General features: G+C 43.9%; 1 protein-coding gene and 1 non-coding gene across 6 annotated transcripts; both read left to right on the top strand.

Annotated features, from left to right (window-relative positions):
- Positions 1–229: 229 nt before the first annotated feature.
- Positions 230–34,782, top strand: MAP3K8 (mitogen-activated protein kinase kinase kinase 8). 5 transcript variants are annotated; one of them, XM_043479966.1, is made up of 12 exons: positions 230–351; positions 2,394–2,547; positions 7,585–7,713; positions 8,041–8,830; positions 9,516–9,598; positions 13,193–13,554; positions 21,871–22,038; positions 24,457–24,718; positions 26,224–26,330; positions 31,068–31,220; positions 31,929–32,175; positions 33,651–34,782. In XM_043479966.1, the coding sequence occupies exons 2-12, from the start codon at positions 2,496–2,498 to the stop codon at positions 33,779–33,781; spliced, it is 2,484 nt and encodes an 827-aa protein (XP_043335901.1). In that variant the 5' UTR covers positions 230–351; positions 2,394–2,495; the 3' UTR covers positions 33,782–34,782. The 5 variants fall into 5 exon arrangements, with proteins under 5 accessions (XP_043335901.1, XP_043335902.1, XP_043335906.1 ...); XM_043479967.1 differs by having other exon boundaries at positions 7,669–7,713; XM_043479968.1 differs by lacking the exons at positions 230–351; positions 2,394–2,547; positions 7,585–7,713; positions 8,041–8,830 and adding an exon at positions 8,841–9,225.
- Positions 34,783–54,333: 19,551 nt separating this feature from the next.
- On the top strand, positions 54,334–54,406 carry TRNAV-CAC. Its single transcript has one exon. It is a non-coding gene; the product is annotated as a tRNA-Val (tRNA).
- The last annotated feature ends 7,058 nt before the right edge of the window (positions 54,407–61,464 follow it).

Genomic DNA, 61,464 nt, shown 5'->3' on the forward strand with positions numbered 1-61,464 from the left:
TTAATATTAGAAAAGGTGGGTAGAGTGCAAAAACAAATAACCTAAAACATGTCAAAAGTACCTAAAAAGGGTGTCAAAAGTGCACGGACACAGCTTTTGCTGGGCTGATAAATATTTAACAACCAGCCTTGTGAAAGCCCTGCCCTGGTTTGTAGTGTTTGCTGGTTTCTGTGGTGTAAAAACTCCCACGATGGCCTATTTTAAGCTGCTAACTTGAGGCCACTGAATGCAGAGTTGGAAAGACATTTGGGCGCCCATCACGGTGTCGTATTTCCACTATGGGGATGTAGTAAACATGAATGACCTCAAGAGCTGAGAAACAATTCCATGCAGTAGAATAATCAGGACGTGGTAAGTTTTTATAATTTATCACTTTGTCTTTTATATAGATTTCATTTACTTATAATTTTATGTTTAGTTTTGACTGTACTTAACAACTGGAGGAGGCAATGGCACCCCACTCCAGTACTCTTGCTTGGAAAATCCCATGGACGGAGGAGCCTGGTAGGCTGCAGACTGTGGGGTCGCTAAGAGTTGGAAACGACTGAGCGACTTCATTTTCACTTTTCACTTTCATGCATTGGAGAAGGAAATGGCAACCCACTCCAGTATTCTTGCCTGGAGAATCTCAGGGATGGGGGAGCCTGGTGGGCTGCCGTCTACTGGGTCGCACAGAGTCGAACATGACTGAAGCGACTTAGTGGCAGTAGCAAAACTTAACAACCAGGTCTCATGAATCATAAGGAGTTTATTGCCGGTTCTGTGAGCTGATAGAAATAGGCTCCATTTCAGCATGTCTGTAGGCATCTGGGCAAGGACTCCTGTTTTGGGGAGAGTCTTGGCCTAGGGGCATTGCTCTCTGTGCGAGACCTGGGTGGACAACAGGGAGACACTGCCCATCCATCTGCCCTCAACAACCAGGAGAACGTCTCAGGATACTCTTAAGCCCATCAGTGCCTCCAGGCACCCATCACCCCACCCAGGACCAGGGTGAGAGGGGCAGGAAGTTTCTCTGGGCTCCCTCAGACTCCAAGAATAATTAAAGCTGGCTTCCCTTTGTGCTTGCGAGGCTGTGCTCAGTCATGTCTGACTTTTTTGTGACCCCATGGACTGTAGCCCACTAGGCTCCTCTGTCCACAAAATTTTCCAGTCGAGAATACTGGGGTGGGTTGCATGCCCTCCTCCAAGGGGTCTTCCCAACCCAGGGTCTGAACTCGAGTCTCCTAAATCTCCTGAATTGGCAGGTGGATTCTTTACTGTGTCAACCTGGGAAGCCCAGTTTCCCTTTAAGCATAATCAAAACTAGTGTTCCATTTCTGAGGTTTCCTGGGCTTAGCCCTCTTCTGTATCTCTACCTACTAGGAGACAGATGAAATGCCTTCACAACCTCTCTTCCCATGATTAGAGACAAAAGATTTTCAATCTAAAGACCTGGAGGTGATGCATGGAGGTTAGTTGCTCCACGGCAAGTGGAATCTTCCTGGACCAAGGATAGAACCTGTGTCTCCTGCATTGACAGGCAGATTCTTGACCCCTGGATCACCAGGGAAGTCCTTGCAATTGTTGTTAGTGCTGTAAATGCAAAGGAAAACCCCAAATGTATTTGACTCACTTGGTTTAAAGCACTCACATGAGAATAAGCACCCGACACCCTTTTAAAAGGGCTGTTGAAACAGTAATCCAGCCAATTTCCTAATGTGTAGTCTGCGAAGAACGCCATTCCAAAGGAAGTTAGTAATGATTGTTTTTGGAGAGGATGCTATTATAGTGACTTTTTTTTTCTACCTCTGCATTTACACTTGCAGATCAGGCTGTACTTAATTTTTTAAAAAATTCCTTGCCTCACTGGGGCAGTAAGTCGCCAATAGTCCCTCATATTGTGTTTGCAGGTGACATCTGGTCCTGGGATAAGGAGACTCTGGTTAACAAGGAGTCGTGGGTGGTGCCTAGCAGAGAATGTCCACCAGCCCACCAGGGACTGCTCCAACGCGTGGCCCCACACAGTTAGGGGGAGTCTTGTTGCGGAGTCCTCCTCCCCCCTCTACAAGTGTGAAAAATGAAAGCAATTGCATCTGCCAGAGGAGAGAGCCCCAAATGGTTCCTTGGTGGGGGGGTACATCCTGAGCCGTGTGGTAATCTCGGAAGCCGGAGATTAAGAAATGCTGCACTGGGAGTTTCCATTCAGGAGGTGGAAGAGACAGGCACAGATCAGAAGTTTCTGTTTTCAGAGAGTGGCACATTTGAGGAAGTCACAGCACAAAGCAATGAATGAAAAAAGAATACATTTCATATAAAACGGGTGCAATTTAGGTACTGTGAGAGTCCGGAGTTTGAGCTTTCTGCACATTAAGAGCAGAAGGTCTCTGGTTCACACCCAGGCCCGGTATACACAGGTTTATTCAGAGGTGAACACCAACCACAGCTGAGAGAGACCAGGAAGCAGCGGGTTTCTCACCCCAACCCCCACCAGAGGACGCCACCTCTGCCCCAGGCCCATGGCCTTCTTATCATTGCTGATCCCACTTTGCACCGTGAGAGCAAAAGTTGGTGAGTACAGTGAGGTCCCCAAAGGGGTGTGTGTGCGCACACGAACGCGCGTGTGTGTGTGTGTGCACTCAGCTGTGTCCAACTTTATGTGACCCCGTGGACTGTAGCCCTCCAGGTTCCTCTGTCCATGGGATTTCCCAGGCAAGAGTACTGGAGTGGCTTGCCATTTCCCTCTCTAGTCCCCAAAGTTGAGGAGAAGACAAAGGAAAGAGGTGGACAGAGAAAACTGTCCCCTTCATCCTGGTCTGTCCTCTGCCCTGAGTCCTAGGAGGGATCTGTAGGGGAAAGCCCTGCACAGTGATGTGGAGGAACATAGATACCCTTGTATTCCTTAAAGGCGCAGTGGTCAAGAACCTGCCTGCCCATGCCGGAGACTCACGAGATGTGTGTTCATTCCCTGAGACAGGAAGATCCCCTGGAGTAGGAAACGGTGACCCTCTCCAGTATTCTTGTCTGGAAAGTTCCATAGAAGAGGACCCTGATGGGCTACAGTCCATGGGATCGAAAAGTATTGAATGTGACTAAGAGACTGGGCGTGCACATATTCCTTAAGGCAAGGGTCCCCACCCTCCAGGATCTAATGCCTGATGATCTCAGGTGGAGCTGAGGTCATAATAACAGAAAGAAAGTGCACAATAAATGGAATGGATTTGAATCATCCTGAAGCCATCTCCATTCTGCCTCCAATGCCACTACCCCCACCCCAACCCCAGTCCATGGAAAAGTTGTCTTCCACAAAACCAGCTGCTGGTGCCAAAAAGGTTGGGGACTGCAGCATTAAGGCATTCGGGGGCCTCTGTGGTCATCTCTGGGATGCTATAGAGTGACAGTGGGGTCAGAGTGGAAGGTACTGTTGCTCATGTGGTCCCCGCAGGTCTGATGGAATCCCTAATCCACCCCAGGATGCTGAGTGAGGCCAGCAGGTCCATCTGCCAACAGCTGCAAGGGGCCCAGTCCAGGCTGGAGGAAGCTGTTTGTGTTCCAGAGGAACAAGGCCAAAGCCCATAGAGCATCAGAAGTGGAGGCAGGGCAAGGAGTGGGACAAACGGTCCAGAATCTTCCCTCCTGCCCCACCATGCTTCATCCTTCAGTGTGCTGTGTCTTTTTAGCGGCATCCAAGCTAAATGCTCTGATAGTGCAGGCAAGTTTTCACATTACAGCCTCACTCCTTAGAAAGACTTAATATGAAAACATTCAATTATCATTGAAATTCACTTATCATAAGAAACCTACCTGTTGAATGAAAAAATCAAGACCTACTGGATTTTTAAAACAGAATTTCAACTGTTCAGAAAATTTAAAGATTATTATAATGGTTTTACATTTATTACTTATGTGTCTGCACACTTTCTCATCTGAAGGTTATTATCAGAAGTTTAAAGAGGTCATTATTCAAACCTCTTAGTGGGTAAGAGGCTTTACCCATTACTTCTCCTTTACTGACTATGCCAAAGCCTTTGACTGTGTGGATCACAACAAACTGGAAAATTCTGAAAGAGATGGAAATACCAGACCACCTGACCTGCCTCTTGAGAAACCTGTATGCAGGTCAGAAAGCAACAGTTAGAACCAGACATGGAACAACAGACTGGTTCCAAATTGGGAAAGGAGTACCTCAAGGCTGTATATTGTCACCCTGTTATTTAACTTATATGCAGAGTACATCACGTGACATGCTGGGCTGGATGAAGCACAAGCTGGAATCAAGATTGCTGGGAGAAATATCAATAACCTTGGCTATGAAGATGACAACACCCTTATGGCAGAAAGCGAAGAGGAACTGAGGAGCCTCTTGATGACACTGAAAGAGGAGAGTGAAAATATTGGCTTAAAACTCAACATTAAAAAAACTAAGAAAAAAAAAAAACTAAGATCATGGCATCTGGTCCCATCACTTCATAGCAAATAGATGGGGAAACAATGGAAACAGTGATAAGCTATTTTGGGGGGCTCCAAAATCACTGCAGATGGTGACTGCATCCATGAAATTAAAAGATGCTTGCTCCTTGGAAGAAAAGTTATGACCAACCTAGACAGCATGTTAAAAAGCAGAGACATTACTTTGCCAACAAAGGTCTGTCTAGTCAAAGCTATGGTTTTTCTAGTAGTCATGTATGGATGTGCGAGTTGGACTATAAAGAAAGCTGAGCTCCAAAGAATTGATGCTTTTGAACTGTGGTGTTGGAGAAGACTCTTGAGAGTCCCTTGGACTGCAGGGAGATCCAACCAGTCCATCCTAAAGGAAATCAATCAGTTCTGAATATTCATTGGAAGGACTGATGCTCCAACTGAAGCTCCAATACTTTTGCCACTTGATGCTTCAAAGAACTGACTCATTTGAAAAGACCCTGATGCTGGGAAAGATTGAAGGTGGGAGAAGGTGACAACAGAGGATGAGATGGTTGGATGGCATCACCGACTCGATGGACATGAGTGTGAGCAGGTTCCAGGAGTTGGTGATGGACAGGGAAGCCTGGCATGCTGCAGTCCATGGGTCGCAAAGAGTCAGACACAACTGAGCAACTGAACTGAATAGGTAAATATGTATGTGAAAGTGTTAGTCGCTCAGTCTTGTCCAACTCTTTACGATTCCATGGACTGTAGCCACCAGGTCCTCTGTCCATGGAATTCTCCAGGCAAGAATATTGGAGTGGGTTGCCATGCCTTTCTCCAGGGAATCTTCTCAACCCAGGGATGCAACCCAGGTCTCCTGCATCGTGGCCAGATTTTTTACCATTTGAGCTACCCAGGATAGTGGGTAAATATGTATAGCTGCAACAAAAGCCAGATAGCAAAATGTTATGCTGATGAAATCAGGCTCAAGTTCTGCCTAACTTTAAAAACATCTTATTTAAAACTTTACTAAAACTCAAGATTTAATGATTTTCCTCAAATGTTATTATTGTTATTATAATTTAAGAAAATGAAATATTGATACATTCTTCTTCAAGTCACATATTGTTGTTTAGTCACTCAACTGTGTCTAACTCAGTGACTTCATAGACGGTAGCCCACCAGGCTCCTTTTTCCATGGGATTTCCCAGGCAAGAATACTGGAGTGGGTTGTCATTTCCTTCTCCAGGGGATCTTCCCAACCCAGGGATCAAACCTGTGTCTCCTGCATGACAGGCGGATTCTTTACCACTGAACCACCAGGGAAGCCCAAGTCACATATAGGTATCCTCCAATTTATTCCAGCTTATCCAAGTATTCTAGAAAAATACTATAATTTTTATGAATATGAAAAAGACTGGAAAGCAGTGTCCTGTATTCTGTTTATCAGCATAGATCTTGTTAGGGTTACAGAGACTGACACACCTACCGTCGTTAATCACCTTGGTCCTGGGTGTTAATGAGCTCTGATTTCTGCGCTACAGATAACAAGCCTATTACTGTCCCAATGCACCTGTGGAGAAGCCTCTTCAGGTAAAGTGCAACCTTGCAGCTCAGTTTTCAAGTGCATTTTGCTGGCTGCAAACAGCCATCTCTGCTTTAATCACCCCTCTTTGGCTGTGCACACTCCCCGCTGGGTGGCTTCTCCTCAGCAAGCTGAAGCCTCACTTTTCCAGGATACTGAGCAGGATTGCTTTTGCAAGCCTGTGTAACAAAGTCTTGACGGAGAAAAACGCAAGTAGTCTGCAAACTTTTTCTTTCCCTTCAATTGTCCTCTCTCTCCAGTAATCCGGGTCACCAGGGTCAATCTCTGTTAGACATTAAAAAGTGAGTAAAGCCTCTTAATTCACCCCACCAGATGAAATCTGCTATTGCATAAGCAACGAAGAACCAGAGAGAACCCCCACCCCTGGAGAAGCCATTTCAGCAGCTCCTTAAAATGAAGCTATATTTGGAAGATCTCTGTGTAGGAAACAAGGCTAATACTTAGTTCCCAGAAGATTAGGTGTGGTTTTCATGAGCTCATCAAGGGGGCGGTTCCATGTTTCTATTTTTAAAATGCTTATAAAACTCATCCTTCCTTGGTGAAAGACAACAGATAAGGGGAGAGACGGAGAGACGTTTCTCATGTTACAGTTAGAGGCAACAACCCGGCCAATCTGGTTCCCAGAGAAAAGACTAAGTAGTAAATGCTTCAGTTTCAGCCGCGACTGGCATAATCTGCTCTTGAGTTTCGGCCAAATTCCACGGAGTCCGTGTCCAGGCCAGCCGGGCTTCTCCCAGCCTGGGCGCTGGCAGTCCCTGCGTAGTCAGAGCAACTGGGTCGGTCTAGGTAGCACGTCCTCCTCCAGGAGCAGAAAAAACCTAGTCCCCTGGACCAGGTTGGGGGTAGGGAGTGGTTCAGCACTGGGACCGCCTGGAAATGGCACATGCCTCATTCATGTCGCAGCACCCTAGTATTTAAAATCATCTGGGGGATGACTTAGTTCCCAAACAGTCCTCACCATTTTACTAAAACCCTGGGCCCCTATCAATCACCTTGTTACCATTGTGGGAAACAGAAGCACAGAGAAATGAAGGGAGTTAAGGTCCTACAGCGAGGGCCTTGCTCTTCATCTCAGCTAGCCTCCCTACACTGGCAATTCTCAGATGATTTCTTTGGGTGGGAGTAACAGTTCACTTTCCATAGGAGAAATATGAAGAGTCTTATAGCGAGTCCAATGCAGTCTCGAAAGACGTTTGAATCTGGGCTCCACAAGGCACATCCAAGGTCTGAGTCGCTAACACGGAGAGAGGGTGTGTGCCTAAGAGCAGCAGTCGGCAACCTTTTTGACACCTGGGACCAGTTTTGTGAAAACAGTTTTAAGACACTGATGCTGGGAAAGATTGAAGGCAGGAGAAGGGGACAACAGAGGATGAGATGGTTGAATGGCATCACCGGCTCGATGGACATGAGTTTGAGCAAGTTCCCGGAGATGGTGATGGACAGGAAAGCCTGGCATGCTGCAGTCCATGGGTTCGCAGAGTTGGACACTACTGAGCGACTTAACTGAACTGAGAAGCGGGTGGTGGTGGATGGTTTGGGGGGGTGATTCAAGTGCATTACATTTCTTGTGCATTTTATTTCTATCATTATGACATCAGCTCCACCTCAGATCATCAGGGATTACATCCTCGAGGTTGGGGACCCCTGCCTAACAGCATCTCCTTCTGCCTGTCTTGCAAAAGGTACCCAGCAAGACTCAGGCACTACTGGCGGGAGCGTGAGAGCAGGTACGCAGTAAGTTTTGGGAATGTGGATTTCGCAGAGGGGCGCTATTTCCCCAGAATCTTCTTCCGGCTTCCCTGGGAGCAAACGCTTTCCACTTCAGAAGGACGATCACTCTAGATGAACTTTGAGCTTCTTCCCCAGCAGGACAGACTCCCAGACTAGACGCTGGCTGGGGTTAGGAGGAAATCAGGGCAGACATACTTTGGGATCGGGCAGCACCACCAATAACCAGTTCCAATGAAGGCCGGAAAAAGCGAAACCAGGTTTTGCTGGCGGCGATCCTGGCCTGGGTCCAGGGGCTCACCCTTACTCCATACCAAACTCCCCAGGTTCGGGTTTACACTGCGGCCGCTTCTCGCAAGCCCTGGAACCTGAGTGGGTGCGGTGTGGAGCGGGGCGCGGACCTGAACCGAAATCTGAGCCCAAACAGCCGGGGACACCGGAGTACTGCCGAGGCCGCCAGCACGTTAGGAACTACGATCTTTCTTTGGGGACAGGGTGCCGAGTCGCGGTCGCCCTTGCCAACTCCGCATTTGGGTGCCCTCTAGCACCCTGGCTGCCGGGTACCCCGGCTCAGAGGGAACTCGTCGGTGTTGTCCCAGGCCTAGGGCAGGTGCCGCGCGGTAGTCCGGGTCCCCGGGAGGCGTGGCGAGGCCGATTCCGCTCAGGGCGCGCCCCACCCCTGTCCCGCCTCCAGCTCCGCCCCGGGCCCCGCGGGCTAGTGGGGTGGGGGGAGGACGGAATTTCCCAGCGCGGGGGCTTGGGCTGTCCCGCAAGCCGGCGGGCTCTTTCTGTTTACGGAGAGAAAGGGGAAATGGAAAAGGCGGGGAGGCGGCGGCTGGAGTCCGCTGCGCCGCCCCTCGGCCGGCTCAGACGCAGTGACTCAGGGGCCGACGAGGGCGTCTCGGGAGCGCGAGCTGCTCCGGGCTCATTTGGCAGCTCGGACCTGGACTGCGCGCCACGCTCTGGGGCCCGTCGCCCTGGCTCCCGCTTCTGCTGTCGCCGGGCCTGGGGACCCCGGAGCGCCCGGCTCCCGGGGGCTGCCCACCAGCTGCGAGGAGAGCCGTCGGGGGACCGCGGCGGGAGCGCTCTGCCCGCGGGACCGCGCGGAGGCCGCAGGTACCGCAGACTTTGGGGGTTCAGGGGTATCGTTAGATCGCAGCCCTGCTGGGTGCCCCGGCGGTTCCCACCCTGAGATCCAGGGAGCCCCGGCATCAGGGCGTGGGGGTGCGGTGTGTGCTCCGGGGATCCAGGAGGTAGGGGCTGCCGGCCTCCAGCTGCGGCGCTCCGCTGCTGCGCGCGGGTAGTCGCGGCAGCCGGCACAGCTGGAAAGCACCTTGCGCAAGGGTCTCTCGGGGCGCCGCCCCCGACTCCTCCCCCTTCCTCCCGTTTCCCGGATCCCGAGCGCGCGAGCAGTGCAGGTCCGGGCGATGCACCCGGAGGCTGGGACCAGCTGTCACCGCGCCCCCAGCCGCTTGCGCCCCCCGCACGGCTGCCCTCTCTGCCCAGACCCGGTGAGTGCACCCCGGAGGCGGGGGCCCCCGCTGCCCCTCGCCCTAACGAGGGGTGCTCTTCTAACTTGCAAGCCCTTTAAGGCTCCCTTCGCTTTAAGGAAAGAGAAGGGAGGAAGGGAGTAGGGGTGGGGGCTGGCGGGACCGAGAGTCGTGTAAGAGCTGAAACTTTTAAGTTTCGTGCTTGTTTGGTGGACCGTCTTCTGTGACTAATAGAGTGATTATAGCAGAAGACGAATGCTGGGCTTTTGGCCTAAGAAAGAATGTTCAGGGGAAAATGTTTTATTTCACAGATGTTTCCCCTTGGAAATGCAGTATTCAGGATTCCGAAGTTTAAAAGGAAGAACGGCGCACAGATTGTCCCAAAAGTTAACAGGGAAGGCCGTGAACTGTCTTTATGTGAAACACTGCAATGTCTGTTTCACTTTGGGAAAGACATATTTTTGCCCAGAATAAAGGACTGCTCTTGATAAAAACAGGGAAAGAAGCGCTGATACAGTTGGCTTTCTGTATCTGTGTCCTGAGTTGTAGGTACTAGCCAAGTAGGAGGTAACCTGAATCGGCAAACGCCCCCAGATCTGATGGGTGGAGGTTTGTGTGCAGTGTTTTGGCTGAGGTCTCCTGTAAGGAAAATTGGAGAGTTGAGGCACATAGAGATTTTGAAGTGGCTGTGCTTTTAATACAGGGAGGATGGCTTCATTCTGGGGCTTTTTGAGAACAAAAATATCATTAGAAAAAGTCTTACTGGATGTGTGCCCCGAGGGGCAATGTAATATTTTGGCAGAAAAATCTATTAAATGGGAAGTACCACGAGGTATAATCATCCTTTTGTTAAGCAGGAACTTAGGCCAGTCATGTTGGGCATTTTCACTCACACTTGCCAGGAAACCCTCAACTTTTGTTTGTGTAGATGGAAGAAGCCAGGAGTATGCCATTCATGTTTAGGAAGAGTATTTCCTCTTGATTGTATTTCCAGTGTCAGAAATAATTCAGAGCAGATAATTTTGACTGTGGTGGTGATTTAGTCACCCAGTCATGTCTGACCCTGGTGGCCCCATGGACTGTACCCTGCAGGCTCCTCTGTCCATGGGATTTTAGACATGGACAAATGGGCAGAATTTTGACTATATCTGCCCATTTGTCCACGTCTAAAATTGGTATATTCCCCAACTGCAGTAACAACCAGTGATTTAATGCAGATTTTTTTTTCTTTTTTTTTTTTTTACTGTTAACTATGTGGAAAAGGGTCCTTGTGGCTAACGTGGAATACAGATACCTTCACTATTCACACTTTTTCTAGATGGCTACTGATGGTGAATAACTAAGAAATTGTTAGCATTTTGTCTGCCTGGTTAAGGCCTGAAAGTGCTGAGGCTTTTGCCCAGACCTTTAGCAGATGGACTGGTCATCAGGGTTGCCTCAGGAGCACACAGATTTGCGTGAGAGGAGGGTGGCGTTGCTAAGGAATTAGTGGCAGAGAAGACACACTCCTCCACCTCCCTGCCCTCCCTCCTGCCTTCCCTCCCTTCTCGAGTTTCCAGATTACGGGTGTGTGTGGCTCCGCCTCTTAGGTTTTACATATAAATGCTCCAGACTTACTGCAGAATTTAAGAACCGAAACCTGCCTTTCCACTCTCTGGATCAGCTGACTTGTAAACTGTATGGACCTTTTTCTCTCTTTCTTTAGCCCTGTTACTCCTGGGAACTTTACTTTCTCTCTGGCCAGCCATTTGAGAAGTAAACCCAGCAGCTTTGGAAATTTTTAGCCAGTGGGATCCTAAATTGGGCTGTTTTTGTTTTAATTTCTTTTTTTTTTTCTGTAAATTTTGCAAGTAGAAACTGCAACTAAACGGCCCCATGAAACACAAGTTGAACGTTCCTCCATTAACCTAAGAAATTCCTTTCAGAACTCAACAGACTCCAAGAGCCTAAATCAGTCTTCCTCAAAGACCCGCTAGGTTTTGGGGGGCGGGGGGGGGGCTTCCTTTGCTCTCTAGATGCAACTACAGTGATAACAGCCATCAAAACGTTTCATAGGTTTCTGACTTTTTTTTTTCTTTGTCTCTTATTTTAGAAACGATCTTTAAAACCTTGCTGCAAAGAAGTGGGGGAATAGGTAGCCACATCCCATTTGCAGATAAGAAAGCAGTTCTGTTGCGGTATCTGCAAAGCCAGGAATCAGACTCGGTCCTTTGCTTTCATGCACATCATAGCAGCTGCAAAAGACACAGTTGATTTATTGTGTACCAAACTCTGCACCTAGCACCTTGTGCTCTTGAGCTCCTTTGATCCTCACAACCACCTATGAAGGACATGCTGTTATTACTTGCATTTTACAGATGGGGAACGTTGATGTGCAGTGGGGTTAAAGAGGGCTTCGCAGGTGGCTCCATGGGTAAAGTACTTACCCAAGATCAGCAGACAGAAAAGGAGAGGCTAGAGATTGGATCCCCTGCAGTCTGAGTCTAGGTGGGGTGTCAGACTGCAGGATCTTTTACCTTCTTACCCCAGACACTGTTTGTAGAGCAGAAATTGATCCCCCAGTAACTTAATAATGGCACAAAATTGCATGGTTCATTTCTCCAGTGAAATTCACCAAGAGGTCTGGGTCTGGCTCTTGTGGGCAGGTGGCCCTTTCCCTGGATTTGGTGTGCATGCTCCAGGTTGATGGGAGCCTGTGGTTTTTATGTATCCCTGTGTGCATTGAAGGCTTGTGCTTTTAAGAACCTGAAACATATCTCAGAGAGAGGATGCTTCCAGGAGTGCAGTAGTTTAAGTAGACATACATATCTTTCTATTTTCTTAGGTCCCTTAAGTCCTTTTATCTTTAACGCTTTGGGATGGGATTGTTCCAAAATCCTGCGTTACAGCCTCACTGTTGACCCTTCGTTTCTCTTCGTTTTCTCATTTACTGATCCCCAAGTGTGGCTCCTGGTGTGTGTATAAGAACTGAAACACAGTTTTGGCTAGGCAGACTTAGCTGACCTTGTCTGAATCTTGCTTATGATAGATTTGTCTGCCCTGGCCTCTTACCACAACTTCTAGAGAGTCATTGATCTAGATGTTAAATGAAACCTCTTGAGTCTGTGAGATGCATGCTTTGTCCTGTTAAAGAGTTCTGGTCATAGGAGGGGACAGCTGATTACAGGTTAAAAGAATCTTCTTTCTCATAGCCGTCCTCAGCAGGAGGATTTGAGGTTTGCTGTCTTCCTTCTAAGTTTATTTGCATCAGAATTATTCCTGAAACTTGACTTACCATTACCAAATTTGTTTAGATTAAAATCCATTTGAGATGCTTCTGGCTTCAGGAGCTGAATTTTATTTGCAAAGCTAGTTCCTGAATTTGGTAAAGGAATTTCTTTTTTTTTTTTTTTTTTTAAGTGTATCTCTATTTTTGTTTTATGTATTTATTTATCTTTGGCTACATCATGTGGCTTGAAGAATCTTCATTCCCTGACCTGGGATTGAACCCAGGATTCTGTGGTGAAAGGGCTGAGTCCTAACCACTGGACTGTCAGGGAATTCCCAGAGAGTTTCTTTTCTTTTTAAATTCACCCAAGGCCTAAAAGTCACAGAGATCATGCAGAAAGGATTGCCCTTTTTGGGAGAGCAGCAGGTTGGAAACTGTCAAGAGCCAGGCACCTCAACTCCTGCTCCTCAGATTCACACTTGGGTTTAGTGAACGTTTATTTTCAGAAGCTACAGCTGATGCCAGCAACTCAGTGAGTAAGTGGGTAGCTAGTGAGTTCACTGGATCTCAGGTTTCCTTCTGTAAAGTCAGCGCCAGATTAACGGTTATCTCCGGTCCCTTTCTTCACTGGCTGTGCACTTGACCTCACACACACTGTGGCTGCAGCCCCTATTTTATGAACAAAGGCACATAGAAGCCTGTCCCCAATCCATCTTGTCAGTTTCCTATTGATCGCAGATACAGACATGGTAAACTAAGGAGTCGCGCTTTCTTCTGCAGACTCTCTGGAGAGCCCAACAGTGATGGAGTTCATGAGCACCGGGAGTGACAACAAAGAAGAACTCGATTTATTAATGAAGCATTTGAATGTGTCCGATGTGATAGACATTATGGAAAATCTTTACGCAAGTGAAGAGCCAGCGGTTTATGAACCCAGTCTGCTGACCATGTGTCAGGACAGTAACCACAACGAGGAGGAGCGGTCTGAGTCTCTGCTGCTCAGCGGGCAGGAGGGGCCTTGGTTGTCCTCAGTCAGATACGGGACCGTGGAGGACTTGCTTGCTTTTGCAAACCACATATCCAACACTGCGAAGCGTTTATACAGACGCCGACCACAAGAATCTGGAATTTTGTTAAATATGGTATGTTTTTTCCTGATCAGTTGAATGCTGTGTGTTCAGCTTCCTACTCCTGCTACATTTAATGCTGAGTGGGATTTGAATGTGGTTCAGACTGGCTGCCAGGTACGGTTTTTAAAAATGGAATATCTGTAGGAATGACCTCCACGTGAAGGCTGCAAAAAAAACAGCCTTCATTAAAAGTTCCGTTTAAAGAATCTTCTCCATATTTTAGAAGTGGTTCTACAAATAGGTAATTAAGAAGAATGAATTTTAATTTCATGATGCACTAAAGAGGTCACTTGTCAATTAAGTCAAAGAGAAAGGCTTTGAGACTCTTTCATGTGAGAGGGGAATAAAGACTTTGTCTTTATATATTTTTTATATAGTATAGTTTATGTATAATTTTGTATAAGTTACAGTTGTACAATATAATGATTTACAATTCTTGAAGGTTATACTCCATGTACATTATTATAAAATATTGGCTATATTTCCTGTGTTACACAGTATGTCCTTGTAGGTTATTTTACACATAATAGTTTATACCTCTCAATCCTCTACCCCCTTCCCTTCCCTCTACCCACTGTTACCCATTAGTTTATTTTCTATGAGTCTGTTTCTTTTTTTTAATATTTATTAATTTGGTTTTTTTTTTAGATTCTACATATAAGTGATATCATAGTGTTTGTGTTTGTCTGCCTTAATTTCACTTAGCATAATACCCTCCAAGTCCATCCATGTTGTTGCAAATGGCAAAATTTCCATCCTTTTTTATGACTGAGTAGTATTCCATTGTGTGTGTATGTGTGTGTGTGTGTATACCACATCTTCTTTATCCATTCATGTGTTGACAGATGATTAGATTGCTTCCATTTCTTGGCAATTGTAAATAATGCTGCTGAGAACACTGGGATGCATGTGTCTATTGAATTATTGTTCCCATTTTTTCAGATGTATACCCAAGAGTAGAATTGCTAGGGAATATGGTGGTTCTCTTTTAAGTTTTTTGAGAAACCTCCATCCTGTTTTCCATAGTGGCTGCACCAATTTGCATTCCCACCAACAGTGTAGGAGGATTCCTTTATCTTCACATCCTCATCAGCATTCGTTATTTGTGTTCTTTTCGATGATAATCATTCTTACAGGTGTGAGGTGATACCTCATTGTAGTCCTGATCTGCATTTCCCAATGATTAGAGATGTTGAACATCTTTTCCTATGCATGTTGGCCATTTGCGTATCCTCTTGGGGGAAATGTCAGTTAAGGTCTTCTGCCCATTTTTTAACCGGGTTTTTGTTTTTTTGATGTTGATTGTAGGAACTATTTGTATATTTTGAATATTCACCCTTTCCTTATTGGTGGTATCATTTGCAAATATTTTCTCCTGTTCAGTAGGTTGTCTTTGTGTTTTGTCCTTGGTTTCCTTTGCTGTGCAAAAGTTTTTAGGTTTAATTAGGCCCCATTAGTTTATTCTTGCTTTTATTTCCTTTGCTTTAGGCCACAGATCCAAAAATTATTGCTATAATTTATGTCAAAGAATGTTCTGTTTAATTAACGTTTTTGAAGGCTGAATTTTTGGTAACAAAAAATCCTCTTTTGTTACATCTTGAAACATCATAGTATTAATACTGGCTAAATTCAGTTCTTGCAGAAATGTAGTTTGTGGGCAGTAAATAGTTATCCAGAGATGCTCTCTCTTTAATTGGTGAGGTATGAATGACAAGGGATATATTTGTTTAGTTATGCTAAGTATGCAAATAATCCAAAATATTGTGACAACACTTAGTTGCCACAATAGAAGATCAGGTGATGTATTGAGGTGTGGTTGGTCTCTTAGTGTGTCAAAGGTGAATGTAGGTGCTGGCTAAAGGTGATCTAATTTTTGAAAAAGAACAAGTCTCAAAGGAGTGGGTGGGAACTTGCAAAACATGCTTACTGATGATGAAAGCACCTCAGTTTCCTTTGGTGCATATAAATGGAGAGATGGTTAATATATGGAGGGTGGTGCTGAACAAGTAGAGTCTGTACCAAGTACTTAATTATTATTATTATTTTTTGTGTACCACATTTGTTCAGTTCAAAACAACACAGTGATTTAGGTCAGCTATAAAGAATTGTTTTGTTAGAAGCCAGCTGTGTTCACCTATAGCTCAATTGCCAGCAAGATTGCAAAATCACGTTTTACAAAAAAAAAGTAAAGGTTACGTTTTGCATTGTTGTATAACTTGCTTTGGTCTGGATATGCCAAACTGTATTTGATACTTAACTTTGTCTTGAGAAGAGTACTTCTTTTCATACATGGGAAGTCATAATTTGAACTAGGGGTCATATCTGTTTGTCTTAGCTAAAATACAGCTGGAGAACTCTGGTTCAAAATAACATATATGTCTATGATCAGAAACATAATGGTTTATGTGGGGTTTTTTTGCATACTTACTTGTTAAAATGACTATTTTAAAGGAAACCATACAGAATAAACACATTGTTTTTGCTTGTAAATATGTAGAGACTTCCCTTCTTTCCCCTGGCCAATCAGACTGATGAGAGATGGGCCATAGAATTGGGAATGTACGGAAGGGAATTCGGGGAAATTCTGTTTCTCTGTTTTACAAGATGATGGCTAATCATCTACTAAACACATTGGTTCCAAGTGTACCTTCAAATGGACCATATGCTCTCCTTCCAGGATTTGTCCATTTGTTTGCTAGACAGAGCTCAAATATCTACAGAGCATGAGATGCTTTTTCAGGTGCTAGAAATACAATCTGTGTTTCCTGGTCGCTTTCTGCGTGCTGAAGGAGGCAAGTAAACATGTAATCATAATGCAGTGTAATATTTCTCAATACAGCTACACCCTGATCAGGGGAATGGTCAGGCAAGATACCTCACATAACCATGAGGCCTTGATATCAGAGAGGCCTCCAAGAGGAATTAAAAAAGAATTTTTCCCCCCTTGTTTTTGGCCACACCATGCAATTTGCAGAACTAAGATTCTGCAAACTGAATCTTAGTTCCCCAACCAGGGATTGAACCCTGGGCCCTGGCGGAGTAGAACTGCTGAGTCCTAACTACTGCCTTGCCAGGGGAATTCCCCCCAAGAGGAAGTGATGTTTTAATTACTGAGTTGGAATCAGCCAGATGAAGGGGATGGAGAGCAGAGAATGTTCCAGATGGTGAGATTGGAGGCATAGATACATGGTGTGTTGCTGGCAACCGACAATCACAGCACCATGGAATTAGACGGGGTGGAGGGCCCAGGAATACAAAAATAACCTGAAGCACAGGCATGTGAAACAGTGGTCTGCATGTGTGTGCAGGTATCTGCTGTTTTCCTAAAAATAATATTTATAAAGATCCCTCCAACATCCACAGGACCTGGGGAAGAAACTTGAGGAGACTAAGCCAGGGATTGCTTTGTATGAGGGTGCTACAAGTTACCTATAATCTAGACCAACTCTCACCCACATCTGGGGATGAGTAGCCTAAAATGGGTTCTCAACACTCAACTCTTGCGTGATTATTGGGAAGCTGAAGATCCCCAAGGAGCTCGCTCAGAGGTGTGGGTGTGTGATGCTGAGTGCTGCTCCTCTGGGCTTAGTCATGGATTACTGGCTTCTCAGTCTTAAAAAAAACCTTAAATATACTTGAATCAAGCTCTCTCTCTGAGGCTTGGCTCACCCCATTCATCATCTCCAATAATTGCTGGGGCATTTTGGCCTTTGCTTGGAAACCTGTGACGAAGCATGCATCATATTCTGGGGCATATATCGTCATATCAGGCCAACTGATTGCAGAGAAGTCCTTCCTTAGATGGCACAAGCATTTATCTCTGAGCGCCCTTAGTCCTAGCCCTACTTCTTGGCCATAAAAATGGGATGACTCATACATATATGATGAGTAGTGGTGAAGAGAGCAGACCCCTGAGTTCAAGTGCCTGGCGTGTATCTCAGCTCTGAAATGGAGTAGGTGACCCCACGCCAGCTACTACAACCTCCATGCCTCCATTCACTCATTTGTAAAATGGGTAAATGGCCACATTCACTCCACATGGTTGTTTGGGGTCAAATAATTGCAAGTGGTCTGTGTGCACATTGAGAGTGTTGAAAGGACACAGGCCTTTGTGGTTGTCACTCTCCTTCCTTACGACAGTCCTCCCAGTGTTTGCAAAACTGCACGTGTTCCCTCTTCTTCCCTCGTCCCCCACGTCTTCCCTCTTCTCTCCCCATCAGCCCTGGCTGTGCCTGCCCCTCCTCGTGCACAGGCCCCAGCCAGTACCCATCTTACAGCCCCGCGCTTGAACCTGGCTGCCCCTTTGCTGTGGGACCAGCAGGGGAGCACAGAGCCAGCTTGGCCTTTGTTCTAGATCCCTCGTCTCTCTTCATGTAGCCCAAGGTCATATCCATTTTCTAGCTACCACATCACCCTTGTGGAATCATTCTCACTGACTTACCTACTCAAATGCTGTTTCTGGGCTGGCGATGTGTCATGCCAATGGCAGTGATCGGGATGAGTAAATGGATAGCATAGGGGCTTCCCAGGTGATGCAGTGGTAAAGAATTCGCTTGTGAATGCAGGAGACACAGGAGATGGGGGTTTGATCCCTGGGTCAGGAAGATCTCCTGGTGAAGGAAATAGCAAACCACTCCAGTATTCTTGCCTGGAGAATCTCATGGACAGAGGAGCTTGGCGGTGACAGTCCATGGCGTTGCAAAAAGTTGAACATGACTGGGCGACTGAGCACACACACACACACACGGACAGCATGCCTCCAATGTCTGCACTTGAATGTGGCTTTAGTACATGGAAGAGTTGACAGAGATAATGGACAACAGAGATTTCCAGAAGATTATCTACTTAGGCTGCTAGAAAGAAGAAAAAGGGGAAAAATATTTCAAACCCAGATAGGGAAGGTCTAGGGCTTGGAAAGATCCCAGGACTTTGCAGAACCACATACTAGCCAACACTTGTATGTCACCCTGCACGTTCAGGGTCTGTCATCAGAGGTGGCCTGGAGAACTCTCAGGGCGTTCAGAGAAGAACGTGGGGGAATGGTAAACTGGGGTGAAGGAACTGCAGTATTTGATCTAAAGAGGAGAAGTCCAAGCCATCTCAGTGGAGTATAAATTAGGCATTTGGTCACTGGGTTCAACTTTAATTACAACCTCTGGAAAACTGAAGACTCTTATCTAAAGAATAGGAGCTGTGGCTTGAGGTCAGACAGACCTGACTCTGTCACTGCCTACTGAGTTCTTAACCTCTTCAAGTCAGTTTCTTCATCTCTAAGTGGAGATAAAGAGAGTCCTTACATCACAGACGTATGCGAACCTGATGTGTTAGTGTGTGAAGTACTCAGCACAGTGCCTGGCCCAGAGCTAGCACTCAGCAGATGGCTAGTATTATTACCCTCATCCTCTCAGCTAAGAGGACACTGGGTCAGAGTGGGTTAAAGCAGATTTGAGTTGAACAAAAGTAAAACTTCCAAGTGAAGCCAGACAAAGACAAATATCCCATGATGTCACGTATATGTGGAATCTAAAAACATCATACCAAGGAACTTATTTACAAAATAGAAACAGACTCACAGACATCGAGAACAAACATATGGTTACAGAAGGAGAAAGGTGAGGGGAAAGGGAGAAGTTAGGAGTTTGGGGTTAGCATGTACAAACTGCTACATATAAAATAGAGAAACAACAAGGACCCGCCATACTGCACAGGGAATTCTACTCAGTATCTTGTAATAACTTATAATGGAAAAGAACCTCAAAAAGAATATATATGTGTTTATGTAACTGAATCGCTATGCTGAACCCCTGAAACTAACGCAACATTGTAAATCAACTATACTTCAGTGATTAAAAAAAAAAACGAAACCAAACCTAAAAAAAAGTAACATTTTTTTTTCTGAAGGCTGCTTAAACCCTGAAGTGAGCCCTGGAGAATCAAGAGCAATTGGATATGTAAATGTTTAATAACAAGGAAGAGGCAGTAAAGCCAGTGCAGCTGGTGCCGAGGGCACGGTTCTGTCTTGAGGACTAAACCCACCATATCCCCAGCCTCCTGTAGAAGTGGCCTCCAGGAACTTGAGGTGACGCTTCTTGAAATGAGGTCATATTTCAAACTTGGCAAGACCGTGGTCTCTGCTTAGTTATGGTCCCTCTTGCACGGCGGCCATGCTCAGTAAATGCTAAAGTTTTGAGTGTCAGTAACTTCACATTTCTAAGTATTAGCATCTTTCTCTGCTTCATTCCTGACTAATAGTGTGCATGTCTGTGGGGTGTAGCTACGATTAGTAATAATGGGTCCTGAGTGAATAACCCTTATGGTCACCAGGGTTGTTCCCGGAGCAGGGTCGTGTGAGCAGCCCAGCGGGTCTGGAGATGAATCGCTATCTTCTCTCCCCACGTGATCCGCATTCCCCTGCAGCCTCTTCCGTTCTTGAAATAACTTTGTGTCACTTTGATAGTCTCATAATTCCTGAATTCATAATCTGAAGTCATAATATTACTAATGATTTATAGGTAAAACCTGTATTTTTGAGATTCTAGACCTTGAAAAATATTTTACACAATTTTTTTTTTTTAAAGGAATGTGCTCCAGGTCACCTCTCTCATGAACTGTCTTATTAACTTGTTTTCATTTTAAGTATTATTAATTCTTCCTTTAATTTTTCACTGTTTAAAAATTGAGATAGGCTTTCTATGCAGTAGAATACACAGAGGGCTTCCCTGGTGGCTCAGATGGTAAAGAATCTGCTTGCAGTGCAGGAGACACAGGTTTAATCCCTCAGTCAGGAAGATCCCCTGGAGAAGGAAGTGGCCACCCACTCCAGTATTCTTGGCTGGAGAATTTCATGGACAATGGAGCATGGCAGGCTATATATAGTCCATGGGGTCACAAAGAGTCAGACATGACTGAGTGACTAACACATACACATAGGATACAAAGATCTTTAACATCCAGTTTGATGAGTTTTGACATGGGTACATACCCTTATAACCCATACTGCTATCAAGATATCTCTCTTAATTTTTTAGTTATTATTTTTATTTATTTATTTGAGTTGATTTACAATGTTGGATTCATTTCAGGTATGCAGCCAACTGTTTCAGTTATGCTGTACATTCTTTTTTAGATTCTTTTCTATTGTAGATTATTGCCAAATATTGAGTGGAGTTTCCTTTGCTATACAGTAGGTCCTTGTTGGTTATCTATTTTATATATCGTAGTGTGTGTATGTTAATCCCAAACTCCTAATTTATCCTCTCCCATTTCCCCTTGGTAGCCATAAGTTTTTTTTCTGCTTTGTATATGAGTTCATTTGTATCTTTTTTTAAAGTTTCCACATGTAAATGATATGAAAATGAAATGAAGTTGCTCAGTCGTGTCTGACTCTTTGCGACCCCATGGACAGTAGCCTACCAGGCTTCTTTGTCTATGGGGTTTTCCAGGCAAGAGTACTGGAGTGGGCTGCCATTTCCTTCTCCAGATATCATGTGGTGTTTGTCTTTCTCTGTTTGACTTCACTTTGTATCATCCCTAGGTCTATCCGTGTTGCTGCAAATGGCATGGCTTCGTTCTTTTTCATGGCTGAGTAGTATTCCATTGCGTATGTGTACCACATCTTCTTTAGGTTGTTGCTCTCAGTTTTTGAGTCAGCTGTCTTTCAGACCTCTTGTTCAAAGTGTCTGCTGACTCGTGAACCCTCAGAGCTCAGGGACTGTCTGTCTCTTGTTCTTGCCTTCTCAGCACCAAACATAGAGCCTGGCACATATCATGCCCTCAGTAAACATTAAATGAGTGAGTAGATGAGAGATAATTCTGCCTTTGCTTTATTTATGTCAACTTACAGCTCTGGCAAAACACATTGTTTTCCAGAATCCTCTGTGATCCATCGGTTCATTTCCGCACTCTCTCTGAGTGCATCATCTCTGAGTAATAGTTATGCAGACTGACAGGTTAGCACATTTTAATTGGAAACCAGTCAGCTTGCGTGTACAGTTTACATTTCTGCAATCTTTATTTTCAGCCTTTTGGTCACAACAATCAGGGTGCCTTAGATAAACCATTTTTAAAGTTCTCTTTCGCAATGAATTACTCACATGCAGATAGAAATATGATCAGGTCTGGCCAGTGACGTGTTTCTGTGACATGCTTTCTCTGTCTTGCTGAAGCTCTAAATATAGCCTCTGTACACTGTTAGGATTACATACAGTGACATTCATTTTTAACACTGCGTGTAAGAATGTCTTCTAACACAACCAGTTCCTGAAGGGTGGGTCTTGGAAGAGAACCTTGCTGAAATTCTCACCTTCCTGCGTGTTTGCTTTGTTGTAGGTAATCACTCCTCAGAATGGACGCTACCAAATAGACTCTGATGTTCTGCTCATCCCTTGGAAGCTGACCTACAGGAACATTGGCTCCGATTTCATTCCTCGGGGGGCATTTGGGAAAGTGTACTTAGCACAAGATATAAAGACTAAGAAAAGGATGGCATGTAAATTGGTATGTACGTCATAACCAGACACGTTGCCCTGAGTGTTGGTGTTGGGGCTTTTGTGTGTTTCTTTACACAAAGCCGGCTGCCCTTTGACTGCTTCTTGTTTGAGGGTGCTCAGTCCAACAGAGCATCTCTGTTTTATAGATAGGCTTCCTACCTGGGGTCATTTAATCCCCAAGTCTACTTAAGTACAATAGTTGAGTTTAGTCAGTTTGCGCTGATAAAAAAGAAGGTACTAGCTTACTTAGTGCCAGCTTGGATGCCTGCATCCTTCTTGTGGTGGGATGGGGGAGGGAAGCTCTCCTGCAAGAGCAAATTTATTTGCTGCTGTTTTTAATCTCACCCACAGGGGAGGGGACTGGGCAGGGAAGTAGGCACTGTTCGGAAAGCCACAAGACTCCTCAGGACTACAGATTAAAGGGCTGAATTTATTTATTTATGTTTAAAATATTTACTTATTTATTTAGTTTGGCTGCACTGGGTCTTAGCTGCAGCATGTGGGATCTTCGCTTTGGCATGGACTCTTAGTTGCAGCATCCTGGATCTAGTTCCCAACCAGGAATCAAACCTGGGCCCCCGGCATTGGCTGCGTGGAGTCTTAGCCACTGAACCACCAGGGAAGTCCCCAAAGACTGAACTTAAATAGACCAGTATTGAAGACACCCCATCTCTTCTTATTAAACATTAAGCACCTGCTGAGGTGCCCCCACTTTGGAAGACTGGCCTGATTTACCAAAGTGAGCAGACACATACCCTGTGACCCAGCAATTCCGCTCCTGCAGGTGCCTGCCCAGTAGTCATGCATCCACGGTCCCCAAAAGCCATGTGCTGGAGTGTCCATAGCAGCACTTTTTGCAATAGCCCCAAACTGGAAAGTTTGCAGATGTTGAAATATGGTGTGTTTATATAATGCAATGCTGTCCAGCAAAGAGAAGAAATGACTTACAACTGCAATGATGTAGATGAATCTACATTAGGTGAAGCTAGAACAGCTGGACACAAAACAGGATCTGGTCTATGAGATTCCATTTATACTGGGTTGGCCAAAACATTTGTTCAGGTTTTCCCATTACATCATATGGAAAAATCTGAAGGAACGTTTTGGCCAACCCACTATAAAGGCCCAAAAGACTAAACAGACCTGTTGGAAATCCCGTTAGTGGGTGTCCGTGGGGAGCGGTGATAGGTAGGGGTCAGCAGGGGGTTTCAGGGATGCAGGTGAAGTTGTTTCCTAATCTACATGGTGGTTACATGGGTGTGTTTACTTGAAAGTTCATTGAGTGTGATAATCAGTTTTGCATTTTTGTGTATGTCTCTTCTACTTTAAAGTTTTTTTAAGTGCAGTTAAACAGACTCACTTTTGATTTAACAAAAAACAAAATAGAAAATAATGACACTATTATCTCAGTCTCTCTTTTCGTCGTGAGGGCCTCGTTTGTGCCTCCATAAAGGTTAACCCAGAGCATCTGTTATTAAGGGAAAAAAGGAAGTAATATAGTAGTTATTTGAAGGTTGCATTTATAAATAAATATGTCCAAGTTTAAAAAAAAAATCTAGAGACTTTTTTTTAAAGCTCTTAGGGCCAGAAAATGTTCTGTTTTTCAGTTTTATCACAAAAGACATGGCAAATAGCTTTGCGGGTTTGTTTTCCTTGCAGTCCTTATATTTAATTTTTAAGCTGTGTGTTTTCTTAAAAAAGAGAAACATGTAAGATGATTAACAACCCCAAACAGTTCATAAGGATGCAGCCTAAAGAATGAGACACCTTTCCTTGCAGCAGTTACCATTAATGGGTTCTTACATGTCCTTCCAGAAAATTTCTATGGACATGTGTCTGTATAGTGGAATATTTTTTTACAAATGGGAACATAGTATGTGCATTTCTGCATCTTGCCTACCTCAATCTAACAGTTTATTTTGGAGGCATTCCTGTCATGAAAGAGTTACTTCTTTCTTTATTAATGACTATTGATTCTCCATAGAATAGATGGTCAGTGCTTATTTAAATGCATTGTTAGAACATGAACGGTGAAACTAGAGATAGTATTTTGTGACGAGGAAGACTGAAAACAATGACCCAAATCTAGTACCGTAGAAATTCCATGTATAACAGATGGGAAATTACCATCTCTGGGCCAATCATGAACAATTCTTTCATTGGGTGTCTCTACTGTAAATGAAAGTAGTATTTTATTATTTTGTCCTTTATTTTCTCATTTTGAATTTTTTCACCTTATGCAGATGTTAATGTAAAGGCAGATCCCAAGTAAGCATTATCTTTACTCAGGAGTACAATTTCATAATACATCAGAGTATCCTTGAGGGCATTTGTTTGCCTTCTGGTTTGTAAGTTGACCTATATTGTGTATATTTTTCATTATCCTGGGGTTGTTGAGGATATTCTTTGTGCTTTTGTGTTCTAGATCCCAGTAGACCAATTTAAGCCGTCTGACGTGGAAATCCAGGCTTGCTTCCGGCACGAGAACATCGCCGAGTTATATGGCGCCGTTCTATGGGGTGAAACTGTCCACCTCTTCATGGAAGCAGGCGAAGGAGGGTCTGTCCTGGAGAAACTGGAGAGCTGTGGACCCATGAGAGAATTTGAGATTATTTGGGTGACAAAACATGTTCTCAAGGGACTTGATTTTCTGCACTCAAAGAAAGTGATCCACCATGACATTAAACGTGAGTTATCTTTGGATGTGTCCCTTTTTGGCTTACACAGACTAGTTGGACTTTAGGCAGATGGGCTCTTCTGTTCAATATGAAGGTCCTTGATGGCATGAGGACTGCCCGTGGGTCAGTAGTATCCCCTGGAGAAGGAAATGGCAACCACTCTAGTATTCTTGCCTGGAAAATTCCATGGACAGAGGAGCCTGGCAGTCCATGGGGTTGCAAAGAGTCGTAGACAACTGAGCAACTAAGCATGAGCCTGACTGGTTTCTAAGAGTAAGAGATTGTGGGGAGTCCATAGGAGAGATCAATATCTAAGCATAAATTGGGCTAGCAAAACTCGTACTGAGAAAAGTTGGGTATTTTACTTTTTATTTCAGAAAGTGGCTTGATGATAGTACACAGTATACAAAAGATAAAAAGTATTTTTCACCTTTATTGAGAAATAATTGACAATATAACATATGTTTAAGATGTACAATGTAGTAATTTGATACATGTATATATTGCAAAATGATTATTATGATAAGATTAGTTAACACATCATCCATCTCATGTATTTATAATTTTTTTGTGTGGTGACAACTTTTAAAATGTGCAACTTACAAAAATACCATACCAAATTTCCAGTACCATTCAGTACTGGAAAATACCCTGATGCCGGGAAGGAGTGAAGGCAAAAGGGGAAGGGGGTGGCAGAGAATGAAGTGGTTAGATAGCATCACTGACTCAGTGGACATGAATTTGAACAAATTCCAGGAGTTAGTGGAGGACAGAGGAGCTTGGAGAGCTGCAGTCCATGGGGTCACAAAGAGTCAGACACCACCTAGCGACTGAACAACAATTTTAACTATAGTCACCATGCTATACATTACTTCTGGACATATAGTCCCAGAAGTTTTTTATCTCGTTACTGGAAGTTTGTACCCTTTTTACCAGCATCCCAAATTCTCTTTGCCCCCACCCCTGGTACCCACTTTGTTAAGTGTTTCTATGTTTGCTTGCTTTTTTCTTTTTTAGACTCCTCATAAAAGTTAGATAGTATGGGATTTGTCTTTCTCTGTCTGACTTATTTAGCCATCAAGGTTCATCCATGTTGTCACAAATAGCAGGATTTCCTTCTTTTTTATGGCTGAATAATATCCCATTATATTAATATATATCAGGCAACTTATATGTGTATAGTTAATCACAAAATTTGCATATGTATAAACCTTCTTTATCCATTCATCCATTGATAGATGCTTAGCTTGTTTCCATGTCTTGGCTATTGTAATTTGAGGATTATTAGTGACTACCTTCATTTATATCCACTTTGACTGAATTCTTGACAAATCTGCAGTGATTTTTACCTAAACTCACACCCACATTCACCTTTCCTTTTGAATATAATGCACTCATTTCAATAAAGGAAGCATTTCAATGTATCTTTATTTGCAACACAATTTAAATAATGTTTCCATCTTGTTTATGGATAGATACACAATTTTTTACTAAAATTTCTCATCTCTTTATAGCTAGCAACATTGTTTTCATGTCCACAAAAGCTGTTTTGGTGGATTTTGGTCTAAGTGTCCAAATGACCGAAGAGATCTATTTTCCTAAGGACCTCCGTGGAACAGAGGTAATTATGTTCATCCGAAAATGGGCAATAGCTTTTTTTTTTTTTAAGTATTTATTTATGTTTGGCTGTCCTTGTGTCTTAATTGTGGCATTCAGGGTATTTCGTGGTGATGCATGGGCTTCTTTCAAGTTGTGGTGCTCAGACTCCAGAGCCAGTAGGTTCAGCAGTTGTGGAACATGGGTTTGTTGCCCTGAGGTATGTGTGATCTTAGTTCCCTGACCAGGGATCAAACCAACATCCCGTGCATTGCATGGCTGATTCTTAACCACTGGACCACCAGCACAGTCTGGCAATATCTTATCAACAGTAAAAATAAGATGTTCTATCATTACTGCAGAAAGGACAAAGAAGGGGAAGAAATCCATTACATTAAATCATTATTATCATGGGAACGTTTTTAATGAGCATTCACTCTGTGTCGTGTGCTCATTTTAACACTTTATTTGGATTATATTATCCTGACAATACTACTATCATAGGGAAATACTGTTATTACCATTTTAAAACAAGAAAATAAGCTTGAAGAGGTTAAGATAAAGTGCCCAAAGTTATTCAGCTACTGACAGATCAGGGAATCGAATCTAGTTTTTTCTGAGTCTATAGTCTAAGGTTTAACTGCTGTGTAACTAATATGTACATTTTCAGTATGATAGTATTACTTCTTTGGTTCAGTTACAGCCATAATCATCATGATCATTAAGGACAACATTTATTGAGATCTGATATTTTAGGCCTCTCTTTAATCCTTGGACTCTTTTTTGGGGGGGGGGGCTTGACTCTTTTTTTTAATTTTTTTATTTTTTTCATTTATTTTTATTAGTTGGAGGCTAATTACTTCACAACATTGCTCTGGGTTTTGTCATACATTGACATGAACTTGGACTCTTAAAAGAAAGAAATTTGAAGGTATAAGCTTACTATAATATTCAACTCATTTGTGAAACGAAAACAACAAAAACAAAACTTTCCTGAATCTAAATGAGATTCAGAGAAATGCACTCACGAGCTTTCAAATAATATATTTAGCATTCACATCATTAGGCTGCATAGTTGATTCATGTAGTGAGTGGCTGTTGGACATCTGATTGTTCAGGCTGCTGTGCCTGCAAGGGATGGAACCCAAGACAAAGCCAACAAGGACTCCATTCTGGAGTTAGGACCTATTTTAAATTTACCTGGATTATTAATAAAGGACCAGCCATTTAGTTCACAGTCAGTTATGATGGGTATGGGGTTGGTTGCATCTGGGAAGGTACATGGGGGTAGAATCTGCCTTCCTGGCCCATCTGCATGACGATGAGGTGTTTAGCTATCAGAGCCCCTCAGCCCCATGCCCTTCTCTGTTGAAAGTGCCCTCAGGAAGTGAAGAGGGGGCAGTTGGTGAATCTTTGCCTCAAGATTACCAGGTCAGTCCTGGTGTTAATCAAAAGATAACCTTTAGTTTAGCTAGTAAATGTATTGCGTTGGACTCAGTTGCAGTGCAAGGATTTCTCCTATGGCTCAGCGGTAAAGAATCTGCCTGCAATGTAGGAGACGCAGGAGATGTGGATTCGATCCCTGGGTTGGGAAGATCCCCTGGAGGAGGAAATGGCAACCCATTCCAGTACTCTTGCCTGAAAAATTCCATGGACAGAGGAGCCTGGTAGGCTATAGTCCAAAGTGTTGCAAAGAGTCAGACACGACTAAGTGACAGAGTACACGCATGCACGCAGTTGCAAAAAGAATTGTCTGCATTTTAGGCTGGGATTCTGTAAGCCTTTTTTTTTTTATCCTTTTTTTTCCCACCTCAAACTTTAACCTTTTTAATTTGTATTGGGGCATAGCCAATTAATAATGCTGTGGTAGTTTCAGGTAAATAGTGAAGGGACTCAGCCATACATACACATGTATCCATTCTCCCCTAAACCCTCCTCCCATCCAGGCTGTGTAAGCCTTTTCTTAACTCTCTTAAAGCAGACTTTCTTGGGCAGTAGAAGAGATCTTTGGTTTTGCTTTTATTAGTGAACTTATTCTGGAAAATACTTGGGAGAGGATCCTGGAGAGTTGTCTTCAAGCAAAATAATATTCACAAAACTGTAGACCTTTTATTTTAAGCATGTTTTAGTCTCCAGATCTTGGGAATACTTCCCCAAAGCACAAAATCTAATAAGACTTAACACTTCTGACATGATTTTTTTGGAACTACTTCAGCATGTTTTGGCAGTTGTCAGACCTTCAGATATGTGACACTCTACCCTTTTTTCCTGGAGCCAGTTTGAGAAACAAACTATTTATGGTATTAAAGATGGAAAATACCTTTCTCTTCCCGGCAGGATGATCAAATTGGACATTTTGCAATAACTGGAGAAAGACATCTCCTTTCTGGGATTTTCTATCAGAAGAGTATGTGTTTGAGTACGAGATAGCAACACAGTGTCTATTCCTGAATAGGAGTTTGGATTGAAGTATTTTCACAAATGTTAATTGCTTTCTATGAAGTGCTAAACTGGCCTTGGCCTTCCTAGCTGTAAAAACTCTTCTGATCCACCCGTGTTTGTTTACTGTATGTCTGGCACTTGTGATTGAAGTGTGGTAGGAAGTGTGCTGATGAGTTGAGGTGTACAGGTCACTTCTCAGAAAACTTGTTTTGACCCCTCATCCTCAAAGAGCAAGAAGAAAGGTATCATTAGTCAGGGTCAGCCGTGCAGATTCACCTTCCATTAGAACTTGATCATTCAGTTTGATCAGATTAACTTCCGAACCCCCCAGCCGAGCTTCCAAATACAGACACTGGTCACTCGTGGCCTGCCTATTCGGGGCATGATCTTGTAACCATGCCATGTGATGCACTTACACAGGGTTAATCCAGCCTATCTTTAAACTATTGTTTTGGAATTCCCTGGTACAGAGAGAGAAGAAATAATGAATGTGAATAAGTAATTAGAGTTCCCTTCATAGCCTTGTTCCTTTTGTAAAGTTCTTACATAAGGTCACATATCATCATCAAGTACGTGGGGACACACACACACACGCACACACACACAGAGTCTCCCCTTTGTAATAAATGTGTTAGGAGGTGAAGGCCTTGACATCCCTCCCCCCGACCCCGCCGAGCTTTAGGCTCCTGGGTCCACAGCTAAGGGTGCACAACCCCCAGAGAGCCTGACTTGGGTTCCCCCCAGGCCTGTTTCAGGAAGTGCCCTTGACCCCATGACCTGCTACTGTGGCTCCCTAGAGCTTAAGGAGTCAGGAACTGGGAGCCATGGGGCTCTGGGCAAGGTATCTGCCCCCACCACACGCCACCCCACAGCCCCTCCAGGGCCCCAGGCTCACAGCTGCCGCTGGTGACACCAGCCGTAACACTTTGCCTAATCCTTGCTTAGGAGAGTCGCCGGGGTGGCCGGGAGGGGAGGCAGGCACCTCTGTTAACAGTTGTCCTGACCACTGAGTGTGTTGCTCAACTTTGCGATTTTATTTAGTAAGAAAGTCCAAGGAGAGAGAGAGAGAGAAAAAAACCTAGTAAAGAACCAAGCCCAGGCAGCCCGGAAGTGTGTTGTAGGAAGTACTTGAGGCAAGTGAGGTGGGGAAACTGGGCAATTTCCCCAGTTTTTGTAAGCCAGTTCTTTCTTTATTTACTCTGAAATGTATTCTGGGAATACTCACCACCCCCCCACCCCCCACATTCATGGCAGCATCCAAAGTTGTTAAAGCTAAATATTGATGGTGAGGGTAGGAACTGCACTGTACCTGTACCAGCCATGAAGACAGGTCACTGGTGTTTGCTCTTTTTCTCTTTTAGAAACACACACTGCTTAGGGAAACTGCTTCTAAAACAAGCCCTCCTTTTCCAGCATTGGCTCATAAAACCAACTTGCACAATGTGAACATGGCCTGCCTTTAGTATTTAGTCATTGGGCTCCCTGGTAGGTAGAAATAAGAAGAGGTTCATAGAAATGACCCACTAGGATCACTTTTCCAATATTGCACTTTATTTTTTTGGGGGCTGCTCTGGGTCTCTGTTGCTGCACAGGGGCTTTCTCTAGTTGCAGTGCGTGGGCTTCTCATTGCAGTGGCTTCTCTCTTATTATGGAACACAGGCTCTAGGGTGCATGGGCTTTTCAGTAGTTGCAGCATGTGGCTGTGTAGTTACAGCACACAGACCCAGTTGCTCTGAAGCGTGTGGAATCTTCGCAGACTGGGGATCAAACCCGTGTCCCTTGCATTGGCTGGCAGATTCTTATCCACTGTACCACCAGGGAAGTCCTCCAGTGTTACACTGTAAATTCTTCTCTTCTGTGTAGTCGGTGTTGATACTCTGGGGACCTCTAATGCTTTTGATGACTGAAGATAATTATCTGTTTGGCATTTGAATGCCAAACATGAAATGAGGACGTGTATTTTAGTGTCCATTGAAATACAAAAGGAATTGGTGTTTTAGTAGGAACAGGAAACATCGATCCTTGCTTCGCAGAACTTTGAGTGGGAGTGCCAGATGTGTTCTCAGCCATGGCTAGTTTGCTGCCTTGTGTTGAGTCCGTGGGGAGACGTGCTGTGAGGCTGCAGGGTGAAGCTGCCTGAGTGCCCACGGGCCAGTGCTACTCCTTTGCTGAAGGGAACACAGCAGTGACATGCTGTTCTCAAGGGACGAAGTGTGCAGTGGATACAGCAAGGGGCATGTGCCAGCTTCCAGAACTGGGTTAGGGAAATGGTGCCTAGACCCATGAGGGGGTCAGACTGACCTTCCTGCTTCTCTTTCAGATTTACATGAGTCCGGAGGTGATCCTCTGCAGGGGCCATTCGACCAAAGCAGACATCTACAGCCTGGGGGCTACTCTCATCCACATGCAGACGGGCACCCCGCCCTGGGTGAAGCGTTACCCGCGCTCCGCCTACCCCTCCTACCTGTACATAGTAAGTGGTGACGATGCGGGGAGGGTGGGGTTGGAGCATCTCACCTGCTCAGGAGAGCTGCTCTCTCTCTGATAGTACACACATCTGATGATGGTGAAGTATGACCATCGTCCTCTATGGTAACACTAGTATACGCTCAGCATGCTAACCATGGTATGCTGACCATGTACTAGGCTTAGTATAACCCTAACTCTCCCACATGGAGGGATCACCCTGTGGAAACCCACCCAGCTGTGCCCAGGCAGAAATTATTTGCTATGCTGTTACACACGATGCCACTGAAAAACATCAGAGTAGCATAAATCATTGAACTGAGGAAGATGTATATGTTCTTTGAACACTTCCCAGAAAGAAGGTACTAGGTTCTAGATCCCCTACCCTAGCCTGGCACATAGTGAAACACACAGCGCCCCCCCCACCTCCTTTGACTATAGAGAAATTGAGAGGCAGGCGCTTCCCGGTTTCTGCACAGGGACCTTTGGGCATTGCTCCTATGGAAAGCCGTGTATTCAGACCTCAAGTGTTTATCTCTGACTGCTTTTAACCAAAAGATGGGTTTCACTCAGTGTCCTTAGGAAATGTTACCGAAGGCTATGCGCTGTATTCACTTCAAAACAAAAGACTCTCCGGGTCTTGTAACTAGAATACCTGTCCTGTCGAGGGTATATGTTCATGCCATTGATGCTAAGAGAGCTGGTTTGTTCACAGATTCACAAGCAAGCACCTCCTTTGGAAGATATTGCTGAGGACTGCAGTCCTGGTATGAGAGAGCTGATTGAGGCTGCTCTGGAGAGGAACCCCAATCACCGGCCTAGGGCAGCAGACCTACTGAAACATGAGGCGCTGAACCCCTCCAGGGAGGATCAACCCCGCTGTCAGAGTCTGGACTCTGCTCTCTTTGAGCGGAAGCGGCTGCTGAGCCGGAAGGAGTTGGAGCTTCCTGAGAACATTGCCGGTATGGACACCCTGCGGTGTGCAGTGCCCTGGCTTCCCTTCTTTTTCTGTCTCCATCCACCTTCTTATAGAACTCATGAACATGCCTGGAAAAAAAAATAGTATTAGCAGATGCAAACTAGTATATGTAGGATGGGTAACAACAAGGTCCTACTGTATAGTGCAGGAACCTATACTCAATATCCTGTGATAAAGCATAATGGAAAAGAATATGAAAAAGTATATATATATATATATATATACACACACACACATATACATATACATATATATATATAACTGAATTTTCTGTACAGCAGAAATTAATATTGTCAATCAACTTGACTTAAATAAAATTAAAAAAAAAACTGAAGTAACTTCCTGCATGCTATAAGTCGTTGGAGAGATTTTAGCAAGAATGTTGGCAAAAGCATATACCAAAAAAAAAGAAAGAAAAAATTAGCTGGGAATTCCTTGGCAGTCCAGTAGTCAAGATTCCATGCTTCCACTGCAGTGGGCATGAATTTGATTCCTGATGGGGGAACTAGGATCTTGCAAGCCATGGGTTGTGGCAAAAAAAAAGTCATAATTAAAAAAAAAATTGGCTAATTTACCAGCAAGCCTAACTGGTTTCCAGTGCAGATGGAGGTAACACTGTCTTTGAGAATTACCTCTGCCTTGCTTTCTTTTGCAACAGAGAAGAGTGTTTGCTTTTAAAAATAGACCAAGCATGACAATTTTGCTGTTGGCAAAGAGTGGAACTCTGTATAATGCAGTTATGGTAAACTATGCCAGCTGTTGGTTGGAAACATCACAGCACTGATAAAATATTGAATTTGAAGGCAACCTGCATTTCTGTCTTCCTCTGCTCAAAAATCTCTCTTCCAGCTGTGAAACTTTCCCGTTTAGGAAAAACGATACACATTCCAGGAACATTGGATATGCATGAAGAAGGGTTTCTGTTTTTATTATGAAATCTGTGATGTTCTAAATGTATTTGGGTCCAAACCCAGATGTCAAGCCTGGAATGCTTATTTGCATTTCTCAGCTTCTTATCTGACTTTCCTGCATTTGAAAAGAATTGTCTGGGATGTTGGAAAATGTGCCAGGATTTCCAGCTAATTTTTTGTGGTGGTTGACTCTTTTCTAAATTCTTTTGTCTGTGCTGTATCCCATAAACTAGCCCATCATGTTCAACTCTATGGCTTTTAAAAAAATTTTGGCTGCAGCCAGAAATGCAGCCTGAAGCATGTGGGATCTTAGTTCCCCAACCAGGAACTGAACCCACAGCCCCTGCACAGGCAGGCAGAGTTTCAACCACTTGACCACCGGGGAAGCCCCCAATACTACGGCTTTTTAGTAATAATTCAACAGAGTTTGAATGCTGTTCCATTAGGCCCAAAGTTTGTTGTTTTTGTTAAGTTGAGGGAACAGGCATCTATTATTGAACATGTCCCCTGATCACTTATTTTATTTTTTCAATGTTTCCTTTTTCAGACTCTTCATGCACTGGGAGTACTGAGGAATCGGAGATGCTAAAGAGGCAGCGTTCTCTCTACATAGACCTTGGGGCCCTTGCTGGCTATTTCAACCTTGTCCGGGGTCCACCGACCCTAGAGTATGGCTAATGGCTGGTGGCGTTTGCCCTGAATTAGGACTCAATATTCATAGATCTCTGGGGAGCTGATTCTGCTGACTCTGCACAGGGTCTCCGTCGAGGGAATTGTATTTTTATTGGCTGGGCTCCTCCGACTCATGAATGTGACTCCATGTGACTCCTGTGTGTTGATGTGTGAAGCTACCCTTGGCCCACTAGGCTGGAAAGTTCTCATTTCTCAGGTGGCATGCCTGACTCTAAGGAAGCTGAGAGTTCACGGAAGGATCATTTCTCAGTGACTGATTCCATCCACTGTGCACTTTGCTCAAAATTTTAAGAATACCAATCACAAGAATAATATATTAGCCTACAATGACTGTTCTTGGTTCTATTAATAATTTAACTAAGGGAACTTCTTTTAACTCAGTGTATATATGGTGTATATTGGTGTATATTGTACAATAACTCTTCAAGCCTTTGTCTATAAATGCTGATAGAAATGAAAGTCTTTATATTTGGGGTAAATAGAACAACTTGAATATTATAGCGATAAGCTGAACTAGTGTCTTAAAAATGGCTAACCGATGAATTGGGAGCCATGTGACCGCTGCCACTAGTGACAGGTTTGGTTCAGTTCCTATGGAAACATTTTGTACTGTACATGCTATGCTTCAGACATTTGAAACATGATGTTTTGAATGTGGATAAAACTGTGTTAAACCACATAATGTTTGTACATCCCAAAGGATGAGAATGTGACCTTTAAGAAAAATGGAACATTTATAAATTCTTAATGATGCTACTTTTATAAGTCTTACTTCTCTATTTTCTTGAAAGCGTTTGTATATTAAAATAGCATACTGTGTATGTTTTATATCAAATGCCTTCACGAATCTTTCATACATATATATTTTTAACACTGTAGTGTATGTGAGTATTCCAAGTATGTTTTTACATCATGCAAATGAAAATGATACTTTTATCCAACATGACCTGTCAAATCAGCTGAATAAATTCAGTATTTTGCCTGAAGTCTTGTAAAGAGTGTGATTCTCAACTGGCCCAGGGATGGGTTTTAGGGGTTGGCATTGAACCTGGAGGAGAACGTGTGCCATGAGGAGGCCAGAAGTTCCCGAGAGCTTTGGGAGCTTTGCATGTTGTATGTGGGCATCTCTGCTCTTGCTGCTGTGTGAAGCCATAGCTGTCATCTGGATTGTCATCTGGATTGTGTACTTTCAGCACATCGTGCTTGAGAAATAATTCTCACTGTGGTTGGGAAATAATTCTCAGCTGCTGGTTTAGGCTAAGTGTGGTTCAATTTTGCATCTTATTTTTATACCTTTATACCACCTCTGAATACCTGCTTGCATTCTCCATGCCAATTATTGTCAAGTTCATAACCAACTTGCCTTTGTAGAAGGCAGATTTCAATCACGTCTACAAACTCTAATGAAGACAGTTGAATGGGGGTCTGATCCATCATTCACTGAGTGAATAGTGTTGAACACTTGTACCAGTGTTATATAAACATGCCCTCCCTGTAATTTGCAACACTGCACTTGTGAAAGAGGCGTTGTTACCTCCGCTTTGTTTTCGTTTTTCAGAAGAAGAAAACTGAAGCAGAGTGAGGTTAGCTAACTTAATGCTCAAGATCTCAAAGCCCCCCAGGAAAGAGATGGGAGGTATTTGCATGTGAGCCTTTCTGGATCACATGCTTAATCTCCTCCTCAGATTGTTCTTGTGATAATGATAGACCAACAGAAGTGACAGAAAACTCAGTGTCCCTAAGATTCTGGTCTCCGAATAAGGTCAGAGGTAGATATACCATGAAGCTGATGTAGCTTTGGCTTCAGGGCTCCTTGCTTGTGGGGGCCCCTCTATGGCCCTGTACCAATTTCTGTACCCTCCCAGGCTGGGCCCAACACACCTGGACTTGCCTACAGCTGTCAAGGTGCACAATGTCTTTTTTTATTTGGCTGCACCGGATCTTAGTTGCAACATGTGGGATCTAGTTCCCTGACCAAGAATTGAACCTGTCCCCTTCATTGGGAACCCTGAGTCTTAGCCACTGGACCACCAGGAAAGTCCCAAAAGTGCATAACCTTTGATGATTTTCATGAAAAACCCAAACAGCCCATGTGAATTGAGGTCCAATTAACAAAATTCCACTTGGAGAAGAACATTCCTTTTAAGTAAACTGGAACTCTTATGGAAAGATCTGGGGATATTTGTCTGCCAAGAGGTGGTCAGAGGTACTGGGGCTGAGAAAGTGGTCAGAAGAGCACCCAGGGGAATTCAGGGCTGGGACATGAGCACCGAGGACTTGCACAACTGCCGACCCAGTAAATCACAAGTTGTGGCTGGGATGGGCCACCAGACAGAACATCAGCTTCAGAGAAGCCAGGTGGCCCCAAGAAGGTTCTAAGGGAATCCACTGCTCACCTTCTTCCTGGAAGATGGGCAGTGGGGCTGTCAGACCCTAGGGTAGTGAGGACAGAATGATCATATCCTGAAACCAACTCCTGACCACCCGGGTTCTTCCTGCTTCAGACAGAAAGACTGATTGTGTGGGGGAATTGGAATGTGTTATGGAAGATGGATGGGAACTTTCCATTTGGGCCTTGGAGACGGTCTTGTCTAAGCTACTCTTAGACTGGTATATAGACCTGTTTGGGGAGGTCACACGGGCAATGCTGGAACCTGGTCCTCTGATGATCACAATGCCCTTGTGTCTGCCTTAAGGTCTGAAAATAACTTGAAACAGATCATGAAGACTGCCCACCCAGAATGTGTCAGACCTAATGGGGGCTTGCTGAGCCTCAGAAAGATGGCTTCCATCTAGGGGGTCAACAAACACATCTACACCCCTTGTGCTAGTTCTACCGGATGTATGGTATGTCATGATGCAGCAAGACCTGAAAGCAGTGGGCTGATTTCTATCAGCCACCGAGTTCCTCCACTATCTGACATACTGAAGTCAATTGATCTTTCATTGATAGCACTTTTCCGTGGCTTGATAGCACTTTTCCGTGGCGTAACTCAATGTGAAAGCAATGTTTTCTAGAGGGCCTGGGGGATTTTTTTTTTTTTTTTTGTAGATCTGCAGCGTGATTGGAAACAAAGATCATTTGATGCCAGTGTCCAGGGCCAGCCCTAGGGGCAGCCGGAAAGAAATGTGCTGCCCAGCAGGCTGGCAGTTGAGTCAAAACCTTATGGGGACTTTCTCTGGGCAAAGAACTGGGCTGGCCCCTGCAGGGGACACAAGTAGAAGTTTCCAGCCCCCAGACCAATCCAGTCCCTGCTGAAAGGAAATATATCCCATTTTGGACTTGTTAGGAGTTTCTTTGTTTTAATGTATGACTTTCTGTTTCCCCAAAAACTTTTTTGGCCAAGACTAACCTTTAGCCTAGGAGCTAGATTTTTAAATGTTGATTTAATTTCAAGTGCACAAGAAAGTGATTATTGCAATAACAGGGTTTCAAAACTTCTTTTTGAGCCAGAGATAAGGATGCAAAGTGGCTGCACAGAGCACTTTTGTCCCAGATCTCACATGCCCTTGCTGTGAGTTTTGCTTGGCTTCCCCCCCTAGGGAGGGCAGGCAGGTGACAGTGTCAGGAGGAGGGGATACTGCACAATTATGGGTCCCAGTGAAGAAGCTATGGGAAATCTGCTTTGTCTTACTCTGAAGTCGAAACGAGAAATGATGGGGGGAAAGGATAGTTACGGAGTTTGAGGCTGACATGTGCACACTACGATATTTTAAATGGATAACCGGGGCTTCTCTGGAGGTCCAGTGGTAAAGAATCCACCTGCCTATGCAAGAGACATGGGTTTGATCCCTGATCTGGGAAGATACCACAAGCCATGGAGCAACTACGTTCATGTGCCAAAGCAACTGTGCTTGTGCTCTAGAGTCTGGGAGCTGCAACTACTGAAGCCCGCACGCCCTAGAGCCTGTGCTCTGCAACAAGAGAAGCCACCGCAAAGAGAAGCCCACACACTGCAACTAGAGAGTAGCCTTCACTCACTGCGACTAGAGAAAAGCCCTCACAGCAATGAAGACCCAGAGCAGCCAAAAATAAATAAATAAAATGGAAAACCAACAAGGATCTACTGCATAGCACAGGGAACTCTGCTCCAGGTTACATGGCAGCCGGGATGGGAGGGGCGTTTGGGGGAGAACAGATCCATGTACATGTTTGACTGAGTCCCTTTGCTGTCCACCCGAAACTACCACAGCATTGTTAATCAGCTATATCCTATAAAAAATAAAAGTTAAAAACAAAACAAAGTGAGATCACACACGAGAACAGAGCAAGTCCTTCACTTATGATCAGTGCTGGGGTGCGTTCTAAGCATTTGGCCTTCAGACATCTGTTTCATCAGAAATTGCAGAGATAGAAGTGGTAAAGGCGAGCTTATCTGGGTGTCCAGAGCATTAAAGCTGATTTCATGAGATCCTGTTAATTCTGGTGACCGTACAAGTGAAGTGAACTGGAAATACAAACAGTGAGGAATCAGCTGGAGGGCAGAATATTCTTCTCATTACAGCCCTCTGTCCACCTAGAGGTGCCCTGAGTTGTCTTGGTAATTGTATTATCCTCGGATTAACCCTGAAAATCAGAAGAGCTGGGCAATTGCTTTACAAATGTTGACTATCATTCTTATTTCCTTCAATAAACTCATGCTAAATTTCCTCTCTATGAAGCTTAGAGTACTTCAGGTCTCTTTCCTACATGGATGTAGAACTCCAGGAGCAGGAATCGTTTTGCATGTCATCGGAACAAGTCTCCTTAGCGGTCCAACTAAGCTCCAGCTGACTTGGTTCTTCTGAGCCTAACACTCTTGCAAGGCATCCAAGGGATGAAGAGGAAGAAGAACAATCTCAGGAACAAGAGAGCAGTGTACCCGAGGGGTGGGGCTGATTTCTAGGCCAACGAGGCTTCCCACGAAAGCAGATGGGTGGGCTCCGGGGACCATGAACCCACAGGCAGTAAGGATAAAGGAGAGGTTACAGAAAGACAAGGGCTGGTGTCAACGTTGGGCCTCGGCAGAGCCTCCCCAATTTCTGCCTGGGCATTTCTTCTGCTTGGAAATTCAGGTCTTGCCAAAGCTTTGCTTCCAAAAGATGAGAAGGTTGGGTGGGGCCTCAGGGGCCCAGGCGACGCCCTGGATCTCTCACAACTTCCCTGTGTGGACTTTTCTGTGAGTCCTCTCCAGAGCCCATGAGCAAGAAAGCCCCGATTGTTTCTATCTTAATTAAACTACACAGGAAAGAGAGAGCACAAACAGGGTAATTAATTCAGATTTTGTCTCTGAAACCCCAAGTTCCTTTTGTCCCCTGGCCAGCGGGCAAGAATGAACAGAAAGATTTTGGCAAATATCTTCCTCATTCTCCTCTGTGGCCCTCCCCAGGCCCCAGGCAGCTCTCCAGAAACAGCTGCTGCTCCTAGAGATATTCTGGGCACACACACACACACACACACACGTACACTTAGCTAGCACCCTTCCTTGGAAAACAACAACAGCAAAATGCATAATGCATACATAATTTTACATCTTGGTTTTTTGACAGAATTATTTCCCAGCAGTGACAGAAGGAAGCATTTAAATAAGAGCAATCATATTTAACAAGTGTCTTGCATTTGTCTTAGACAAAACTTTCCCGAGCTGTTTCTGCCAGATGGAGGGAGACTTCAATTCACTTCAGTCATGTCTGACTCTTTTGCAACCCTACTGACTGTAGCCAGCCAGGCTCCTCTGTCCATGGGATTCTCCAGACAAGAATACTGGAGTGGGTTGTCATTTCCTACTGCACTTAGTTCTCTGACCAGGCATCAAATTCAAGCCCCCTGCAGTGGAAGTGTAGAGTCTTAACACTGGACTACCAGGGAAGCCCTTTTGTGTTTTAATGGAGGTCTCGTTTCATAGACGCAATTGATTGAATCGTTGACCAGTGGTGACTGACTCAACCTCCAGTCTTTCTCCTCTCCTAAGAGGTCAGGGGGTGGTATAAGCCCAAGGCAGTGAGAGTGAGAGAAAAGGGAGTGAGACAGAAAATGACGAGAAACAAATCGGTGTATTACTAAATTGGCTACAGCTTCAGAAAAAGACACAGGGGTCCTGTCTTGCTGGTCAGGGCTGCCTGTGAGTGTTGGCCTTTCTGCACTGCTGGGTTGAGTCTCCAGGTACCTTTAGGCAGTTTCTGATTAATCAGGTTCCATTTACCTCAGTTTAGCACTTCGCTCAAACCCATAAGTGAGGGTTGGGACTGAGAAAACCCACCACTTGATCATCTCTTCTTATCCTGACATGTGCAACCCAGGATGTTACCTTTGAAAGAATAGACCAAGGATGTGGTACTGAAAACTAGACCTCTAAGCACTGGTGCTGAATTAAAGCTCAGAGACAGAGTTCGGGTGAAGTAGAATAGCTTTATTGCTTTGCAAAGCAAAGGGGGACACAGTGGCCGTGAGCCCTCCATAAACTGTGTCTCAACCCAGGAGGATTTGGTGGAGGGTTTATAGCAATCACTCAAGGGTGGGTTTGCTGATAAGATTAGTGTGTGTGCAGGGTCTACATTCCTTTAATCTGGCCTCAAGTGGTCTCTTGACAAGCTTCTCTGGTTCTTGGGGCTGTCAAACCAAGATCTTCTGTCTGGAATGAAGAATGCTAATGTCTTCCATTTGGTGGCAGTTTTAGTTCTCTAGAAGAAATCAAAGATACTATTATGTGTATCCCTTCAGGTGGAACCAGGACCCTGCCCCAAATCTGCACTATTGTTTTTTGACAGCTCCTCTCTCTCCACATTCTTTCCCTTCTTTGATTAGCAACTGTTTGAATGTGCCCTTTGGGGCTTCCCTGATGTTGGTAAAGAATCTGCCTGCTATGCAGGAGACCCTGGTTTGATTCCGGGGTCAGGAAGATCCCCTGGAGAAGGGATAGGCTACCCACTCCAGTATTCTGGCCTGGAGAATTCCACGGGGTTGCAAAGAGTCGGACACGACAGAGTGCCTTTCACTTTCACTTTGGGACTCAGGGAAGGTCATGGAGGCTGATGTCTATTCCCTACAAACAAGAAATGGGGGACAGAAAGGCTTCTGTTCCCAGGAGCCCCACAATGTCTTGCTCAGTTTCAGATGGGACAGTGGGAGCTATCCTCCAGCATGCAGGAGATGGCGGGGCATTGTCTACAGAGAACTCACAAACCGTGATGCAATCAATACAAGCAGTTGTGCTTTGACTACTACTATACCCTGGTCAGTGATAAAATGATCCTTCCTGAAAAAAATCTTTTGTTGATCTAAATTCTAAACAATTGCTGTGGTGATTGCTGACTTTCTATAATATATGTAAGATAAATATTCTCATATTTTAATTACTTATCTCTTTTTGATTTTTAAAAAATTAGTTATTTTTAAAACTTGTGGTAAAATATACTACATAAAATATACAATTTCCCATTTTAACCGTTTTGAAGTGTACAGTTAAGTGTAATTACATACATTCATGTTGTTGTTCAGCCATCACTACCATCCATGCACAGAACCCTTTTTCATCTTGCAAAATTGAAACTCCATCCCCATTAAACACTAACTTCCTGTTCCCCTCCCCCTAGCCCCTGGCGACAACCCTTCTACTTTCTGTCTCTATGAATTGACTGCTCTACTTACCTCATAGTAGTGCAGTCATTACTTATCTAATAAACATATGATGCTAACTTACGGAGCTAATTGCAAAGTTATCCCCACAGAGAACTCAGTTACCTATATTAGTTTCAAAAGTAAGTTTTCAACATGACATAACTGTTGACCATTACTCAGTCACAGTTGGTGTCTGCAGCCTCTGTGGTCTTAGGCATAGCCACGTTTAAACCAATTCAGAATAAACAATGACTTTTAGAGAATAGTTTTAGAGAAGAAGGAATAGATCTGAGTCATTTCAATTCTATCATTCTATGTGACCACTTGGAGCTCCTATTTGTGTTTAAAATTTGAAAGAGTAAAATAGAGTGTGAACTATGAGGTAAAAGATTTTTGTTTGGTAGGTGTAAAATTTGGTTCACACATGAAATATTTTAAATTTGAAAAAATCTTTAAAAATTATTTTTTCTCTTTTAATTACTGAGTGTTATAATTAAAAGTTACTTTTTCTATTTTAATTACTGCTTGTTGTAAAACAAAAAATGGACCAAGAAATTGGTGAGCTACAGTCCACGGGGTCGCAAAGAGTCGGACACGGCTGAGCACATTTCACTTTGACTTTTCACTTCTGTTTAAGGGAAATGAAAAAATAGAATAAAGCAGGCAGTTGATATTTGATAATATTGTGATTTCATAAATGTCTACTAAGTACCAAAATTACAGAGAACATAGGTGGTTTATTAAAACTATTTTCTTCCAATTTTAGTGAGATGTAATTGACCTATTATGTCAAGGCTGTATATTGTCACCCTGCTTATTTAACTTATATGCAGAGAAATGCTGGACTGGATGAAGCACAAGCTGGAATCAAGATTGCTGGAAGAAATATCAATAACCTCAGATATGCAGATGACACCACCCTTATGGCAGAAAGTGAAGAAGAACTAAAGAGCCTGTTGATGAAAGTGAAAGAGGAGAGTGAAAAAGTTGGCTTAAAACCCAACATTCAGAAAGCTACGGTCATGGCATCTGGTCCCATCACTTCATGACAAATCAATGGGGAAACAGTGAAAACAGTGACAGGCTTTATTTTTGGGGGGGCTCCAAAATCACTGCAGATGGTGACTGCAGTCATGAAATTGAAAGATGCTTGTTCCTTGGAAGAAAAGTTATGACCAACCTAAACAGCTTATTAAAAAGCAGAGACATTCCTTTGCCAATCAAGGTCTATATAGTCAAAGCTATGGTTTTTCCAGTAGTCATGTATGGATGTGAGAGTTGGACTGTAAAGAAAGCTGAACATTAAAGAATTGATGCTTTTGAACAGTGGTGTCAGAGAAGACTCTTGAGAGTCCCTTGGACTGCAAGGAGATGCAACCAGTCCATCCTAAAGGAAATTATCCCTGAATATTCATTGGAAAGACTGATGTTGAAGCTGAAACTCCAATACTTTGGCCACCTGATGTAAGAACTGGCTCATTTGAAAAGACCCTGATGCTGGGAAAGATTGAAGGCAGGAGGAGAAGGGGACGACAGAGGATGAGATGTTTGGGTGGCGTCACCAACTCAATGGACATGAGTTTGAGTAAACTCTGGGAGTTGGTGATGGGCAGGGAGGCCTGGCATGCTGCAGTCCATGGGGTCACAAAGAGTCAGACATGACTGAGTGACTGAACTGAACTGAATTGACATATAGCACTATATAAGTTTAAGCTGCCATTCTGGGGCCCAGATTGCCGCTGGATGCATCAAAGACATCTTGGAATAATTGGATATGGATGGACTGAGCATAAACCTCTGCTATGGTCAAGGAAATGTCCCCACCTTTGCTCTGATCAGTGTGCACAGTGGTGTCTAGCACAGTTCTAAGAAATCATTCTCATAACTTTGCAGAGTTTACCCTTTTGGTTGTGTTTCTTCAGGTGGGATATTTTTGGAAATATGGGAAATTTTAATGAATTCTTAGAACTCTCACCCCATCAGTGAAAAATGGTGCAGACTGTGGGTATCAAATAAAAAGCCTTTCCCAAAGAAGATGGGATCAGTATGAAGCTGTCCATGCCACAGATTATTTTGAAAAATTAATCCTGACTTTGAAGTTAGGAAGATCTGCTTAGATTTTATGAAAATGGCCTTTAACTCTGCAACAACAAAAGATGAACAAGTAATGTTGACATAGAAAATAGAATTAAATATTGAAGAAGAATACATAGCAATGATAAAAGATGCTGGCCTACACTGCCACAAGAAACCCAAAGTGTAATGTGTGAATACCCCAGTCATTTTCCCCAAGAACTCACACTTGTTCTAAAGGAACAGAACAGGTAATGTCAAGGTTTACTCTCTGATTTTTGGACAGGAAGAAAAACTTTGAAAGATTTTAGCAAATATGGAGGCAATGTATAGTAAATCTTCTGGAGAAGATTTGGAAGACAATGAAAATTTTTCTTAGTATGAAGACTTTTGAAAGCCACTGGGATCAATTCCCAAGAATAAAATTATTGGAAATGTTGCTATTTCTGGAGTTTATTGTGAAATGGGATTCATGGAAATATCTGCTAAACTGTATTCTTTTCCTAACTGTTTGTATTCCTGTTGTCTCATGTGGAAGGAGCTTTTTGCAATTAAAATTAATAAGCATGTTCTCAAATCAACTATAAGAAAGAAAAATGGAAAATCTGACCATAGCATAGAATGTATTGCACGTATTCATGAAGAAGATCAATCAAAGCTGAGTGTGTTATTGACAGATTTGCAGGAGTTATGACTGGAAAGCAGAAATATAATTTATTATTGTTACTGTAACAGAGAAAAATAGAGATTCTATCTCTTTAAAAAATAAATTAATGCAATTAAAAATATTAATCATTCCCCTTTTTTAAAAATGAATTTTTATTTTTAATTGGAGGATGATTTCTTTATAATGTTGTGTTGATTTCCTTGGTTCAACAACATGGATCAGCTATAAATATACATATATCCCCTCCCTCCCACCCTCTGTCCACCCCCAGTGAGCTCAGCCTGGTGCTGTGAAGACCTAGAGGGGTGACATTTTTTTTTTAACTGTAATAATTATTTCATTCTTAATTTTTTTTTACTGGCATGGCTATTATACAGCCATGTATATGTTATACAGCCATGTATATATTATGAAATTTAATGCAAGAACATTTCCATTGTGCTTCTATTCTGGTCATAACTATACATTATTTCATTTCATAATTATGACTGAAAATAATTTTGTCATATAGAGGAAGGGAGTGTTAAAACATGATCTGCTCTAGGCATTATGTTAGGAGTGCGATTGTGATAGAGTCGTCTTTGCACGCTGCACAAAGAGGTCTTTTTTAGTTGAGGTATTCAGAATATTGAATCTTCTTAACTCTTGATCAAAGTCTGAGGTTGGAGCTGAGACCTGCGTCATACTTGACATCATCCAGGTCCTGGGATGGTAGAGTGTATCACAAACCTCACTCATGATGGGTTCTTCAATAAACACTTTTTTTTTTTAAGAAGTAAATGAATGAATAAGTGAATGAAAGACTCTTCTTTCTGGCAATCCCCCTTCTGCACAAAGAAGCTTGTGGAATTTTAATAGGACTTAGAAGAGATTTAAAAATACACACACACAAAAATGTACCAAGGATGAAATTGTTCATTAGTGTAAGGTTTGTGAGCTCTATAAACTTTGGTGTGGTTTTTAATACTGTGGTTGTACACAGTCTAATTAGCAAGAAAGTATGGACCATGAAAACAGTGTTCCTTTAATGAATAAAATTTAATTTGAGAGGAAGCTAAGTTGTTAGGAAAGATGACACAATAACAAGAAGAACTGCAATCAGCAGAAAACAACATGGAAAAGCAGAGACACTACGTTATCTGAATAGTTGTAGAAACTCTTTTGTGTGTTTTGGCTCTTTGATGCCCAAGCTGGAGAAATGAGGTTCAGTAATTTAAGATACTGGTGTGAAACTTAATAGAACTTTTGGTTCAAAGCTTCAATTGTGGATCCATCACATTGAATCTAAAATAGCCTAGCAACTCAAGAAGGGTGGTAGTTGCTTCCTTCCTGTTCTGCACTCACTGATGGTAATTAAGAAGTAAGCTGGGAAAGCTAAAAAAAGGTACAATGAAAAAGAGGAAGTGTGTGAAAATGGCTGATGTGAGATTTCAGTCCATTTTCAGTTTTTGTGTGTGCGCTGTCCATACACCACTATGGTCTCTCACACTAGGACTCCCAGCTCCTTTCAGAAACACACGAGAACCTGTCCACTCTACCGATTCATTGTGACCCCATGGGCTATAGTCCATCAAGTTCCTTTGTCCATTGAATTTTCCAGGCAAGGATACTGGAGTGGGTTGTCATTTCCTTCTCCAGGGGACCTTCCCAACCCAGGAATCGAACCCTTGTCTCTTCTGTCTCCTGCATTGGCAGGTGGATTCTTTACCAACTGTGCCAGCTGGGAAGCCCCTTGCGTGCATGCTAAGTCACTTCAGTCGTGTCCGACTCTTTGCCACCCTATGGACTGTAGCCCTCCAGGCTCCTCTGTCCATGGGATTCTCCAGGCAAGAATACTGGAATGGGTTGCTGGGCCCTCCTCTAGGGGATCGTCCTGACCCAGGGATTAAATCTGGGTCTCTTACCTCTCTTGCAGTGGCAGGCAGGTTCTTTACCACTAGCGCCACCTGGGAAGCCTGGCAAGCCCCATGGTTCCTACTAAGTATGTAGGCTAGTTAAGGGCTTGGATTGGAAGCATGAAACGTGAGTAGAGCTGGAACAAAGAGAACATAGGGTGAATTACGTAGAAGAGGCTGTTGAGTTAGCATCTGCAAAGCGTTTCTGTTAATGCAGAGGAGAAACCAGGGGAAATGTGTTGACTGCAACATTAATTAGAACTGTGAAATATCAGGAACAGCAGGGAAAGGATTAAGTAAGTGATGGTACCTCCACTTGTGAGTCTCCATTATCAAGAAAAGGTGTATTATGAAGAGTTAATAATTAGACAAAAGAGTTGATCCGTGCTTCATTACTGTAATTACAGCTGTCTTATGGGAAAATCTAATTAGACTCAAAAGGAAGTGTTTGACTCTCTTGTGATAAAATAGCACATTCAATAACATGGCTCACACCATCTGTTATTGCCGCTCTAGAATCAGCATTTACACTTCTCTTGTGCCCTTCTCCTCCTTGCTTCACACATGTTATTCTCTGTACCTAGAAGAGTCTTCCCAGGTAACTCCTGCTCATTCTTTCGGTCTTAGCTGGGACCTCACTTCACGAGGTGGGGGGTGGGGAGAAGACCTTCCCTGACCACCCCATCCAAGACAAGATTTTGTGTTCTCTATACAGTATCATAACTGCCCTGTTACCTCTGACATTAGACCACACAGTCAAAGAGGGTGGGCAGCATTGTATCCCCAGGGCCTGAAACAATCCTTCACACACAAAACACTCAGTGAATATCTGGAAAGTCTTAATAGTAAGTAAAAATGGGAGGATCCATAATTGTATGTATAATATAATTACAACTATTCCTTTAAAAAAACTATCTTTCAAACAACAGAAATAGTACATTGTACAACAAAAAGTTGCTTCAATTGCCAGTTTTCTGTTGCCGCCATGTATTATTTTCACAACCTCAAAGGATACTCTTGTTATTTCAAAAACACAAGAGAAAAGAGGAAACTCTCTGAATTCAGTGGTGTTGTTGAGAATGGTGTTTCAAGCATAGTACCTATATCTGTGATTTGATTAAAAAAAAAAAAGGCTGGGGTAATCTCTGGGTGGAGGGAAGTTACATTTATATAAACGACTCATATGTAGGCCACAGTGGAGATGGGCCCAGAGAGAGAGAGGGGAAATGAAACACAGGGCTAGTAGCATCTGCTGGGAGGCAAGCAGGGGACTGCTCCTTGGAAGACAGAGGACAAAGCTTGTAAGACAAGTTTTGGGCAGGAACAGGGGTGAATCAGTGGATGCTGAGGAAATTGAAGGGATGCTGAAGAGGTAGCTGGGGAAAAGCATGAGAAGGACGAAGGACAAGCAGGAGCAGATAATCTCCAGGTGGGCAAGGATGGGCTTTCATGGTTTAGATCCATGAAGGGAAAGAGGGAGAGAGAAGCCCAGAGGGAAAATCTGTGAAGTGGAGGTGATGGAGGTGGTGATGGTGGGGGTGTGTGGGTCTGTGGATCTAGGGTACATGGGCAAACAAGGTCCTCATAAAAGATCCCAAGAGAAAGTCAAAGAAGGAGACACCTGACTTAACCAAAGGCATCATCATAATTTATCTGTAAAGAAGTTCAAAGTACACAAAAGAAAGGTGTCAAAGGTGAAGGAAACTTGGGAGTTCAACTCAGATGAATCAATCTCCCATGTGATGAAACTCAGCTGAAAGTCAGCAGGCATGTGACTAGCCCAGCGTGGGACCCAGAGGGAGGAACTGGGGTGAGGGACGTGGGGGCGGAGATGAGAAGCTGTTTGTTGTACTAGAATCACTGGGTGGAGGTGAGCATCCCCAACAATTTCTGACTTGATGGGCGGCAGCTGGGGCAGTTATGTAATGACCACTCCCAAGGACCTTCCTAAAATAACATAACCTCAGCAGCAGCTGATAATCACAAAGAAAACAATAGCACAAAAGGAAATCAGGGCGCGTTTTACTGACAGAGTGTTGCACCTTCGGCAAGAGAAAGCATGTCCCCCAGGGCTCAGGAGAAGAACCATGGAAGATGGTGGATGGGCCCTGTAGGCCCTGTCGCTCCAGCTCTGGTTGATCCTCTTTAGGGCTGGAGAGTCAGATCCAAGCTGGTTCCTGCCTGGGTTTTGGGACTGGAGACCCAAAGCCATGTGGTTAATCATCTCAGTGTCAAAAGCACTGAGGTGTGTCAGATGTTCACCAAGCGTATCAGTTAAGTAAAATGAATACTTCCTCCCCCAGGCCTCAACAAAAACTGACAGAAGAATCTGAGAATGCACCACCTGTGTACGTACACTACCAATGAACCTGTTCTCTGTCTCAAGAACCAAGCCGTTGCGAGATCTCGCCCCTGTATCCAAGCAGTGATGTCATCACTACTCCAGACAGGAGACCCGCTGGGCCCACTCCCTCTCCCTGGCCAAGTGTGACCTCTGGGGCTTCTAGTGGTCAAGTCCCAAGTTCACACCTAGGAGTTCATGGAAATATGGCTATAGCTGCACACACACACACACACACACACACACACACACACACCACTAAAGTGTAAAACCTAGGAGCACAGAAACCACATTTCCTGGCATGGGGTGGTGCTGGTCGTCAAGAAGAGAGACTCAAACTGATGACCTAAGTAGGACAAGAGATGCAGTCTGGGGGCCACTCAGATCTCTTGTTCCAGTTTATTCTCAGGCTCAGCTGCATCTCATCATCAAGATTTCTCTTAGATTCTTGAGTCTGTGAATTTCCCTTTGGAACTAAACTAGCTTGAGTTGGGGTGCTGACTCTTACCAGCCCAACAATACACAGAGGCTAGTGAAATCAGCTCAGGCACTCACCGAAAAGCATCTAGCTGCCAGGGAAGAGGAGCACAAACCTCACAACAGAAGCAGGCTAGTAAGGGTCTGGTGGGAGTTGAGGACCTAGAGGTTCTTGCCTTTTTAAAAATGATTTTTCTTTTATTTTTAATTGTAGGATAATTGCTTTATAATGTCGTGTTCGTTTCTGCTGTACAACATGAATCAGCTATATGTATACATAAATCCCTTCCCTCTTGACCCTCCCTCCTAGCCCTCTACCCCACCCCTCTAGGTCATCACAGACCTAGAGCTCCCTGTGTTACACAACAACTTCCCACCAGCTATCTGTTTTACACGTGCTAGTGTATATGTTTCAATGTTACTCTCTCAGTTCGTCCCACCCTCTCCTTCCCCAGCTGTGTCCACAAGTCCGTTCTCTACATCTGAGTCTCTATTCCTGCCCTGCAAGAAGTTCTTGACTTTGGGATTATCCCAGTGAATGCTGCTGTAGGTGATTAGATCAAGCTGGAAAGCTGGGACAGGGTGAATAAAGGAGGTCCCTAAAAGAGCTGGGAAGCTGGTGGGGGTACAGGCAACGATGCAGATACTGCTCTTACCCATGACCATGACCATGAACAGGATAGCAGTTTTAACCACCAAATTAGGGAGCTCATCATTTAGAGGAGGAATTTGGCTGATGTAGGGGATGGTCAGACACATGCAATGCGTGTAACTCAAGCACTATATTCAAGGTATAGTGCTTCTAATCTGCAAGATTAGGACATACATTACAACATACATTGTAGGACATACAATGCAACTCATAAAAGAAAATTATATAAAATGTCAGCCATAGAGCAAATCATATGTCTGCACACAATGGGGTGACCATAGAACTCCACCAGCAACAGTCCCCGTAAACTATTGTTTTGGCATAATTGTTAACAGCACCCTCCTTCACTCAAAAAGTATCTGTTTGAAGGATAAATTCTATGGTCACCCCAGTGAATAGCTAACTTGATCCTGTGTCACCATGGAAGGGAGGGTTGGATTTCAGGGTCCTAACATGGAAGGGCAATGGCAACTTTTGCCCTGAAAGCTACAGGGAAGCCACAGAGAGCAGTGGGAGGATGGGAAGGAGGGAAGTGGCCGTTTGGGGAAGAAAAAGAAAAAAGCAAAACTGCTGGCCAGTGTTGGTAGGAAAAAAGAGGAAGATATAAGAAACAAATCAAATGATTTGGAAATAAAAAAATCAGCATGCAAAAGAAAACTGCTGAGGACATAATGGGTGGAGCTGCCGGTAAGGTCTGGTGAGCTCTGAACACAGGACACGTGATCTCAGGCACAGTGGGATGACCTTGGGGAACACTCAAGTGTCACAGATGGAGAAGCGTGAGTCATAGAGGTAGAACCAGACCGGGCAGAATCTGGGGCTGTGTGAACTTGCCGCAGGCACTCAGGTCAGTGTGTATCCCTGCCAGCGACCAGAGCTGTGCAGTGATGATGAACAACGAGTTCAAGACTAAGGTCTGGTCAAGGGGAGAAAGCATCAGGTAGCCCTCTGAGGTGTCTGTTGTTCTGAGGTTGTGCTTTTTACCCTGAGAAATTCAAGGTTTCTGGTCAACCCTGACTCTGGGATAGACACCGAATCCTAAAGGTATGAACACCTTAGATTGACTCCTTAACTCAGAAGGACAAGGAAGATGAGATCCAAGGAGGTTAAGTGGCTTGTGGTGTCCCCACACAGCCAGACAGTGAAAGACCTGCAGCTAGAATCATGGTAGCCTGATTTTCAGGGTGGTGCATGTGTGGATCATAAGGAACACACTGGTCCTTGAGATTTTTCCAAGAAACCTTTCCGTTAGGAAATCAACCTTGAGTTCTAAAACAGTAAAGGGCCTCAGAAACCTTGAAGTAAAAATCAGTTAAACTCAGGACCTTCTGAACTTATTTGATTATTCTGTCTCCCCACTCTCCCACCCCCCGGCCGTGGAACATGGAATTTCATATTGAGAGGCACATCTAAGAATACACTTTGGAAATGCAATCCGTGTGGTCCTTGGCTGCTTAGAACACACCTAATTTTCCTGGGGTGGAGGTGCTGCCTTATCTTCTAGAAGACTTTGTGATTCAGGTCTGAACATACAGTCATGCTCTCTGGTCAGTAAGCATCTCAACCCTCTGGACTTTCTTTAATTTCCACCTCTTATGAAACTATAAGCTGGATCTAGCCAACAGATATGAGACCCCCTGATACCCATGGCTGTTGCTTCCTCCCTAAGATTGATTCTTTATGAACTTTACTTGGTATTTCCCTTCATTCCAGATATGAAACCTATACTTCTGAGGAATGTAACCACATGCAGAAAAATTAATACACTAGAGATACTGCAACTCTAGGAAAGGAAGGAAGGAAACATTTATTGAACATCTATTAAGTGATATGTGCCATGTGAGATGCTTTACATTGTTTTGCTCACTTGGTGTCTTTCATTTGCCACAGTGTTTTCCAATCTAGACCATCTTGGAAAGATGGTTTAATAATTTATGAAAACATACCCATAGGCTTAGAATTTTCCTTGCAGTGGGAGTGAAGTGCATATCAAAAGGATGGGGTTGGACCCAGCAAATCTTTGATGTAGGAAAAGGTTTTGTATAGTTGAGATACCATCTCTGCCTCCTACGTGGTCTCCATCCTCCCCGGCTTGTCCTGCTTCTTGGTTCCACTTAGTAGACTTATGCATAGAAAAGTACCAGGGAGTGAGTGTGGCATATTTCTTGAGTATTTATAATTTGAATAAAAACTAGAGGGAGGAAGTTCCCCAATGGTCCAGGGGCTAAGACTCTACACTCCAAATGCAGGGGGTCCAGGTTCCATCCCTGGTCAGGTAACTTGATCCCACATGCTGCAAGTAAGTGTTTGCATGCCACTATTAAGATTCAGTACAGCCAAACAAACAAAAAAACTAGAAAGAGGGCAGTGCTTGAGTAAAGGGAGTGAATGACGGATGGTGACATTTCTGGCCTTGTAGGGAAGGCTGTTCTGCAGGAAGAACAAAGGAACAGTGATCCCTCCCAAGCCCCTCAGAGCACACCGTGTAGGCAGCTGTGTGCTCAGTCATCTGTAAGGTGGAAGCAGGGTGAAGACACTGGTGTGGTGTTTTTGCATCTCACTCCTTTACTGGCTCTAGGACAGGCTGGTTTAAAGCAGCTTCCAGGTGCCTACAGGACATCTGCACACCCAGGAGCCCTTGTTGGAGACTGGTCGCTGGATGGCTCGGTGCCCCTGTCCCAAGGTTTCCTTTTTCTTCACCTTCCTCACTGGTCTGTGTTCTCAGATTTCCCCAAAGTATAGAATGTAAAACTTGGGGTAGCTGGAGAACAGTTTTTCTTGATTTTGCTTTGCTCTGCTCTGCTCAGTTGCTTCAGCCGTGTCTGGCTGTTTGCAACCCCATGGACTGTAGCCCCCCAGGCTCCTCTGTCCATGGATTTCTCCAGGCAGGAACACTGAGTGGGTTGCCGTTTCCTTCTCCAGGGGAGTCTTCCCAACCCAGGGACTGAACCTGCATCTCCTACATTTCCTGCACTGCAGGCAGATTCTTCATCTGCTGAGCTACCAGGGAAGCCTGGTGATTAGAGAAAGTGTATGAAAAGGTCCCTGGAACAGTTAAACTGTGAGTAGCCCTGCTAGGTCAGAAAATGCAAGCACATGGATGCACTATTGCTCTGGAAATCTGATTTGCCTGCATTAAGGAAAAAAAAAAAAAGAAAACTTGAAAGTTTATGTATGGATGAGATTTGGGATTTGCAGCAAGCTTTGTTCACAGTTTTCCTGCTTGAAAAGCTGGATTCCTGCTTGAAAAGTTGAAATTTCATTTCAAAAGGAGTGAGAGAGAAAGGGGGAGAGAGGTTGAATCTTCCTGGCTACATGATGCAAACCATCTGGTCAGTCAAGGTCAGGACTGGGTCCCCGTGGAGGCCCCCAGGGCATTTTTGGAAGGGGTATTGGGGAATCACTCTAGCGTGCAGCTCTGTTCACAGGGCCTGAGAGAGAAATTTCCCTGGACTGGTGCTGACCGCTGTTTACTTCTCAGAGGGACTCTGGGCACCTCGCCCTCACCACTTCCTTCCCACGCTCTCCCTTGCTTTCTCTGCCGATCTATAAACACTACAGTATTAACACCTAAGTCTTTGGAGAAATGAATTCTCCTCATCTAAAAAAGTGCTATTCTAAACTACTGCCTCTAGAACTGGCTGTGCATGAGTGCTAAATCATTCAGTCATGTCCAGCTCTTTGCAACCCCATGGACCATAGCCCGCCAGCTTCCCTTGTTCATGGAATTTTCCAGGCAAGAATACTGGAGTGGGTTGCCATGACATCCTCCAGGGGATCTTCCTGACCCAGGGATCAAACCCACATCTCTTAGGTCTCCTGCTTGGCGGGTGGGTTCTTTACCACTAGCAACACCTGGGAAGCCCATAGAACTGGCTACTTAGGACTAATTAGTTCAGTTCAGTTGCTTGGTCGTGTTCAACTCTGTGACCCCATGGACTGCAGAAAGCCAGGCTTCCCCCTCCATTACCAACCCCCGGAGTCTGCTCAAACTCATGTCCATCGAGTTGGTGATGCCATCCAACCAACTCGTCCTCTGCCTTCCCCTTCTCCTCCTGCCCTCAATATTTCTCAGCATCAGGGTCTTTTCCAATGAGTCAGTTCTTTGCATCAGGTGGCCAAAATATTGGAGTTTCAGCTGTAGCATCAGTCCTTCCAATGAATATTCAGGCCTGATTTCCTTTAAGAGTGACTGGTTTGATCTCCTTAGAGTCCAATAGCTGTTCAGAACTAGATGGAAGAGCTTAGCATCATCTTATGTAATTTTTTAGTTTCGTGGCCACAAATGCCTGAACCACGAATTGAAAATATGCTGTAAGGTGAAAGGATTGATTGAGTATCACAGCAGAGAGAGGTCTGGGGAAGATTTAGCAGGATTCAGAGCTGGAGAGGTGATCTTCCAAGGAAGTGGGATGATGGTCCAAAAAACCCACAGTTGCCGAGGGCCTAGGTGTTTCTGACAGCTGGTTCCATCCTGTTTCTTGAACAATATGGTTCAAAAGACACTGAAGTTAAGTCTGCTACATCATAGTTTAGAATGGGAGGCTGAGGATGGATGCATTCAAATTATAGATATTTTTGAAAGAAAGATATAAAAAGTTTAATGTGATTGTAATAGGGAAACTATGAAGGTTTCAGTCTGGTGGATTTATCTTCAGAATTCAACAGAGTGCTCCAATGGAAGCCCATTTCTCCAGGGACTACATATTCTCAGGGGCAGACCCTGCCATCTCGGGGACTTGCGTGCAGTGTCCATCATCAAAGTGAAGCTGCCACAGCACTCCCTTGTCTGGGACACTCCAATGTCCAAATAAAAAAGTAAGGAAATGGGGACTTCCCTGGTGGTCCAGTGGCTGAGACTCTGCACTCACAATGCAGAGGGCCTGGGTTCGATTCCTGGTCAGGGAACTGGATTCTTCCTGCAGCAACTAAGATTTTGCATGCTGCAATGAAGATCATAGATCTTGTGAAGCTAAATAAACAACAAAAAATGCAAAATGATTAAAAAGAAAGGTAAAATAATAGGCATAAGAAGAACAAACTACTATGTATAAAATAAATCAGCTACAAAATTATGTGGTACAGCCTGGGAATAGAGCCAGTATTTTATAATAACTTTAAATGGAATATAATCTAGAAAAATATTGTATCACTTTGCTATACACCTGAAACTAATGTAATATTTTAAATCAACTATACTTCAATAAAAATTTTTTTTAAAAGGAATAGATGAAAAGAGACATATATACATTATTCTTTTAATGTAATTTTTTTGAAAGTATTCTTTGATAAGCTTTGTTTCAGGATGGGAAAAATAAAAAAAGTTTGCATTTCCTTTCACTAAGTAGTGACCGTACCAATCACAGTCTCCATGGTCAAAACCACCTTTCTCTGATTTTTCTGATGCCCTATTTTCACTGCTATGAGTTAACATCTATTAGCATTAACTATTCTTCTCCTGAGATGCTTACTATTTATTTAACATCCACAACAATCAAGACAAAATTCAGAATATATGCAGACAATACCCAGAGGATACTGGGACACAAAGCCCAGAATCTTCATTTATTTATTTTTTGCTGAAGTAAAAGAATGATAACGCCTTCCCATCAGGTTTTTGATGTTGCTTTATGAAGACAGCGTGCCAAGCACAGGTAGCAACTGATAAGACCGTTTCAACAAAGGGGTCATTATCTTCAGACTTTTAAAGTAAATGTTCCAGTTTGGCATAATTTTATTCAGGTACCCTTTCAAGAGGGCCTGTGTTTATATTTTGCATTTTACCTGAGTAGAAAAACATCTCGTTTCTCGTACTTAGGAAGTGGTTTTAGCACTTGGAAAGACCTCAGTCACAGGGTGTGATAAGCAGGCCTGGCACAGCTGGAGGTTCTGACAATACCTGCCCCGGGCAACCCACTGTGAGGAGAAACCATCCAGAAATGACACACGTCAGTGGCTAGGGTTAAGCCGTTTGGGGATTTGCATCAATCTGCCCAAATGAATGACGAAAAACCAAAGAAATCACTCAGTCTAGCCTTTGTACATCAAACGGTTTCTTATAAACCTTTGGTTGCGACTGTTTTTCACCTATTAAAACAAGTCTCAAAACTCCTGAAAGTTTAGCTAATTTCCAGTTTATCACAATAGCATTTTTTTAAGTTTTGATTGTTGGTTTTTTTTTTTTTTAATGTGGACCATTCTTTAAAGTTTTTTTTTTTAAATTAAAAAAAATTTTTATTTTTGACTGTGCTGGGTCTTTGTTGGTGCACACGGGCTCTTTCTAGCTGCAGAGAGTGGGGGCTACTCTTGTTGCAGAGCATGGACATCGCCTTGTGGTGGCTTCTCTTGTTGCAGAGCTTGCGCTCTGGGCCTGTGGGCTCTAGGAGTTGTGGTGGACAGGCTTAGCTGCTTTGCGGCATGTGGAATCTTCCCGGACCAGGGATCGAACCCCCTGTCCCCTGCATTGGCAGGCGGATTCATGACCACTGGACCACCAGGGAAGTCTCATCTTTTAAAGTCTTTATTGAATTTGTTGCAATGCTGCTTCTGTTGTTTATGTTCTGATGTTCTGGCCTTGAAGAGTGTGGGATCCTAGTTCCCTAACCAAGGATTGAACCCACTCCCCCTGCATTGGAAGGTGAAGTCTCAAACACTAGACCACCACGGAAGTCCCAAAATATATTTTTTTCCTGTTGTTCTCTTTTACTATTCTGCTTCTTTTGAGTCATTTTCTGTGTCTCAGCCTTTGGGAGCAGCATCAGGCTTCTCTGGTACAAAGCTGCTGGGGACTTTGCATCCTCTTTTCCCTCTGCCTCTACTAAGTCCCATGGATGGAGGAGCCTGGCGGGCTACAGTCCATGGGGTCGCAAAGGGTCGGACATGACTGAGCACAGCGCAGCAGCACTACCTTTAGTAGCTCTGGGGTCAGCCTGCAGCCCCTCTAGGTGGGCAAGCTTCAGTCATCACGAGAGAGTTCCATCTGAATATCTGAATGATGTATCAAAGTGAATTTTCCAGTGAGAGACTGTTAGACACTCACACCCCCCCCGCCCCCCCCTCCCCCCACTCTACCCTCTGACTGTTCCCTCTTTAGTTTCCTTGGCTGCTCCATACTCAGCCCTTGTGGGGTTCCATAGGGCTCTGCTCGAGGTTGGTTCTCTCTTCCTGAAACACGTCACTTATTCCCAAGGATTTGAATTACCATCTACCAAATTTAATGACTTAAATTTGCCAGATTTTTCTATTAAGTCTGTGAATCTAACTGCTTACTTGACATCTTGACCCAGAAAACTTTCAGACAACTTAACCATCATCACAAAAATGGAACACATCCACATCCTTTGTTCCCATCCTGTGCTTAGGTATGTGCTTTATCCAAGATGCACAGCCATCCTCCAAGATGCCGGCCAACATCCAGGACACCCGTTTTCTTCCCCCTCCTTTTCCCTGTCTCCCTCCAACAAGTTCTTAGCATCCTAGACACTAATCATAGGTGTTCATCTGAGACATCTTATCAAAGAGAACAATTCAGTCTTCCTATGGCTCCTAAGAAAATGTCCCGAGATGATGTGGCTGACAAGGTCATCTGTGTCCCTACTTCTCTGCCTGCCTCCTCTGCGTCCTTGTCCTCCCTGCTCACCACATGCCAACCACATTCACCTTGCCCAATCCCATGGCAGACATGCATGAGATGCTCAGTCCAGCTCACTGGGTTAACTCTCACCTCACACCTACCTCTCCTCTCCTCTGAGGTTGCCCAGAGTCCTTCCTGTTTCTTTTTACTTGTGTGTGTATTAAGTTGCTTCAGTCATGTCTGACTCTTTGTGAATCCATGGACTGTAGCCTGCCAGGCTCCTCTATCCATGGGATTCTCCAGGCAAGAACACTGGAGTGGGTTGCCATGCCCTCCTCCAGGGGATCTTCCTGACACAGGGATCAAACCTGTGTCCCTTGCATCTCCTGCATTGGCAGGTGGGTTCTTTACCATGAGCTCCACCTGGGAAGTCCCTTTCTTTTTACTTGGTTCCTTTTATTGTATATTTTTGTTTGGCAATATATTTTTAAAATCAATGATTTGTTACATGTTTGTTTATTTGGCTGCATTGGCTCTTAGTTGTGTCATGTGAGATATTTCACTATGACTCACAGACTGTCTTTAGTGTTGTGTACAGGGTAGTTGCCCCTTGGCATGTGGGATCTTTGTTCCTTGATCAGGGATTGAACCCATGTCCTCCGCATTGCAAGGCTGACTCTTAACCACTGGACCACCAGGGAAGTCCCTTGGCAATGTATTTTTAAATAAAAATTATAGCTTCACATGGTTTAAGAGCTGAATTGTTTTCATGGTTTTTAACTCCCAAATCCCAGTTCCTTGAAATCCCCCCTCCATTTTCTGCTCCCTAAGGGCATCTACTTTCAGCAGTTTTAACTGATTATTTTGGTAACATTCACTTCATCACTAAATAACATCAGTTCAGTCGCTCAGTCATGTATGACTCTTTGCAACCCCATGGACTGCAGCATACCAGGCTTCCCCGTCCATCACCTGGAGTTTACTCAAACTCATGGCCATTGAGTCGGTGATGCCATCCAACAATCTCATCCTCTGTCGTCCCCTTCTCCTCTTGCCTTCAATCTTTCCCAGCATCAGGGTCTTTTCACATGAGTCAGTTCTTCCCATCAGGTGGCCAAAATATCGGAGTTTCAGCTTCAGCATCAGTCCTTCCAATGAATATTTAGGACTGATTTCCTATAGGACTGACTGGTTGGATCTCCTTGCAGTCCAAGGGACTCTTAAGAGTCTTCTCCAACATCACAATTCAAAAGCATCAATTCTTGGGCGCTCAGCTTTCTTTATGGTCCAACTCTCACATCCACACATGACTACTGGAAAAACCATAGCTTTGACTAGACAGACCTTTGTTGGCAAAGTAATGTCTCTGCTTTTTAGTATGCTGTCTAGATTGGTCATAACTTTTCTTCCAAGGAGCAAGCATCTTTTAATTTCATGGCTGCAGTCACCATCTGCAGTGATTTTGGAGCCCCCAAAAATAACGTCTGTCACTGTTTCCACTGTTTCCCCATCTATTTGCCCTGAAGTGGTGGGACCAGATGCCATGATCTTAGTTTTTTTAATGTTGAGTTTTAAACCAACTTTTTCACTCTCCTCTAACATACTTACTTACTAAATAACATACTTACTACTTAATTTTCCTGTTTAGGTGTCATCTATTGATTTCTCCATATGAAAGATGAGGATTTAATTCTCCTCCTGAACGAACCTTTGTGATATCCTTGGACACTTTCTGATTTCTTATTCTTCCAACATGTTATAATTTCAGTTAGTTTATACTATGTGGTGTTTGCATTATTATGATGATGCTATTTAGAGCTGAGCCAAGTGGTTGTGAATGAAAAATGTTGCCTGCTATATCAGTGAAAAGGATGTTGCTGCCATCAAGCCAGTAGCCACGGGAGCTGCCTGACTGTGTGCACCCTGAGGGGATTCAGGATGGAGAAAGTAGGAAACTGGCCCTACACAGCTAAGGTTCACATCAAGGGAATGAATTCAGTGAGCCCAGGCTCTTGTATTTTTCCATACATGGAAAGTGTTAAATTCATTAACTTAAGATATCCAGTTTTCTTTAACTAACAGTCATTTTTGGATGTTCTGACTAACTGGTTTTTGTTACAACCCACCCCCCAATCGGTCCTGGCTCCTCCCTGAAATCTTCAGAGCAGTCCCTCAGAGCTACCTGAGAGGCTGCTTTCTGGGCTCAAGTCCTCAGTATGTCTGCTGAATAAAGCATAGTTCTCAACTTCTATTGTTGTACATTTTTCAGTCAACATAGTAAACTAGGTTTTTCCCCACTAGGGTTAACTATTGCCTTTATTGAGGGCAGGCAGGAGGCTAACTGCCTATGTATTTATCACTAATTATCCACCTCTGGCTTTCACTTGTGTTAATATCACTCAATAAAATCAATCCTGGGTATTCTAATATTTTTTCTTCTTGAAGAAGCTTTTCCAGGAAACTTCTGACCTAAATTTGTTTTGGATTTGTGCCAATTTGGGTTCTCCTGGAAGCAGACACCAGGATGGTATTTAAAGAGCAAAGAGATTTATTAGAACAAATGCCTGGGCAGGGGGAACATAAAGGGGCAAGAGGAGGCAGGGAGAGCCTTCAGACTGGGATGCGGGTCTGACATCTGGGAAAGGAGAGGAGGGAGGAAGGAAGCTGTGGTAGGAAGAGTCTCAGACTGCACTGTGGCTCTGAGGAAACCTCAGGGTGGCAGCTGGAGTCTCCTTGGAAGAATGCTATGTTGGGCAGAAATGACCAGCTGTAGGAACCCTGCAGTTGCAGGAAGGGGGACCCCTTCCAGGGCCTGAGAGTGGGCTCTTGTATAACACTTGGAAGTGAATTCATTGAGGAGACACATGAGCTGACAGAACAAAGATTTTATTGTGAAGGGGCACCCAGGTGGAGAGCAGCAGGTTAAGGGAACCCAGGAGGACTGCTCTGCCACTTGGCTCACAGTCTCAGGGTTTATGGTGATGGGGTTAGTTTCTGGGTTGTCTCTGGCCAATCATCTTCTTTGGCCCAATTCGGTCTGACTCAGGGTCCTTCTTGGTGGCACTGGCATCTCCCAGCCAAGATGGATTCTCATGTGAAGGATTCTGGGAGGTTGGTAGGACATATTATGGGCTGGTGGCTCCTCCCTCCTTTTGGCCCCTCCCAAATTCTCCCAGTTAGTTTTCAGCAGCAGCACCATAGTCCTTATCAGGACCTCCTGCTGTGAGACAACTCATACAAGTAGTTATTATCATGTCTGGCCAAGGCGGGCCATTTCACTCAATAGTCCCCTAACACTGCCATGCTGAGGCATTGTCTGGGAGCTGCCAGCTGGAAGCTGTCACTGACTGCTTCCCTTCTGCAAGACATCTCCTGAAGGAAGGGCTGAACAGCCATCCCACATCTTTACAGGCTGGTATAGCTCCTGATTTTCTGTTCCAAAGGGCCACCAAATGAGGCTGGAGACCTTGAGAACTTTCACTATCACATGGTTTCTATCTTATTTCTTAGCTGTTTACTTCTTGATCTGAGTTCATTCTCTGTAGCTTCCTGAGGAGGAGTGCACGAGGAGGAGTTTTTGAAAGCTTGCATCTCTGAAAATGTCTTTATTCTACTCTGTAGGGAAGGAAAATTTGCCACCCCAAAATGTCTCCTTGGCATGCAAATTATTTTGAGCTGAAAGCAATCGAGGCCCAAAAGACACAGAAAGTCACTTTCCCCTTTCCTCTTACCTGCCTAGAGAATTTAGATAAAGGGACTTTTTCCAGAATAGATCTATTACCCGAGATGCTTGCAAAGATTACAGGCCAAGTGTGATGGGGGAAACTCGGCAGGGCCCAGAAATTGGAGTCCACTCTGTGTCCTATTTGTCTACCAAATGTTTGTTTTCTCATCCTCATGCCAATTGCTCCCTCCCCTTTAAAGTCCCAAACCACTACCCCAACATCCTCTTTTGGTTTCAGTTGAAGATGCTATTTAAGATGAGAACTTCGGCCATTTTGGTGAATTACTCAGTTTTCCTGAGTCTCTCCTATGTATGTTGTTGTTGTTTAGTAGTTAAGTCATGTCTGACTCTTTTGTGACCCCATGAACCTCCAGGCTTCTCTGTTCATGGGATTTCACAGGCAAGAATACTAAAGTGGTTTGCCATTCCCTTCTCCAGGGGCTCTTCCAACCCAGGGATTGAACCTGTGTCTCCTGCATTGGCGGGCAGATTCTTTACCACTGAGCCACCAGGGAAGCCCCTCTCCTGTGTATGCATGTTATTAAACTTCTGTTTGATTTTGTTTGTCTATCTCACGTGAATTTAATTCTTAGACCAGACAGAAGAACGTAGGACAGAGGAAATTTCTCCCTCAGGAAGAACTCTCATACTTAATAAACAGCTGTGCAT

The sequence above is a fragment of the Cervus canadensis genome, chromosome 10 (genome assembly GCF_019320065.1).
Source record: "Cervus canadensis isolate Bull #8, Minnesota chromosome 10, ASM1932006v1, whole genome shotgun sequence".
Classification (NCBI taxonomy): domain Eukaryota; kingdom Metazoa; phylum Chordata; class Mammalia; order Artiodactyla; family Cervidae; genus Cervus; species Cervus canadensis.

Excerpts from the sequence above, each read along its gene's own strand:
- MAP3K8 (XM_043479966.1), top strand. The coding sequence starts at position 2,496 with ATGGCCTTCTTATCATTGCTGATCCCACTTTGCACCGTGAGAGCAAAA. Across the intron at positions 7,714-8,040 it reads TGGCGGGAGCGTGAGAGCAG|GTTCGGGTTTACACTGCGGC; the intron begins GTACGCAGTAAG and ends CAAACTCCCCAG. Across the intron at positions 22,039-24,456 it reads AAAGGATGGCATGTAAATTG|ATCCCAGTAGACCAATTTAA; the intron begins GTATGTACGTCA and ends TTTGTGTTCTAG.